At 43.6% G+C, this 69609-nt stretch overlaps 5 protein-coding genes, 2 non-coding genes and 1 pseudogene across 8 annotated transcripts; 5 read left to right on the top strand and 3 right to left on the bottom strand.

Annotated features, from left to right (window-relative positions):
* The first annotated feature begins 15020 nt into the window (after positions 1–15020).
* LOC120049355 (transcription termination factor 1-like) lies at positions 15021–20479 on the top strand. Its single transcript, XM_038995621.1, has 11 exons — positions 15021–15098; positions 15368–16515; positions 17092–17219; positions 17384–17569; positions 17732–17810; positions 18050–18174; positions 18563–18758; positions 18883–18975; positions 19200–19265; positions 19511–19596; positions 20116–20479. The coding sequence occupies exons 1-11, from the start codon at positions 15042–15044 to the stop codon at positions 20286–20288; spliced, it is 2337 nt and encodes a 778-aa protein (XP_038851549.1). The 5' UTR covers positions 15021–15041; the 3' UTR covers positions 20289–20479.
* A 1214-nt stretch (positions 20480–21693) lies between these two features.
* Positions 21694–27093, bottom strand: LOC120049354 (gelsolin-like). The gene is made up of 15 exons (XM_038995620.1): positions 26901–27093; positions 26580–26734; positions 26006–26167; positions 25514–25663; positions 25259–25348; positions 25017–25149; positions 24542–24846; positions 24155–24288; positions 23823–23913; positions 23382–23552; positions 22876–23050; positions 22607–22728; positions 22296–22373; positions 22002–22062; positions 21694–21863 (listed from the first exon to the last, which is right to left on the bottom strand). The coding sequence occupies exons 1-15, from the start codon at positions 27091–27093 to the stop codon at positions 21694–21696; spliced, it is 2190 nt and encodes a 729-aa protein (XP_038851548.1).
* A 4975-nt stretch (positions 27094–32068) lies between these two features.
* LOC120049923 (tetratricopeptide repeat protein 41) lies at positions 32069–43775 on the bottom strand. 2 transcript variants are annotated; one of them, XM_038996430.1, is made up of 17 exons: positions 43449–43775; positions 41098–41897; positions 40710–40893; positions 40345–40565; positions 38211–38366; positions 36623–38058; positions 36210–36449; positions 35763–35934; positions 35365–35558; positions 35197–35256; positions 34939–35069; positions 34405–34592; positions 34113–34263; positions 33778–33916; positions 33435–33593; positions 33189–33315; positions 32069–33067 (listed from the first exon to the last, which is right to left on the bottom strand). In XM_038996430.1, exons 6-12 carry the CDS (start codon positions 36759–36761, stop codon positions 34479–34481), a joined length of 1050 nt encoding a protein of 349 aa, XP_038852358.1. In that variant the 5' UTR covers positions 36762–38058; positions 38211–38366; positions 40345–40565; positions 40710–40893; positions 41098–41897; positions 43449–43775; the 3' UTR covers positions 32069–33067; positions 33189–33315; positions 33435–33593; positions 33778–33916; positions 34113–34263; positions 34405–34478. The 2 variants fall into 2 exon arrangements, with proteins under 2 accessions (XP_038852358.1, XP_038852359.1); XM_038996431.1 differs by lacking the exons at positions 40345–40565; positions 40710–40893; positions 41098–41897; positions 43449–43775 and having other exon boundaries at positions 33435–33568; positions 38211–39719.
* A 281-nt stretch (positions 43776–44056) lies between these two features.
* On the top strand, positions 44057–55750 carry hsp90b1 (heat shock protein 90, beta (grp94), member 1). The gene is made up of 17 exons (XM_038996427.1): positions 44057–44208; positions 49092–49194; positions 49640–49781; positions 50191–50307; positions 50711–51042; positions 51558–51783; positions 51913–52029; positions 52290–52427; positions 52547–52624; positions 53125–53190; positions 53299–53568; positions 53989–54234; positions 54369–54505; positions 54662–54740; positions 54860–55015; positions 55282–55350; positions 55477–55750. Exons 1-17 carry the CDS (start codon positions 44160–44162, stop codon positions 55501–55503), a joined length of 2352 nt encoding a protein of 783 aa, XP_038852355.1. The 5' UTR covers positions 44057–44159; the 3' UTR covers positions 55504–55750.
* A 100-nt stretch (positions 55751–55850) lies between these two features.
* Positions 55851–63083, bottom strand: glt8d2 (glycosyltransferase 8 domain containing 2). Its single transcript, XM_038996429.1, has 10 exons — positions 62974–63083; positions 59648–59690; positions 58589–58687; positions 57889–58090; positions 57587–57704; positions 57414–57498; positions 57203–57315; positions 56779–56945; positions 56461–56573; positions 55851–56296 (listed from the first exon to the last, which is right to left on the bottom strand). The coding sequence occupies exons 2-10, from the start codon at positions 59664–59666 to the stop codon at positions 56118–56120; spliced, it is 1095 nt and encodes a 364-aa protein (XP_038852357.1). The 5' UTR covers positions 59667–59690; positions 62974–63083; the 3' UTR covers positions 55851–56117.
* Positions 62979–68218, top strand: LOC120049089 (annotated as a pseudogene).
* On the top strand, positions 63409–63496 carry trnay-gua. The gene is given in 2 exon segments: positions 63409–63445; positions 63461–63496. It is a non-coding gene; the product is annotated as a tRNA-Tyr (tRNA).
* trnay-gua lies at positions 63997–64084 on the top strand. Its single transcript is given in 2 exon segments — positions 63997–64033; positions 64049–64084. It is a non-coding gene; the product is annotated as a tRNA-Tyr (tRNA).
* Positions 68219–69609: the final 1391 nt, after the last annotated feature.

The following is a 69609-nucleotide window of genomic DNA, read 5'->3' as shown; positions in this document are numbered from 1 at the left end:
ATTTTGTATTTCTATGTTTTGGCCGGGTATGGTTCTCAATCAGGGACAGCTGTCTATTGTTGTCTCTGATTGGGAACCATACTTAGGTATCCCTTTTCCCTAATTTCAGTGTGGGAAGTTGACTTTGTTTGTGGCACATAGCCCTAAAGCTTCACGGTTGTTTTTGTATTGTTTATTGTTTTTGTCGGCGTCATTTTCTTAATAAAATGAATATGTACGCTCACCACGCTGCACTTTGGTCCACTTCATTCGACGGCCGTGACATGGAAATTTCTAAAAACATGTTTTCACTTTGTTATTATGGGGTATTGTGTGTAGATGGGTGATTTTTTTTTTTTTGAATTCAGGCTGAAGTCAAGGGGTATGAATACTTTCTGAAGACACTGTATAAAACGACAGCCTGAACTCTTTTACTAGTCTCAGTTTGCTGTTTTGCTTGTTACCTTGCAAAAGACAAAGCTGCTTGTTTTGGGGGGGGGCAGGGTAAAAGCCAGGGTAAAGAATGATTATCCACGGACACTGCAACTTTAGATATAGACTCAAGGTTTAATTAGAGCAACCACACAACTTCAGGGGATAAATAAATGATGAAATCCTTATAACAGAGAGCTGGAACCTGCAAAGGCATCAAACTCTTAACTCGAGCTAACCCCTGCTCTTTACACCCCAGAGCCCCAGCATCCGGTATCAAAATAAAAGTCCTCCGATTACGGTCCCACACTATCACAGTACTGCTATGGTTTATTACAGCTTGTGTCTATGTCTATGTTCGTGTGTCTGTGCGTGTGAGCACAGACTTCTTCTCACACTGACTTCATTGATATACAGTAGACGTTGTCAATTCTAATCGGTCAGCTGGCAGTAGAGTTTGGTTTCTAATCTAGGTCTGAAGCTCTATTTGAACTCAGGACTACAGATAACCAAGGAACAGAGATTGGTCTCAAGGTTGAAAGTACTGCTTAATTGCCAACCCAATGCAACTTTGTAATGTCAGTGTTTAAACCTTGTGATTCACTCACAGAGGTGTCATGGGTTATTTTCTGGGCAGACTCTGTACCTTGCAAGGATCACGTCGATCTCTGTGGTCAAGAATTCTTTCACAATGATGAGAGACTGGCCATCGTCTGAGAGGGCAGGGAGTTTCAGAATCTGTTAAAGAGAGAGAAAAGAGAGACAGAGAGGGAGAGGTTGAGTGAGATGGTAACTCTGATCACCTGAGATTAAATGGTTACATACAAACACATACACACACATACAGTAGCTCAGTGTAACTCACTTTATCAGGCTTGAAGATTACTACAGGTTTTGATTTGAAGTGCCACTGACATGCATTCAGCAACTTTGTTGCGGTGGATAGTTGAAGAATGTGTAACAAGTACAGCGCACGCACACATCAAGACTCATCGTGTCAAATCTCGTTTGTCTGAATCTTACTGACAGGAATCAGGCTATGACTATCATAATAAGTACTCATGGGTGGGAGATGGATATACGGCCTGCTTTAAGCCTTAAGTAAACCATCTTTTAACTCCTGTAATCACACATAATCCCTGGACTCTAGTGTGGAAACAAATGTGAGAGACCGAGAGGCTCAAAGGCCCTGGAAAATCAGCAGCAGCGCTTTTCTCACTTGTGGGAAAACTAAAGTATGGTTTAATGTATTGGGGAACTACAGAATCAATAGTGCTGTGAAGTCATTAGGTCTCATGTGATTGGGAAACACCCTTGCATTTCTCTCTGAATGTCTGAAAGCTACAGTTCCATGATGTCACATATCTCATGTGTCTGGCCATGTTCACTAACTACTGTAACACCCTCTGGATACCATGCAGTACCACACCCTCTTACACACCAGCCAAGCTTCTGGGAGAGTGCACTGGTTCTCTTTTTATTACCATGGAGGTAACTCACTAGATCATAGTTGCCTCAGATTCCCGCAGGACAGAAAGACGATTGACTGTAATGTGTGGGTGGTGTCAATTTAGACGTCCTGTCTCGGCCGCTTCATTACATTTAAAACGCATGGAGCCGGCCACATTGAAGTTTGCATTACATGGAAGTATGGGGTCATTCGAATCTGGTGTCATAGTTGAACGTAAGTGTTGCCAACTTATGTCTATTACATAACACACAATAGGCCAGGTTGGGAGTAAATGGGTGAGAAGGTTCATGCCAGCAGACCTGGGGAATAATGTTATTGACATGTACTGTGCATGTACTGTAACCAATACACTGTTAAGCTAGACTAGGAGTGACATTCAAAGTAGTCGCCATTTCATTATTAATGGATAAACAGTGGTGTGTGTGTGTGTGTGTGTGTGTGTGTGTGTGTGTGTGTGTGTGTGTGTGTGTGTGTGTGTGTGTGTGTGTGTGTGTGTGTGTGGGTTAAAAAGCAGCTGTTAGGTATTAATAAGTGGGGTCATTTTAGCCTCAGTCATAGAGATGAAATAGAGAGGTATGGAGAAGAGCTCAGCTGGTCTGTGAGTACATTCACTCCACAGGCATCAGCAGCCACAGAGGAACGTGACTTCGTACCATGCCTCACATTTTCACACACACACACACACACACACACACACACACACACACACACACACACACACACACACACACACACACACACACACACACACACACACACACACACACACACACACACACACACACACACACACACACACACATTTGCACGTGCAGACACACACACTCTGTCTCTCTGTCTGTGCTTCAGACCTTACCCCAAAGTGACACAGCATTCACTATTCTAAAACCACACTGGCTACTCACACACACACAGAGTCAGTTCCTCTACCCTCCCCTGAACTCGCGATCTCCAAACCTGGGTGTAGTAGTATACGTGCCGTCTCACACATAGTATCTCTCCTCAAGCAACCTCTTCACCCACTGAAAATGGAAAAGATGACCTGAATGATTATAGGCAATGCTATTACTACCCTGCCACACGAGATTACAATTTAATACAGATTATAATTTAATACAATTATAATCATTATGTTATTATGCAATGTGTATTTGGATTAGCTAGGTTTGGCCTTGTAAAAAGAGGTTATGCTAAATATCTATCCAGATGTTATTTTATGTCACATGAACCTCTGGCATGACTGATGAAAAATGATTTCTGACCTTTTCTGTTTAAACACTTAAAATGCAAGGAATGTACATGCTTCAACATCATATTTTCAAATGATGGCAGGAAACATTTGTCATGTTGTTGTTGGCATTATACCAAATTGATGTAACAGTTCAACAATCCAACTACAATCCAACTACAAAAACTTACCCAAGGTCATGCAATTCACCATTGACACGTTCAAAGCAGTGGAGGCTCCTCAGAGGAGTAAGGGGAGGACAATCCACCTCAGTGAATTTCTTAAAAGTGAAAATAGTGAAACCTTAAAAAACGTATCCTTTTTAGATAAAACTATACTAAATGAATTCACGTCACCAAATAATTGATTAAAACACACTGTTTCGCAATGAAGGTCTACAGTAGCCTTAGCAGCACTCTGCAGGTTATCACCATGGTGTAGCCGGAGGACAGCTAGCTTCTGTCCTCCTCTGGGTACATTGACTTCAATACAAAACCTAGGAGGCTGTCACGACTTCCGCCGAAGTCGTTTCCTCTCCTTGTTCTTGCGGCGTTCGGTGTTCGACGTCACCGGCTTTCTAGCCATCGCCGATCCACCTTTCATTTTTCCAATTGTCTTGTCTTGTTTTCCTACACACCTGGTTTCAATTCCCTCAGGATTAGACGTGTATATAACCCTCTGTTCCCCCCCCATGTCTGTGTGTGGAATTGTTTGTTGTTTCGTGTATGTGCACGCTAGACTGGTTTGCGCTGGGTTATGTCAACCCATATTGTGTTTAGTGTTCTTAGTGCCGTGTGTTTTGTTCGCCGAAATAAAAGCCTCCTTTGGCTACCCAACTTCTGCTCTCCTGCGCCTGACTCCCTTACAGCCAGTTACGCATACCTAACAGAGGCTAATGGTTATCACCCCCTTCCATAAACTTACACAGTAATTATGACAACTTCCGGACCTATCAGAGCTCTTGCAGTATGGACTGACATGTTGTCCACTCAATCAAAATATAAGAGAATTAATCTAGTACTGAAAGCATAAGCTACAGCTAGAAAGACAATAGTTGAACAGTTTTTAACAAATACATTTCTTCCAAAATTAAGGAGAAGCAAGAAAGAGAGGGAGAGAGAGAGAGCGTTAGAGAGAAAGAGAGTTATATTTGGTTGTACAGTCTTGAAGGAGTTCCCACATATGCTGAGCACTTGTTGGCTGCTTTTCCTTCACTCTGCGGTCCAACTTATCCCAAACCATCTCAATTGGGTTGAGGTCGGTGTGATTGTGGAGGCCAGGTCATCTGATGCAGCACTCCATCACTCTCCTTCTTGGTCAAATAGCTTACACAGCCTGAATAGCTTACACAGCCTGGAGGTGTGTTGGGTCATTGTCGTGTTGAAAAACAAATGATAGTCCCACTAAGCGCAAACCAGATGGGATGATGTATCGCTACAGAATGCTGTGCTAGCCAAACTGGTTATTAAGTGTGCCTTGAATTCTAAATTACTCACAGACAGTGTCACCAGCAACGCACCTCCTCCTCCATGCTTCATGGTGGGAACCACACAAACGGAGATCATCCGTTCACCTAGTCCTCATCTCACATAGACACAGCGATTGGAAACAAAAATCTAACATTTGAACTAATCAGACCACAGGAAAAATTTCCAAAGGTCTACTATCCATTGCTCGTGTTTCTTGGCCCAAGCAAGTCTCTTCTTATTATTGGTGTCCTTTAGTAGTGGTTTCTTTGAAGCAATTCGACCATGACGGCCTGATTCATGCAGTCTCCTCTGAACAGTTGATGTTGAGATGTTTCTGTTACTTGAACTCTGTGAAGCATTTATTTGGGCTGAAATTTCTGAGGTTGGTAACTCTAATGAACTTCTCCTCCGCAGCAGAAGCAACTCTGGGTCTTCCTTTCCTGTGGCGGTCCTCATGAGAGCCGGTTTCATCATAGCGCTTGATGGATTTTGCGACTGCACTTGAAGAAACTTTCAAAGTTCTTGACATTTTCCAGATTGACTGACCTTCATGTCTTAAAGTAATGATGGTCTGTCATTTCTCTTTGCTTATTTGAGCTGGTCTTGCCATAATATAGACTTGGTCTTTTACAAAATAGGGCTTTCTTCTGTATACCACCCCTACCTTGTCACAACACAACTGATTGGCTGAAACACATTAAAAAGGAAAGAAATTCCACAAATTAACTTTTAACGAGGAACACCTTTTAATTTAAATGCAATATAGGTGACTACCTAATGAAGCTGGTTGAGAGAATGCCAAGAGTGTGCAAAGCTGTCATCAAGACAAAGGGTGGCTACTTTGAAGAATCGCAAATATAAAATATATTTTGATTTGTTTACCACTTTTTTGGTTACTACATGATTCCATATGTGTTATTTCATAGTTTTGATGTCTTCACTATTATTCTACAATGTAGAAAATAGTAAAAAATAAAGAAAAACTCTGGAATGAGTTGGTGTGTCCAAACTTTTGACTGGTACTGTACATTGTACCAAAGTCTTGATCCAACAATACAGAAAACAAAGGATTGGTAGGTCTGATCACAGACAATGATGAGACAGCCTATAGGGAGGAGGTCAGAGACCTGGCCGTATGGTGCCAGGACAACAACCTCTCCCTCAACGTGATTAAGACAAAGGAGATGATTGTGGACTACAGGAAAAGGATGACCGAGCACGCCCCCATTTTCATCGACGGGGCTGTAGTGGAGCAGGTTGAGAGCTTCAAGTTCCTTGGTGTCCACATCACCAACAAACTAACATGGTCCAAGCACACCAAGACAGTCGTGAAGAGGGCACAACAAAACCTCCCCCTCAGGAGACTGAAAAGATTTGGCATGGGTCCTCAGATCCTCAAAAGGTTCTACAGCTGCACCATCGAGAGCATCCTGACTGGTTGCATCACTGCCTGGTATGGCAACTACAGAGGGTAGTTCGTACGGCCCAGTACATCACTGGGGCCAAGCTTCCTGCTATCCAGGACCTCTATACCAGGCGGTGTCAGAAGAAGGCCCTAAAAATTGTCAAAGACTCCAGCCACCCTAGTCATAGACTGTTCTCATTGCTACCGCACGGCAAGCGGTACCGGAGCGCCAAGTCTAGGTCCAAGAGGTTTCTTAAAAGCTTCTACCCCCAAGCTATAAGACTCCTGAACATCTAATCAAATGGCTACCCAAACTATTTGCATTGCCCCCCCCCCCCCCCCTCTTTTACGCTGCTGCTACTTTCTGTTTATTATCTATGCATAGTCACTTTAATAACTCTACCTACATATACATATTACCTCAATTACCTCAACTAACCGGTGCCCCCGCACATTGACTTTGTACCGGTACCCCCTGTACTGTATATTGTTATTTTACTGCTGCTCTTTAATTATTTGTTACTTTTATTTATTTATTTTTTAGATATTTTGAAACCGGCATTGTTGGTTAAGGGCTTGTAAGTAAGCATTTCCCTGTAAGGTCTACACTTCTTGTATTTGTGACAAATAAAATGTTAATTGATTTGATTCGATATCTTGAAATAATCAATTGTCCATATATGGACATTTATCAGAGGAATGTATTTAAACAATAGCAGTTCAAAGAAATTGGGGCGGCAGGTAGCCTAGTGGTTAGCGTGTTGGGCTGTAACCGTAAGGTTGCTGGATTGAATCCCAGAGCTGACAAGGTAAAAATCTGTTGTTCTGCTCCTGAACAAGGCAGTTAACTCACTGTTCCTTGGTAGGCAGTCATTATAAATAAGAATTTGTTCTTAACTGACTTGCCTAGTTCAATATACATGAAAAACAGTGGTCATGATGAAAGTATGGTCTTCTTCGCTCTGACTCTTTCCCTTGTCTCTAGCGCCACCTGGTGAAATAAGACTCTCTCCTCCCTGTCCCTGGCCTGTCTGTCTCACCAGCGATGTGCTTCTCTGTGTACAGAGGGGATCCAATCTCTCTTTTCAATGTTATGACTGTCCGTTCCTCTAGAACGTACCTGCCTGGTTGGTGGCACCAGCCTGCCCTATGCAGCACCCGGGTCCTATCTATAGAACGAAGCCCCGGTGCTGAAGCAGGTCTGAGTTTGAGTTCTAAGATCAAGTTTCTGAGTCTGTGGCCTGAACACTTTGGTCTGGAAGGCAGGCCAGGGTCTGGGAGAAGACAGGTGGTTCTGTCAATGGTTCTTGACTGGTTCCTGTTCTGGATCTGTTTCTGGCTGTGTGTGGAGGGTCTTGTTGGATGGGGCTGACAGGGATCTGTTTACGGAGGGGTCCAGAGGGGTGTGTGTGGTGCCCCTGTACCAGGCCAGGTGGGAGTGGAGGGGTGTGGCTGTGTTGGGTCTGGTCCCACTGCTTAGTCTCTTAGTGGAGAGGTGGGAAAGCGGTCTGGACCTGAAGACCCAAGGGGTCAAAGGTCTCCTGGATTCTGTGTTTAAAACCCTCAAAGGACAAAGTTCAACTCTGTTAGTTTAAGATTCTACTTGAGGTCCTGGGACACAACAAGCAACTCCAGTCTAGACCCCATGTTTTGCAGTTTGCTATAGTTTATGTTCAATATGCAGTGTTTATCATTTGGCAAGCGATTGCATCAGCCAGATATTCCCTGACCAACCCAGTTGCTGTTTGAGGTGTGGCTAAACTTTCAATCCTGCACTAGGTCTTACTGTTGTAAGTCTCTGGTCAGTGTGTCATCATTTACATTACATTTAAGTCATTTAGCAGACGCTCTTATCCAGAGCGACTTACAAATTGAAACATTTTTTTTTTTTTTTTTTTTTACCTTTATTTAACTAGGCAAGTCAGTTAAGAACAAATTCTTATTTTCAATGACGGCCTAGGAACAGTGGGTTAACTGCCTTGTTCAGGGGCAGAACGACAGATTTCTACCTTGTCAGCTTGGGGATTCGAACTTGCAGCCTTTCGGTTACTAGCCCAACGCTCTAACCACTAGGCTAATCTGCCGCTCATCAGACCCCAGGAAGCAGATGTACAGGTCCAGACCTCTCTGCAGCAGTTCAACAGCCTCTCTACTCTCTGTATTACTGGGGTCCTGACACAGAAGCCTGCCTCCCATGGGAAATTTAAAAAGACACAATCGCACAACCGCAAGTCCACAGCACAGAGCAAAAAACACACATTCACATGGATCCAAAAACACACAGCAAAGGCAGACACAGATGGACAAACAACCTCATACTGATTTTATCCTGTGGATCAATGCTGAGGGACAAATAACATCTAGAATTAAAGTGTGAATGGGATTGAAGCACTCCTAATTAGAAGCTGAGATAATTACCATGTTTTTCTGTTTCATCTTTTTAGTACTTTTTCCTTTGAAACACCGTACACCTGGCGACTGTGTCAGCGTGCATGCGCCCGGCCCGCCACAGGAGTCGCTAGAGCACGATGGGACAAAGACATCTGTAGTGATGCCTCAAGCACTGCAGTGCCCTGGACCGCTGCGCCACTCGGGAGGCCATTATTTTGGAAGTCATCTGTATATCACAGGAGGCTGCTGAGGGGAGAACGGCTCATAACAATGGCTGGAATGGAGAGTGAATCGAATGGTATCAAACACCTGGAAACCATGTGTTTGCTGTGTTCGATACCATTCAATTTGTTTCTGTTCCAGCCATTACTATGTTGCATGGATTCACTCTGTGTGAAATAATAGTGTTTAACATGATTTTTGAATGATTACCTCATCTCTGTAACCCACACATGCAATTATCTGTACGGTCCCTCAGTCGAGCAGTGAATTACTAACACACATTCAACCACAAAGACCAGGGGGGGGGGGGGTTTACCAATGCCTTCGCAAAGAAAGGCACCTATTTGTAGATGGGATTGGAAAAATAAGACATTGAATATCCCATTGAGCATGGTGAAGTTATTAATTACACTTTGGATGGTGTATCAATACACCCAGTAATTACAAGATACAGGCGTTTTTCCTCAGTTGCCGGAGAGGAAGGAAACTGCTCATGGATTTCACCACGCCTGTACAGAAGAAAAAATATTCCAAAACATGCATACTGTTTGCAACAAGACACTAAAGTAATACTGCAAAAAATGTGGCTAAGGAATTCACTTTATGTCTTGAATACAAAGTATTATGTTTGGGGCAAATCCAATACAACATATTACTGAGTACCACTTCATATTTTCAAGCATAGTGATGGCTGCCTCATGTTATATGGGTATCGTTAATCGTTAAGGACTGGGGTGTTTTTCATGATAAAAAAGAAACGGAATGGAGCTAAGTACAGGCAAAATCCTAGAGGGAAACCTGGTTCAGTCTGCTTTCCACCAGACACTGGGAGATGAGTTCACCTTCCTGCAGGACAATGTCCTAAAACACAAGGCCAAATCTACACTGGAGTTGCTTACCAAGAGGACAGTGAATGTTCCTGAGTCACCGAGTTACAGTTTTGACTTAAATCTACAGTGCCTTGCAAAAATATTCACCCCCTTGGCGTTTTTCCTATTTTGTTGCATTACAACCTGTAATTTAAATAGATTTTTATTTGGATATCATGTAATAGACATACACAAAATAGTCCAAATTGGTGAAGTGAAATGAAAAAATTACTTGTTTCAAAAACGTCAAAAAAATTAAAAACAGAAAGTGGTGCATGCATATGTATTCACCCCCTTTGCCATGAAGCCCCTAAATAAGATCTGGTGCAACCAATTGCCTTCAGAAGTCACATAATTAGTTAAATAAAGTCCACCTGTGTGCAATCTAAGTGTCACATGATCTCAGTATATATACACCTGTTCTGAAAGGCCCCAGAGTCTGCAACATTAAGCAAGGGGCACCACCAAGCAAGCGGCACTATGAAGACCAAGGAGCTCTCCAAACAGGTCAGGGAAAAAGTTGTGGAGAAGTATAGATCAAGGTTGGGTTATAAAAAAATATCTGAAACTTTGAACATCCCACGGAGCACCATTAAATCCATTATTAAAAAATGGAAAGAATATGGCACCACAACAAACCTGCCAAGAGAGGGCCGCCCACCAAAACTCACCGACCAGGCAAGGAGGGGATTAATCAGAGAGGCAACAAAGAGACCAAAGATAACCCTGAAGGATCTGCAAAGCTCTACAGTGGAGATTGGAGTATCTCTCCATAGGACCACATTAAGCCGTACACTCCACAGAGCTGGGCTTTACGGTAGAGTAGGCAGAAAAAAATAAACATCTTTGGTGTTTGCCTAAAGGCGGGGACTGGGAAACTGGTCAGAATTGAAGGAATGATGGATGGTGCTAAATACAGGGAAATTCTTGAGGGAAACCTGTTTCAGTCTTCCAGAGATCTTAGACTGGGACGAAGGTTCACCTTCCAGCAGAACAATGACCCTAAGCATACTAAAGCAACACTCGAGTGGTTTAAGGGGAAACATTTAAATGTCTTGGAATGGCCTAGTCAAAGCCCAGACCTCAATCCAATTGAGAATCTGTGGTATGACTTAAAGATTGCTGTACACAAGCGGAACCCATCCAACTTGAAGGAGCTGGAGCAGTTTTGCCTTGAAGAATGGGCAAAAATCCCAGTGGCTAGATGTGCTAAACTTATAGACATACCCCAAGAGACTTGCAGCTGTAATTGCTGCAAAGGGTGGCTCTGCAAAGTATTGACTTGGGGGGGGGGGGGGGGGGGGGGGAGTGAATAGTTATGCACTCTAAAATTTTCTGTTTTATTGTCTAATTTCTTGTTTGTTTCACACAAAAAATATTTAGCATCTTCAAAGTGGTAGGCATGTTGTGTAAATCAAATGATACAAACCCTCCAAAAATCAATTTTAATTCAAGGTTGTAAGGCAACAAAATAGGGAAAATGCCAAGGGGGTGAATACTTTCGCAAGCCACTGTACTTAAAATCTATGGTAAGACCTGAAAATGGTTGTCTAGCAATGATCAACAACCAATTGAACAGAGCATGTGCTAGCTGTAACACCCTCTGGGCCATGTTCACTAACTACTGTAACACCCTCTGGGCCATGTTCACTAACTAGTGTAACATCCTCTGGGCCATGTTCACTAACTACTGTAACACCCTCTGGGCCATGTTCACTAACTACTGTAACACCATCTGGGCCATGTTCACTAACTACTGTAACATCCTCTGGGCCATGTTCACTAACTACTGTAACATCCTCTGGGCCATGTTCACTAACTACTGTAACACCCTCTGGGCCATGTTCACTAACTACTGTAACATTCTCTGGGCCATGTTCACTAACTACTGTAACATCCTCTGGGTAGCAGGGAGGTAACTTACTAGACTAGATCATAGTTGCCTCAGATTCCTGCAGGACAGAAAGATGATTGACTGTAATGTGTGGGTGGTGTCAAATGTACAGTTTCGACCGCACTGAAGTTTTCAATAATTTAAAACGCATAGGCTCGTCCACATTGAAGCTGTCACTACATGTACAGTACCAGTCAAAAGTTTGGACACACCTACTCATTCAAGGGTTTTTCTTTATTTTTACTATGTTCTACATTGTAGAATAATAGTGAAGACATCAAAACTATGAAATAACACATATGGAATCATGTACAGTAGTAATCATGCAGCGGAATGAGTGAGTTTCTGAAACCAAGAGTGTGCAAAGCTGTCATCAAGGCAAAGGGTGGCTACTTTGAAGAATCTCAAATATAAAATATATTTTGATTTGTTTAATTTGATTTGTTGATTTGTTTTGGTTACTACATGATTCCACACCCATCTACCGGTCGTCCCCGCCTCCCGCTAGCACAGCAGGCGGGAGGCTGGGGCGACAGAGTGCACTAGCTAGCTTGATAGTTAGCGACACCGTGTGCTAACTTGATAGTTAGCTAGCTGGCACACAGTGTCACAGCAGGCCGGAGGCTAGGGCGACACCGGGTACTGGCTAGCTTGTTAGTTATTGACATTGTGTGCTTGCTAATTAGCTAGCTATCATCCGGTGTCACCTCCCGTCTGCTGTGTAACGGAGTCCTTAGGACTAGCTGGCTCCCTGACAAAAAAAGGTTGCAGTTTTGAGACTGCAGTAAAAGTGCAATAACTGCAATCGACTGGGATATTTTGGACGCAGTAATTGCAGAATAACTGCAATGTCACTGCAAAATTACTGCAGTACAAAAAAAACGGTCTTATTTTGGATGCAGTATTTGCAGCACTATGACTGCAATCTTCTTTTGTAAGGGCAAAGTTAGCACACAGTGTCCTTCGCTCCCGCCTGCCAAACACCTGCCTTCACTGTTGTTAACAGAACTGCGGGAAAACAGTGCCTGGCAGGCGGGTGTGAAGGACACTGTCTACCGGTGTACAGCTAGCTAGCTACCATTGTTGCCCCCGCCCCTTCTTCTGTGGGGTTTATAGGCTGTTGACATCCAACATTACTGTGCATTAACAGCACCTTCTGTATTGGAGCACCCCCGCCTCCCGCGGGCTGCAATTGCACCCTTCTCACTTGTGGGATAGGAGGAGGATGCAGCGGAAAGGAGTGATAGTAGGCTTTGTAACGTTTCTAAAACATGGAGTCGTTCTTTGCCTATGTGAAGAATAAACTGAATGAAAGAAAGTACAGGGAGGAAAAACTGACAGGCAAATCGTATATATGAGTCTCCCCTGTGAGCAAAATGACCCAAAAAATTGACGTCCATCGGTGTCAGGCGGTGGTCACAGGGTCATTTATACACATTGGATACTGAGGGGAAAAAGGTTGGTGCTGCTTTTGGCTCGTATTTTTAAGACCTGAGCTATTAATGATTTTTGTCAGCATAAAGCTGAGTGACTCACTCATACACTAGTTTTGTGGCTTTCGTCCAAAATAAATACGCTATACTATAATGCAGAGTTACTGACACATTCTTTGTGATCATCTTTAATAAATACAATTGTTGACCAATTTAAACTGCCCATGTTGTGTGTGAGAGAGGTAGATTGATAGCCTATCTAGGCTAGAGAATATAATGTATCCTAATGTTGAAAGGCTGCCAATGTATTGACTGTGTAAGTCATGGTGGATAGGTATAAGAAATGTCAGGACAACTTCTCTCTTCAATTACGAATCTTTAAGTAACTCTCCAGACGGTAGGCTACATTGTAACGATTCTCCTCTTCGTCTGAGGAGGAGTAGGAAAAGTCGGACCAATGTGCAGCGTGGTAAGTGTCCATAATTAGATTTTTAATAAATCAACACAGAACAAAAAAAACACGAACAAAATAACCAAAACAGTTCTGTATGGTGAGACACAGACAATAACTACCCACAACCCATAGTGGGGAAACAGGCTACCTAAGTATGATTCTCAATCAGAGACAACGATCGACACCTGCCTCTGATTGAGAACCATACTAGGCCAAACACATAGAAATATAACACACAGAACAAAACATAGAATAACAACATAGAATGCCCACCCCAACTCACGCCCTGACCAAACTAAAATAAAGACATAAAAAAGGAACTAAGGTCAGAACGTGACATACATGTTCTCTAGTATTCAGACCTGACATCAGACCGAGCACTGTGCACCGTGGCATGGATTACTTTTATCAAACCAATCCAAACCAATTTCAGGCTGTGTAGACTAATACTGTAAAGTATATCTACGTTTACTTCAGAACAAAAATATAGGCTATTATAATGACTTATACCTGAGTTAAGCCTATAGAAATAGCATACCAAAATCTATTTATATCCGTCAATAACACACAACACTCATCGCTGGCCATTGCTGACTGTATTTAGCGTCCTAAAATCACCACATAAAAGTTCTCCAATCTCAAAGATTTTAACAACAGAAGCACAATTAACAGATCTCTGAAAACGTCAAAATATTATCTGCCTAACTATAGTGGTGTCATAGCAGCAGTGGTGTAAAGTACTTAAGTCAATATACTTTAATGTACTACTTAAGTAGTTTTTTTTTGGTATCTGTACTTTACTTTAATATTTATATTTTTGACAACTTTAACTATTACTTCACTACATTCCTAAAGAAAATATTTTACTCCATACATTTTCCCTGACAACCAAAAGTACTCTTTACATTTTTAATGACAGGACAGGAAAATTGTCAAATTCATAAGTTTAACAAGAGAACACGTGGTCATCCCTACTGCCTCTGGCCTGGCTGACACACTAAACACAAATGCATCTTTTGTAAATAATGTCTGAGTGTTGGAGTGTGCCCCTGGATATCCGTAAATGTAAAAAAAAAAAAATAATGAAAAGGAAATTGTGCCATCTGCTTTGCTTAATTGTTTTTTTTCTCCATTGTTTCCTAAATGTGACAGCATGGATAGGCATGAACTTATGCAGTTTTGGGAAAAGTACCCAATTGTCACACTTGAGTAAAAGTATATATACCTTAATAATAACTTTTGGTTGTCAGGGAAAATGTATAGAGTAAAATATTTTCTTTAGGAATGTAGTGAAGTAATAGTTAAAGTTATAAGGAATTTTAATTGATTTAAAATGTTACTTTTACTTTTGATACTTAAGTATATTTTAGCAATTACATTTACTTTTGATACTTAAGTATATCTAAAACCAAATACTTTTAGACTTTTACTCAAGTAGTATTCTACTGGCTGACTTTCACTTTTACTTGAGTAACTTAATATTAAGGTATCTATAATTTTACTCAAGTGTGACAATTGGGTACTTTTTCCACAACTGCATAGCGGGAATATTAATCTAGACCTACAAATCCTAATTGTTGGAAATGACACGGGAATGCAATGGGAGACTCATGATCAGAATACCAAGCAGGCAGCCATTGCGAGTGTAGTTTACCAGTCAAATTGCCAGGGTTAGATGTTCCAATATGTTATATTTCTATAGTACGTCCACCACAGAGTGGCAGTAGCTAGCTTTGGTCACAGTCACACACGCATACATTGCTAGCAGCAAAGAAGAGATTTGCATTTGTGGCTATGTCGCTTTTGTCACCAAAGAAGTTACGGTGTTACTTTCCCCACTTGTTCAACCTGGTGAATTGATTTTTCTTTACGAGTTTTATCATATTTGATTTACCCAGCTAGCTAGTCTATTTGGATGGACTATCACTAGTTAGCCCAACATTGATCACACGTGTGCGCGTATGTACGAAAAAAGGGAACTTGTGTTTTAATATGCACGTATTTTGCTAATCGAATTATGGTAGCTAGTTAACGTTACATAGCTGCTTAAATTCATGCCTATTCATGCTGTCACATTTAGGAAACAATGGAAAAACATTAATGTTGTTTTTCTGTTACAGATAGAGAAAACAGGTTATGCTGCAGCCACCATGCTGGGGACTTCAACATCCACTGAACAGGGGGCTAGTGAGAATCCCATAGTGCTTGAGATATGTCGAATATCCCCTCTTAAATTTGAAGACACTCCTGAATTAATCTCATCAGTGGCACCTGATACAGTCGAGGAATCCATAAAAGCCAAAAAGAAAAAGACTAAAGCACTATCTGAACAGGGACAAAAAGAACCGGCAATTGAGCATAATCAAAAGGATGGTCACCAGTTGACAGTCGAGAAAAGAGGTAAAGAACCTAAACATGAAGAGCGAACAGTGACTGAGCTGGAAGTGGTGGAGAAAGAGAGGAAGAAACTTAAAAAAGGAAACGAAGAGAAGCAGCAACATGTTATTCTAGATGAAATGGAGGTACCAGATCCTGAGGAACAAACTGGAGGGAATACAAAGAAAAAGTTAAAGAATCTTCAAACACAACAGGGGCGAGCATATTTAGTGATTGCTGATGAGAATAATATGAATAGCCGGAAGAAAAAGAGAAAACATAATGACATTGAGCCAGAACGGGTGATAGACAGTGTCCTCTCAAAGGCTGCAGTAGATGTTTCAGCTGTAACTGCGCCAGATGAGGCCAGAAAGAGTAAGAAGAAGCACAAGAACAGACAAACAGAACTTGAAGAGGGAGCGGAAAGCTGTTGGACATTTTCAAGAACAGCAGATGATCCAGAAATCATAGAACTGCACCCTGAAATGGTCAAGAGAGGTAAAAATGTGGTAACTGAGACAGAGGAGAATGTAAAAAAAAGGAAACGAAATAACAAAAAACACAGAGAGTGTGAACTGAACGATTGTCCAGATAAAGCAGACTTTCCAGGTTTAAAAGAACAAACTGAAAGAAAATTGAAGCCAAAGAGGCCAAAAACGTATGGAGAGTCTACAGCTGTGGAGGGCAGCGGGAGAAAGAAAAACCACAGAGGAGAGTCAGACAAGGGAATGGACAGTGTCCACTCTGCAGAAGGTGTTTTGGATTTAACTGTTCCAAATGACAACAGGACTCATGATGCTGGAACAAACGATGAGACAGAGGGTACCCATTCAACCATGGTTGACACAGGGACCCAATACAACAAACCCAGCCTAAAGGAAGAAACTCTAAGGTGAGTAGAAGGAGACCTGGTTCACTTGTATTGAAGTGTGAATCTAGCATGTTTTGAAAGAGTGATTTCCCAAATGAACACAACCATTGACAGTATGGCAAATCCACAATAATTGTAATGTATGCCCAACAAAAACTGATGGTTGCAAAGTTAAACAATCCATACAACTCTAGGCACAACAATGACTTTTAACCATTTCCACTGATTATTTTACAAACATACATTTAAGCTACTTGTAGAACAGTGCAGATGCAAAGGTTGGTTACAGAATGAGTGCACCAGCTGCACAAACCCTCATTCTGTTACCAAACTTTGCATCTGCAATGTTTTTAATTTGTTAAAACTTGTTTGACATACATTTTAAAGTGAAATTTGAGTCCCCGCATCACTCTGTTACTGTGGAGTTGCCCAGTAGCATTTGCTGGTGAAAACCAGACATTTTGTGAATGCTGTGTACCAGAATTTCATCTGGAACCGCTTCCTGTGGAGAGAGGAAGACATGTCTCTCCTGCTCTGTCGACTCAGCGGTGTGTTTAGACGTCACGTTAATGATTTTCTCCCCTCACTATGCTACAGTGTGGACGAGTGGCAGGCTCTGAATGATCTCAAAGAGTTCATTCCCAATGTTGAGTCAAAGTCGGTTGACGAGATCCATAAGATGATAAAGTATGATCTTGATCGATTCAAGGAATTCCGAAGACAAGGTAAGCTTATTCTTCAGTCACTCATGGTCACAGCATTATGTAACATTGTCGCAATGATATGTAAGATGTTACTGTGTTGAGAGATGTGACAGATTGTATTATCATATATTTGATCATTTAGACCCAATCAGTTAAGCCCATGTGGAATCTTCTGTTGTTCCCAGGCCTTTCCCTGCGAAGTGGAAGATTCAATACGCAGGAGAACGACCGACTCATGAGTAACGTCTACGACTTCCTGGCTCTCACTGGGGTTCAGAGTGCCTTTAAGCTCTTCCATCCACAGCGCTTCAAAGGGGAAGAAGCAAATATCAAGAAGTTGAAGCGTCAGCACAGATTCCATGAAAGAATAGGTGTGTCATTTGTAGCCAGGTTCATTCGATTAGAAAACTTTATGACACAAGTTTTATCCACATTACATCCCTGTTCTTCAGCATTGTCCACAGTGGCCAAAAAAGTATGCTTAGAAATTTCCCAGAAAACCGATCTCACCTCTTCCTAACCTGTTGTTCCAGGTGAAGGAATACCCAGGCCTTGGCATCAAGTCTATATACGTGGGAGGAAAGTATTTGATGGCAGCAACTACAAGGGCAGGTAAGACGGGGCTAGTTACTATAAGGAAATTACCCTCACGGTCATAAACGGCTATGACGGCTTACGTTATGTTGCCTCTAAATACAGTGTACGAAAGTATAGTAATGTTGAATTGACATTTTCTTGAATTAGTGTTCACAACTGTGCTATTGTTCTGATACGAACCACTTTATGGTTTGCTAACATTTGCAGACATTGAGGCACTTTGAATGCTTATTTCCTTGATTTCCTTACCGAAGGTTCACCGAAGAAGAACTTCACACTTTGAAAAAACTGCAGACGTTGCACGGCAACAAGTGGGCGAAGATCTCGACGTTGACTGGTCGAAGCGAATCGGCCCTAGAGAAACGTTTTGCTCAAATGTGTAAGTCATTGGGAACTGGAATCCGCATAAGGTGACTCATCGCCACTGTTCGCCCCCCAGCGCCTTAGTTATTGTTTTTGTCTTGTTGATGAAACGGAAGAGAGGAATGTCCAGCATCATGGTAAAAAATATAATCACAGTACATATTCTGCAGTTCTAGCACGCGTGCAATGATGTCCGAAGGAAAATAACTGATGTTTGAAGTAACTTCTTTGGTGTAATATCCCAAACAAATGTGTCAGTTTCACCAAGTACAGATTACAGCTTTAATATATTGACTCTGACATCCTTGCTGGACATCCTGCTCCACTCATCTTTTGGGGAAATGGTTGTTTGTGTTGTTTGACGTGGGGCAATGTTCCCGCTTTGTTTGGTGTGTATTTCTCAGCCGCAAACAAAGGTGTGTGGACCAAGGAAGAACTGAAAAGACTAATGGAAGCTGTGCGGAAGCACCTGGTGGGACAGGCAGAGCCTGGCAGTGGACCGGCCACCATCAGGAAAGACAAACTGTACAACAACATCCCCTGGACAGATGTGTGCCAGACGGTTGAAACGCGCCACTGGTCCCAGTGTCGAATAAAATGGTGGGCAGGGAGTTTCAGGGGTAGCTGTTACAAAATAAAACCATTCTCATTGAATTGTTTACACAAACATTGATTCAGAACTTTTGTCTGACTTTTGAGGCTGTATTTGATACAACTTTTCCAGGTTGGGTGTTTTGAAGCACATACTGGCATATGGACAACCAGTATTCAGTGGAGGCACGAAATCATTACAGGGCAAAGTGGATTTGATCAAAGCGTAAGTGTGTTGATTTCCATTCAATCTGTGTTAGCCCGGTTTAGTGATGTTACTTGGACCTTTCTGCACTGTCCTGATACACAGGACAAAATGTAGACTTTTGGTCCTGATATCTGCATGTGAAACTGTTGCATGGTGAATTTAGGTAGACTTTTGGTCCTGATATCAGCATGTGAAACTGTTGCATTGTGAATCTTGATTCATGTCATTTTTGACCTTTTCAGCTTGAATGCAATGCAGGTGGAAGATGTTGCAGGTATCGACTGGGAAGAAATTGCTCAGACAATTGGGTAAGAGGTTATTAAACACAGATTATTTTTTAGACAATGTGTCATGGACTGAGGGAGGTTTGTATTATGTCAGTATTAACTTTTTGGATTGTCAAGTCTCTCAATACAACGCTGAGATGTCATTGAATTAGATCAATGCATGACAAAGCCTTTACAAATGTTTTCCATCTTCTAGGAGTGTGGAATGCAACCGTGCATGTCAGTGTGATGTAATGCATTGCTATGTGCTAACATTTGTTTTTAAGGGATGTTACGCCGCGCTATCTACAGACACACTACTACAGGCTAAAGGTAGCCAACGTTCCGTTGTGGCAGAGCATGTCCTTCTGTGGTAGGTGTAAGCTACTGTCATACAAACACTATCCTCTTATTTTAAAGACTAGGGCAGTCCCACTCCTTTTGTATTTCTTGTTTATTGGACAGGATAGAGAGAGCGCTAGAGGACTGGGTCAGATTCAAACCCATGCTCACAGTGGTAGTACACAGTACCTGTGAGCCTGAGGCAGCGGCTTAGACCACTGTACAACCCCAGGCGACCACCCAATATTGTCAGTCGCTAGGTTTAGCATTTCGTTAGAATAGTTGTGAATCAATAGGATCAGTGATGACATAAAGGGAGAAGAAATGTCACTAGGTCCTCCTTGACCGTACTATTTAAATAGAATGGTGCTTTGGGGAAGAGAGCTTTGATCTAGTCCCAAATCACACCTATTCCCTATAAAGTGCACTCCTTTTGACCATGGGCCCCGGTCAAAAATAGCACACTATATAGGGACTAGGATGCCGTTTGGCACGCAACTTGTTTGCTGGAACCGTTTACAGATTTTATTTCTATGCATTTTCTTTTCAGAGATCATTGACTTCCTCAACAGTAGAGTTCTCCCCAATTTTGAAGAGCGCCTCAAAGTTCTGATAAAATCAGGAGATGTGGTGTCCAGAAATGATCCTCAAGAGCTCTTCCTACTCTCTGAGATCTTTGATAATGAGGACGGCGACTACTACAGCGAGGTTCAGAACAGCTGATGAAAACAAAGCACGTGGACCTGGCTTAAGGCCCCACTGTGAGGGTAGCTGTGTGCCCCTCTGTCTCACAATTAAGGATTCAGCTCGTTCATGGAGGTGGTTAATGATGATCAACTTATGTCACGCCCTGGCCTTAGTTATCTTTGTTTTCTTTATTATTTTAGTTAGGACGGGGTGTGACATGGGGGATGTATGTGTTTTGTATTGTCTAGGTTTTTTTGTATGTTTATGGGGCAGTGTTTAGTCTAGGTGTATGTATGTCTATGGTTGCCTAGATTGGTTCTCAATTAGAGACAGCTGTCTATCGTTGTCTCTGATTGGGAGCCATATTTAGGCAGCCATATTTAGGCAGCCATATTTAGGCAGCCATATTTAGGCAGCCATATTTAGGCAGCCATATTTAGGCAGCCATATTTAGGCAGCCATATTTAGGCAGCCATAGTCATTAGGTAGTTTGTGGGTGATTGTCTGTGTAAGTTGCCAGTGTCTGCACAGCTTCATGTTCGTCTGTTGTTTTGATTAGTTTGTATAGTGTTCGTTTCCTTTGTCTTCATTAAAGAGCGAAAGAATGTATTGTTATCACGCTGCGCCTTGGTCCTCCTCACTTAAATGTTACGACGAACGTAACAACTTATTTGTAATTAAATGTTCATTTGGTTTTCTGTAGGATGTCATCACCCCCATAATGATTTAATGCATCTGTTGAATATTCAGGTGAGAGTTGTATTATGTTTGTAAAATCTGACAGGTGACATTTTTATAGAATCCCATTTTATTTTTGAGAATAAATGTCTCCTGGCTTCAAGTAGCTCTGCATTGATTGGCCGGTCTTCGTCCATTGCGAGCATGTTTTCATGAAAATCACTAAACCAAAGCCTCTTAGCTATTTACTACAATTAACAGAGCAGACAACTAAATAAAATGTATGATGCCCGACACCAGTTATGTGAATGTATTTGACTGCTTCCAGTTGTGCTTTGTTGAAGCTTTTCCATCCACTGTCAGCATGTTTGATAGGCATGACATATCCTTTGGGTCGTTATGGAAACCCAGTCTGCACAAGATTCTCAAACTGGAATATCTGAACTCTGCCCAACAGGGCATGGTACAGAAGCGAAAAAACTCTTGTCCCATTTATTGCAAATGTAGTAATATACTGCTAAAAAAACATGGGCTAACAGTAGTGTGTAAGAAAAGGAAATGACTAAACTGTGTAGTGTGGATTACATGAAAACCATTAGATCAAATCAGCACTAGTGTGAAGAGTATATTATCCATCACAAATTGGTATCCATGGGCAGTCTAACAGTTGAAAGGAAAGAGGATACCTAGTTAGTTGCACAAATGAGTCAAGTAGAGGCTTTGGGTGAAGTTGCCACTAGGGGAAACCTCGCCCTGGAGTGGTTCAGACACGGAGTCCAACCATGGCCCGTTCCATGGGATTACTGCTCCAGTACTCATGATCCCAGCCCAAGAACCAGCCAGTGAACGTGGGAGGCTCATGACCTTGCTTTAACTTCACTATGGGCGTACTGCCGTCCCGCTTGGTAGGGTCTGTCTCTATGTAACGAATGGCTGACCACAGAACAGGAAATAGGCAGGAGCAGTGAGGAAAGAAAGAACAGTTAATTTAATGAAACGGCACATTTAAGTTCCCGTCTGCACTTTTATCAGGTAATTATGTGATCTTGTTTTAAAACCACCATTGCTTACCTGAGGCTATACCCTCTGTCTTCTCCTCCTCTTGCGCTTCACCTCCGATCCAAACAAAGATCTGAAGGGTACATGGAAAGTGTTAAGCGAATCAATAGGTGTGCATTATTAGCAAAAAACCTGAGGCACGTTCAGCAGGGTGGAACGTTCAGATCGAAATATGCTATGTAGAACATACATGCCCCTCTGACATGTGGAATAAGGAATTGCGTTTGTTCTATTCATGGCATTTCCACAACGTTCGGCTGCTGAACGTGGACCTGGTTGCACCTTGACAATCCCTCTACTAGTCACCTGTTCCCAGGTGTCCAAGAGCATGACATCATCTGGGGCCAGGTCTTCTTGTGTCATCTCCCCAGGCACCTCTTCAATCTGTATAAATAGTATTGTGGCATTTTGACAATGGGCCAGTTCAGTGCACATTCAGGAGGACATGGAAATGTTTTCCCACACTTATGTATAAAATGTGGATCAAAGGCTATTTCATTAGCAGAAGAAACTGAATTTGTCCAAATGGATATTCAAATCATGTCAAACATGTAAACAGGAATGCAGCAAAGGAAGTTGGAAAGTGCTGTACTACAGTTATAACAGGGCAGACTCACAACGAACTGGCCAGTTTTGTTGGAGCAGGCAAACAGGCGTGGTGGATGAACGTCCATTTTGTTTTTCAGTCTGGCTGAGGTACGGTAGTCCGCTTTACCTCCCAGAGCATCCCAAAAGTCATCTTGACACACAAACACATACAATTGTGGATCTGGAAGAAGATGGAGCAGTTGGAAAAGCTTTGTCTTGTATCCTCATAATAAGTAACACTGTGGCTATTGGCTAAACATCATTTCCTAGTGAATTTGACTGCTGACAGGGAACGTACCTGATTCTTCACCCTCGGCCAGCTCTGAGGCTGAGACCCCTAGAAGGTCACATAGCTTTTGAGCTCCATGCTTCTCACTGTCACTTGTCCCCTTTCCCACCCACATGAAGGAGGATGCCGGGGTCACCAGCACAAAGACATCGTTGGAGTTCAGATTTGAGGCAGCAACATCAACCTTGAGTGGAGAGAGGAAAAAAGGAGGCAGTTAAAATACTGTACACTGGAAGTACTAACTACAGTTCTGCAGTAGGAAACGGCCTGTAGTTAGCATCACCAACAAACCAACCATACATCACAATGGCTGGCTACTCCACTATCTACTGTGGTGTATTAGTGTACACTGTAGCAAAGACATTTTGTGATGCCTTTCTTATTGGACATGTTCAGATTAGTCCTTCCCCGTTTCGGCTTGTTTGCGTCCGTTTGGATTCTAGTGAATACACCCAAAAAAGAACCAAATAGATGTACAAAACATTGAGCTTTTCCCATCTCCTGTTGTTACTCACCTCTATGGCACGTGTGCAGCCAGCAGGGTTGGACCTCACCTGGAACAGCTGTGTGTCTGCAGCCTGGGCCTGGCCACCCTCTCTGGAGGTACCACCCTGGTGCACTACCATCGGCTGCCCCCCGAAAAGACTCATGAGGTGGGCGGGCTCCTTACCCTGGATCACCCGTACCTTCATTATTGTAGAAACAGACAGAAAATCAGAGTGAGTCATACCTGGCTTTAAACCTAACCTTCCCTCATTTCCATTTCATTTTACAGACCAATGCTCTGACCCTGTTGATATCCATGACCATGGAAACGTATTCATATAAATCCAGCGTCTGCAGACAAAACTACTGACTAATATTGTTAAATTCTGTAATCCAGTGCATCTTGATTAAAAATGACCTGGACCGTATTATCCGGGGCAGACTGCGATAAATCAAAACGATCCAGTCACCTGTACTGCCCCTCCTCCCAACTCGTCATCCAGCTGAGCAGCCAAGATGGCCGAGGCGCCAATTTCATCCTGGCTAGAATCCACTCCTTGCCTGTGAAAAAGGAGTACTTTTCAAGTGCTATTAACATACATTTATGCTTAGGTTATATCATACAGTATATAGTTGGTTTAGATGTGTCTAATACAGTATGTAACAAAAGCCCTGGGGCTCATAAATGATGAAGCCTACTGTAACGATAGAAGGACGCTAGCAGTTTTTGCTGTAAGACTATGTAATAACACATAAAGCTTCCTGCTGTCGCTTCCAGAAGGATAATCTCCATTGTCTTTACCATATGTAGATGACCTGTCCGTTACGCCCTCCATGCTGGTAGTTGTAGAGGATGATGTAGCTGTCTCCCCCATAGAATCGTCCATAAGTGGAGGGCTCCACAGGCACCTTGTCAGCTCCCTCAATACGCCAGATCTACAGAGGTTAACAGGTAAATACAGCTCTTGCTAGTAGTAGTCCATAAATGGAAAAAAGATAACACCCCTTGCAGCTCTTTTCTCAAAAGCTTGATTGTGACACCTTTTTGGTGGGTGTGTAGGCCCACAGTCGTAATCCCTTTACTGAGGACACATGACTACCCTAAACCTTGAAACACAATATTTAAGGGTAACTACCATCATACTATATGGTGTTTACTGAGAAAACCCCAGAATCCCCGCCAAAAAACCTGCTTCTCTCCATTCCCCTCGTCCACCATCCCATGCTGAGCCGCCATGGCGCCTGAGTGATGGAGAGTGGAGGCGTCGAAGGGAACCTTCTTGATCTTGGCGATTTTGTTGGACACGTAGGCGGTTCCCAACCCCACTGTATGGTCCGCGTCACGCCAGATTTTGAAGAACTGCTTGAACAGAGGGGTCTCCCCATTCTCAGGTAGGATCTGGACCTGGGTGTGTTTCGGGTAGCCCATCTTTGTGATAAACTGTTCGGCAGCACTCATCACCGCACTTCTCTCCTCTTTGTTAGCGTCCTTACCTGTTTTCATTCCAAATAAACTCATGATTAAACTGCAAAGGCAGAAGAACTAAGTGACTTCCAGGCGCAACAGTATTCAAAAGTATTGTCTAATCTAAGGGAAGATTAAAGCTTGGGGTTTTACAGTCAAAAGAAGTCATAGAGACCAGCTGCTGAGAAGAAACCAATACCTTTCCAGACAAAGATCATGCCATTGGGGCCATTGTCCAAGATAAAGCAGTCACTTGACTCCAGGGCATTCTGTGAAAACGGGTTCTCCGATGCTACCATATCCATGCCCATATCCCCACTGGCATTAGACACCTTTTGGAAAAACATTTCAATTTAATATTAGTATTTGAAGGTATGCTCAAAAACTGTTTATTACATAATATTTAACGATTCAATTGTTTAATTCGAAAATGGATCTGACCTTGTATAATTTTGCCAGCTTCCTGTTGGACACGTCTGTATTTGTGTCATCTGCATTTGCCTCAGGCAACTCGGGTTTGGGTCCAAGAATCTGGAACGAGACCACGAGTCAGGCATCTCACAGCAAATTATCACCATTGTGTTAAAAGGTAACTAACTATAGATGTTTATTGGGAGCATATAAACAATTGCATGATTTTAAGTGTATAGGAATGAACTATTTTTTCCATCCCTTTCTCCTCATTGAAAGACTCACCTCCAGCATCTTCTCACATTCTGCCCCCTCGTCACATATGTACAACTCAGCTCGCCCACATCGTTCATTGTCACGGATATCCTTTGACACCTGAGTGGCCTTCAACTTCTCAAAGTTATTGGCCTTGGAACCACACCATTGATAAACCTCCTGTAATACAGACGAGTGAAGATTATCAGTACAGTGGACCAAGTGTACTTCTGTAGCTCTAACTCCTCTGCCTGTTGACTATGTTAAAGCATACCGCAACGTATACAAATGATCTTTTACATTATTCATGACTAAAACAGTATTGGTTTCAAAGTGGATTACTTACAATAACAGCTTACTAACATGAGCAATGACAATACAGTTTTAGCCTACATTGTACAAAGACAATTCCACTAAAATCTGCAAATAATTTCACTAAATTAAATCAGTATATGTTTCCTTGACTTGTACATACTGTAGATAGGTTGCTGTAGAAACTCTTATAGATTTCAGTGAACTCACGTTGCCCAGGTCGAGGATAAAAATGTCTCCCTGGTTGAAGCTGTCCCAACTAACTGCTACCTCTGTGGCCCGAACCACACGCCGACCCCTGACCTGGAGCACACGCTGCAGCTTAACCTCATTGGACACCACGTGCTTGAACCCTGAAGCCACACCCCCTTTCTAAGGTAAAGATTGGGAAGATAATCAATAAGATAAGTGGAGGAGTTCTTGAGATATTCAATAAGTTTGTTAAATGTATTTGCTTGTCTCAACATTCCAGTAAAAAGCATGAGGTAGCACACCCCAAAATGATGGTGGAGGTGCTGACTAACGGAATAGTAAACTGTTTAAAAATAAATACATTATCGCATACTCTATACATACAGTGTGCTCCCAACAATTTAACAGGTAAACCAACGTTTTTGTCCACAGTACCTTCTACCCAGTACACAGTTCCTTTTTGCGTAGAAGGTGCTGTGAACACTGAAGAAGAGACTGTGTGCCAAAATGTTGATTTACCCATTAAATTGTTGGGAGCATACGCAGACTGTGTGACTTCCATTGTTTCTTTTAACTCGTTTTGAAACATTACCATGTACTTCAGTCCAGTTTTGAAGTAGCCTGAAAATGTTCTTGACTCGTAACCCTGCACCTCACGATACTGAATAGGTTTGCCACCCAGGTAGTCATCCATTTGGATGGTAAAAATGGCTGCTGCTCCACTCTCATCTTGTGTACAGTCATCTCCTGCAGGACCAGAGAAATAATGATTGGTCACATTTCAAACATTTTCACAAATAATGGAATGGATTTCAATTGTAAAAGTGCATAAGCACATATCAGTGGGCTGAAATGTACAAACACTGTACAGCATTTCAAGAAATACAGTCTATTCGACCAGATCAAGTTTTACCTTGCCAGAAGTGAAGGTCATACTGTAGATGCCCAGAACGTTGCTTGATGGTATTAAGAACAAGGTATGCGTCCCCTGAGTAGAACCCGCCATGCAGACTCTCTGGCACGGCCACCAGGTCCAGACTCTCAACTCTCCACACCTGGAGGCCAGGCTTCTTCCCGGCCCTCTTAAACTCAGGGTGGTGCGTCATGCTATAAAGATATGGGGCAGGAAAAACTTGCCATTAAACTTTGATACCGGTCCCTAGGATAGCCTGGAATCCAGACCTGTTTTGTGATAACGTTCCACTCTGAACTGATAGAGTTAGGGACCATGTGTCAGTTAATAGTTCAAATAAGGTCTGTGGAGAGACACAGCAGTTAAACCAGATGTTCTCTAATGTTGATACCGGTTTTGATCTCACCACTTGCTCACAAATGTTTATATTATTTATTTAACCTTTATTTGCAAATAACTTGTCTGAGCAGAGAAAGAGATGAGGGAGTGCTCTCATATCTCCAGCCAATCAGTAGCATTAGTCTCATCTTGCCCAAGGGCTTTCTTCATTGTCCTCCCCCACACGATACACTAGGCTAGTTCCCTCCCAAAAACAAAGAGGGGTGAGTGAGTTCGTTTTGTATGGCCCGGTGCCCTGGGTGGGCGGAGTTTAAACATTTTAGACTATTCCATTGGTCCTTAAGTGAAATCTCCACCCAACCGGGGCACCCTGCCATGCAAAACACTGGCCCATTGTTTCAGCTGGCAAACATTTTTTTCTTGCCTGGCTACCAATCCGCCTGGCTACCAATCCGCCTCACTCCGGCCAAATGCCTCGCCCCCTAACATTTCTTCTCCTTGATGACCAATAGAGCAGTCAAATTAAATTCAGTATGAGTCATCAGGCAATTTTTTCCCCCTCCTACAATAAAACAACCTTCTGCATGGATGATGTTCTCATGTCAGCTGATAAAACATTATTTTGCCCTGGTTTAATTAACAGATACTAGTTATAGCCTTCGTGGGTTAACCTACTTTCCCTTTACACTTTTCAGAAAACTAATGAACACAGATTAAGCCTAGTCCTGGACTGAAAAACACTTTAAAATGGAGAATCTCCATTGAAGACCCTTCTTAGTCCAGGACTAAACTTAATCTTTGTCCAGGAAACTGGCCCCATATCATGACTAAGGCTTATCTTGCAGTTTATAAACTGCCCAAGAAACCTCTCATGATTATTGTGCAAGGGAGTCATTAATCATGAGATAAGGTAATACTTGAGGGAGTGACTCATGACTACCCAACATCGCATAAATTAACATTTGAGAAGATAAGGAATTCAATTAAGAAATATTTTCTATTGTAGAGAACAACTGTATACAATTTAAATTGTCACATTAATTCAACATCCTATTAGAACATCTTAATTTTGTTTTAACAAAAACAAAAATCCACAACGACGTATCATTGTTGTTTTTTACTTTAAATGAAGAAGGTAATCAAGAGAATTGGAGAACATAAGCGATTCTAAAGTTGTACACGTTTAATGTCAACGCACATCTTAATTAAAAACAAAGTAGCCTACCTGGTGTGCAATAATAAATAAACGATTATGCTTGTCGTTAGCGGCTGGTATCAAGAGGTTGCTCAACGATAAAGTGGCACCGCGCTTCCGTAGATTGTCCTGGATAAAATGACTGTATGGGCGACTCCCTTTTGCACCAGGTACAGGTAACTGCCAAAATAAAGGAAACGTCAGCATAAATCGTCTTAATAGATCGTATGGCCACCATGGCTGCGTTTAGACAGCCCAGTTCTGATATTTTTCCCACTAATCGGTATTTAAAAACAATCACAAAATATATTTTTCAGAGCTGATCGGTCCAAATTAGTGAAATAAAGATCAGATTTGGGCTTTAGGTGTAAATGCAGCCGATGACCCAATAGCTTCAATGCACTTGGTATAGATTCTACAAGTGTCTGGAACTCTATTGGAGGGATGCTACACCATTCTTCCACAATTTGGTGTTTTGTTGATGGTGGAGGAAAACGCTGTATTAGGCGCCGCACCAGAATCTCCCATAAGTGTTTAATTGGGTTGAGATCTGGTGACTGAGACCGATATCCCTAGTAAAAAAAATCCTAGTATTCCAATAAAACAATTCTATTAGAATCCAAAAGAAAGATCTGTCAGATCGTATCCTATTGGGGTCCAATAGGACTGGTTCCAAAATCTGATAGGATTTACTTTTGGATTAAGGATTTTTTTTAAAATTGAAATCCTATAGGGGAGCAACCCGTATTATCGGCTTTTCAACAGCGTTTCAGAAATATATTACCTTCAACAGTGTTATCTTGTGATCAAGCCATCAATGTTTTGAGATTATTGGGGTCGTAAAAATGTTTGCTAACGGGTTAGCAATTAGCATGTTTGCCATTTCAGTGGAAATACTACTAGGCCTACAATCAACTTTTTGATAAGCCGTTTAGAAAAATAGGTCCCGTATTATCGGTATACGGTAGCCAGTTATTTGCCACCTTACTATTTTGTTCAATTACAAGATATGTTTAATTTTGATCAAAAAAAGAGACACCAACCTCGTATCCGAAGTGTGTACTAGATTTGGCTAGTCTTCCAGTAAAAAAAATATTAATTGTAGGTCAACGTTTCATTGCGTATGCAGGTGTTGTGCCGAAAATCTCCCCCCTGCCAGCAACTGCAACCCTTCGTGTGAACGCGCACACACTAAATTCTTCATTGCTGAGACTTGCTTGCTGGTTGAGATTTCGCTAGTCATTTCTGCAGTTTTCGGTTTGGCTATTTGTTTCAAGTGTATTAGTCTATAAATAAATCTCTTTGCCAAAATTCGTAATCTCTCACATGTCTTATTCGACTAGTAGTTGTTCAGAAATGTCCGGGAACTTGCAGGTGCCTTGGTGGAAGAATGTGGTAACATCTCACAGCAAGAATTGGTTAATCTGGTGTAGTCCATGAGGAGGAGATGCACTGCAGTACTTAATGCAGCTGGTGGCCACACCAGATACTGACTGTTACTTTTGATTTTGACCCCCCCCCCCTTTGTTCAGGGACACTTTATTCAATTTCTGTTAGTCACATGTCTGTGGAACTTGTTCAGTTTATGTTTCAGTTGTTGAATCTTGTTGTGTAAATATTTGTATGAACATATGTTAAGTTTGCTGAAAATAAACACAGTTGACAGTGAGGACGTTTTCTTTTTTTGCTGAGTTTATAAGTCAACATGAGTGCATATCCATAATCAGTTAACTGTTATTTTTTTCTCTATTATAAGAAAAAAATGTATAAATGTATAATAATATAAAAAACAAAACTATGACTGAATGTGCCTCCATGAAGAATCTCCTCCCCAATAGGTCCCTTCACCCTCAATAGGACACCCCCAGCACCTCCATCCCCATCAACCTCCCCCCACCCCCCACCCCCCACCCACAATAATGATAATAATAGAAATTAAAATAAAATATATACACATACATGTACAGTACATATACATAAACTTATTCACAGGACACTGAACTTATCTATTTTCCTCCATCAGATATGGAGGTGACATTTCCACCTGGATGACAGCACATAATCAGCAAGACGGCGATGCTCTTCATCCGAGGGAATGCCTGCCCATTCTCAGATGTTAGATCATCCGAGATGATCACGTCATTTACATTCCAGCCCTCACCTGAACGTTCTGCTTCTTCCGCCACACCATCCAGCGATGCCCCCAAGATGCTAAGTCAGAGCCTTGTCAGCTCCAGATTTGACTACTTCAACTCACACCCTGCTGAACTGCCTGCATTCTCAGATTCCCCTCCACTGATTTGCTCCCTGGACGGGCTCCCTATTGCAGCTCACATTATGTTCAGGATTCTAATTCTAGTCTACAAGGCCAGAAAATGACCAGCTCCTTAATACCTCTCGGCCTGGATAAAGTGCTGTACTGTTGTTCTTTCTCTGTGACCTACAATTGCGGCATTCTTGAAGTTGTCTTCTCTTTAAGGGTTGAGTGGACAATCACCAAGACTTCGCTGTGTACTGTTGCCTAATTGGTTGAATGAGTTGAGCTGCAGGCATCATAACTGCAAAGTCCCTTGCTGTTTGTGAATGCTGATTCAATAGCCACTTATTCAAAAAGCACTTTGATACTGATTTACTTTTGTACTAGGAATACACTTCTACCTGTTGCTCTGTTTATAATACAAACATATGTTTGTTGTGCTTTTACTCTAGCAGTGAACAGGTTAGGTAGCAGTTTTCTACTTGTCATATGGCATATAATATACTGTATATGTTACATTTTAGAATATGGTAGATTCCATCATGAAATATGACATTTACCATAACATGTATTTATGGTTTCAGCACATATTGTACAAATTGATAACTTAAAAATACATTTGATTTGCTAAAGTTACATTGATTCTCCCTTGTCCTGATTTCTCAATGTATTTAACCTCAAATGATACAACAGGTTTGGTTTGTATTTTTAATTATAAGATATGGTATTGTCTTGCGTCACAGATATCATGATATACAATGAAGACAGAATGAACTGATTTATTTTCCATCACTTTGGCTTGTCCAAAATCCAACGTGTACCACATACACACACTCATTCTTCTTATGACTATAAGGTGATATGGCTACACTGCTATGAAAAACATACTGTATATTATCAGCGTCACAGTTGTGGATTATAAAGATTGTATTTACATGTTTTTGTGTTATTGTGTGCTGGTATTTGCATATTATCTTTATTTTCTTAAACATTACAAAATGCTTCTAAAATAAATGTTTATTTATACTCGAATGTGGCTTTCTGTGGCACACACTACTGGTCAACATGAGCTACCAAAATGATTATGAAGTGTGCCAGGCCTTGCAGTCCCAAGATAGAAAGGGGGGGGGGGGGGGATTTTGGCCAAAATCCTCCCCCCCTTCTAATTTCCTTAATTTTGTCACTACAGTCAAATACTTTCTGTGGCACACATCAGAGTCACATACTTTCTATGGAACAAACTTCATGTCAGGATAGGCAACCGAAATGAATAATTAATGTATGTGTGTTATATTAAACAGAGGGAGTAAAATGTAGGCAAGCAATAAACATTTCAGAACAACTACTAGTCGAATAAGACATGGGAGAGATGACGAATTTTGGCAAAGAGATTTATTTTTAGACTAATACACTTGAAACGAATAGTCACCCACTTGACTAGAAATACTATAAGTACTGCCTTCAGATAAAAGGTCAATGTTGTTGCGCACCAGGATGAGAAGCTTAACCATCTTACAAAACATTTTAACAATATTTAGATGCAACCCTACAGAAAACTAAAAAGGATCGATTCATTTGACAACATGAAGTCAAATAATTTAGTTTCTGTCCATTTCACCCCATGTAAACATGCAACAATTATATTTACATTTATATGGAAAAGAAAAACAGCTGATTGGTATCAAAAGTGGTAAAAGAATAAACACAAACAGTTCAGTGGTCACCATGAGAGTAGTCTTCTCTTGATCTTTCTCTTCTCTCTAGTGCCTCCTGGCGGAATAAGACACTGTCTCTCCAGCTCGTTTCTCCTCCCTGTCCCTGGCCTCTCTGTCTGACCAGCGGTGTGCATCTCTGTGTGTGCAAAGGGGATCCAATCTCTCTGTTCAAAGTGGTTACTGTCCGTTCCTCCAGCCCGTACCTGCCTGGTAGGTGGCACCAGCCTGCCCTATGCAGCACTTGGGTCCTGTCTATGGAACGAAAGCCCGGTGCTGAAGCAGGACTGGGTTTGAGTTCGGAGATCAGGTTTCTGATGTCACTCTGTGGCCCAAACCCTGTGGGGTCTGGAAGGCAGACCAGGGCCTGGGAGAAGAAGACAGTTTTTTCTGTCTGTTGTTGTAGTTCTGGTACTCCACCAGTTCTGGTTTCAGTTCTGGCTGTGTATTGCGGAACTTGTTGGATGGGGCTGACAGGGATCTGTTTACGGAGGGGTCCAGAGGGGTGTGTGTGGTGCCCCTGTACCAGGCCAGGTGGGAGTGGAGGGGTCCGGCTGTGTTGGGTCTGGTCCCACTGCTTAGTCTCCTAGTGGAGAGGTGGGAGAGGGGTCTGAACCTGAAGGCACAAGTGGTCAGAGGTCTCCTGGATTCTGTGTTTAAAACCCTAAAAGGACAAAAGTCAACTCCGTTAGGTCCAATGACCTGTAAGTTTCTCTTAGATCCTATGGAAATGCAAGAAGAAAATGTTAGAATTTTAAATTGTGTAGGAGCTAAAGAAGGCTTACTGTTGTAAGTCTCTGGTCAGTGTGTGATCAGACCCCAGGAAGCAGATGTACAGGTCCAGACCTCTCTGCAGCAGTTCAACAGCCTCTCTACTCTCTGTCTTACCGGAGCCATGAAATATCTGCCTGCCTGCCATGACACACACAAGCTAAACATATTACACTCTGTGTAGTTGCTAACAGTCTAGAAAAAAAGTGTAAGAATGATTGAGAGTTGTGGTGCTTCTGTTTGAAAAATGAAATAATTACCAAGTTTGACCAAGGTGTGTGCGAGGCTGCATCCCTTCGCCTGAAGACGTGGCGATGTGGGGGACAAAGCTTCATGTCCTGGTCTTTGACGTGCACCGTGTCGATACAGCTCCACTGCTAGCCTCTGCCTCAACCTGAACACGTCACATCTTCACCACACTGTAACATTCATATACTGTGACTGACTGAGTAAACTACTGAGGAGGGGATGAGAGGAGGAATAGAGAGAAGAGGGAGAACAATGACAGAGGAGAAACTACTGAGGAGACGATGGAGGACACAATTAATGACGAAGAAGAGGAGAAGAAGACCCAGAAGAACACTAGAAGAGAAGTAGTCTCACCCTGCGCAGGTGTCGGCCAAGACGTCTGCCAGGCACTCCTCCACCACTAGAGGGTGCTCTCAACCATACCAGCGCCTCCTGGTCTTTCAAGGCAACCCGGAGGTGCTTCTCAGCACCATGTGGGTCTTGCAGGCTGAGTCTGTCACATACACATTTTTTTTTAAATCATCACATTAATCTTAGCTTGCCTAAATTGAGACATACAGTACCAAAAGTCAATCACATGGGTTTAGGTCTAACAACAGCAAAAGACATAGAAACACCTGTAGCTGAACCTATGGAGTATAGAAACGTCACACATGAGACTATACCTAGTTATGCTATTTAAGACACACCTGTGTATCCCACAGAGCAGTGATACAGTGGCGTCAGCACACAGGTGGAGTTTGTGGTGTCCCATATTGATGATGTCACTGAGTATCTGAGAGGCCTCGATGTTTCGGACGTCTGCAAACAGCAGCTGGCAGAGTACACAAAGCAACTGACCTGATAGGGGCGAAACATGAAATACATATAATTTCAGCACACTAAAAGCATTTACTTACGTTGTGAATGAAAAAAATACATAATCATGTTGCTTATTTAAAAACCTGAGACCCATATTGCCCCGACTCTCTGGACAGATACCCTTTCCAACAGTGATTCTCTCATGTCTCTCAAGGCAGGTAGTGGTGAGTGTCTGGGCGGTCTTCAGAGCTGATCTACAGTATGTCTCTGCCTCTCTGTGCTGGTCCGTCTCCATAGAGCTCAGCCAAAGTCTGCCGCACTGTCAGCAGTAACATCACACTGTCCCTGTTTCTGTCCTGCTCACTAGCCTGAAATGACAGGAAATTGGGAAGCAGAGTGATTATTTCAGCAGGCTGTATGAAAGCCTTTCATAATTGAGTGAAAGTCTATACACTAAGAACATGAAATGGTATTACTAGAGCAATTACAGTGTTAAAGTAAAGTCTTAGCATAGTGGCTAGGATTTAAAGGGAAAATCCACTCCAACTATGGTATTTTTTAATTAGTCCACTGTTGATATAGTCCTGAAATATTCTGCATGTCAGCAAGTTAAGTTTTATTTTGCATCATCATGATGATGTAGCCGGTATCAACAGTGGACTAATGAAAGAAAATAAAGTGTCCCTTTAAGAGTGAGTGGTAGATCTAACTAACCTGTGTGAGGGTGTTCTCAGCCTGCAGTAGGATCTGCTCTGCTTCCCCCTTCCTGTTCAGACAGAGCAGCAACTCAGAGACCAACATCTCCACTCTCCCTTTCACACCTGGATCCCACTGACAACCATCTTCTACAGGTGGGGAACAAAAAACAAAAACAGTCATAATCACTGGTCACATAGGATCAATGATGATGACTGGTAACAGATCACTAAGACATCGCCAATAGTCAATTTGTTATCAGTGAAGAATAATTACCGTTGCCGTCACTTTGGGCCTCAGTCATGAAGGCCCTGTTGCTGTGTACCTCTCTCTGCTCTGAATTGAATGGAAATAATAGCTACATTATTTACGGATGGTATCTCTACAGTTTTGTGACGTTCAACGCTGAATGCGTGTTGAAATGTGCAACCATGATGATTTTACCTGTATGTGTAGCAGGAGGGAATGCCCATCGCCCTGACTGAACAAGAGTACGAGGGTGGCTTCCCTTACCCAGCAGGCTCTGGTACGAGGTGTAGGGGTCATAACCTCTGAGGATCAGGAGAGTCCAGTACCTGACAACATCCATTCTCAGCTGAGGAGACTGTCTCCAAGTTGTAGACAGGTGCTCTACAGTCCTTGGGTCAGATAGTAAGTGGATACCGTTATGTAAACAAATGATGGATAAACATGCGAATTTGTAATCCGATAAAAAGGCTCACCCAGTTTAAGTGTTAGGGTAAATATATGATGACAGTTAATCTGCAGCTAAACTATTTTCCCCAACAGTAACTGTGTGCCCCTAGTGTCCTTATGTGTGAAGTGTATGTCCATGCTCTTACTGTGGCTCTATGAAGAAGGTGTGTAGCTCCCTCCAGGCCTCACTCTGCTCCAGGTGCCAGGGGAGCTCCTCCAGGATCTTAGGCCAGCTACAGAGCTCCCTGCCCTGCCTCTGTAAGAACTGGGCCAGGCTGAGATGGTAGCCCTGTCTGGTCCTCCTCAAGCCCCCTGAACCTTTACCGGGACGGACCCCCACAGATCAAAAAATAGAAGACTAAGGAGAAGTGGAAATGAAATGATTGGTCAGTTGGACTCCTTAGTGCAGAGTCCAAGAGTTCCCCTTACATGCAGATACTCCACTTTCATAGTTAGACAAAGATGATCAATCAAGTAAAAAGCACCACCATGTTGGAAAGACCAACAAACGAAGGCCATTGTAGAATGTCCATTCTATGCTTTCTATTTCTAGGCTTGTAACTTCCGCTCCCGTCTGCCACTCACTCACTCACTCAGCAGGAGGAGGCCCATGGCTTGGCCCAGTGATTGGTGGGTGAGGCTCAGTGTTCCATTGGGTCTCTCCTGAACCCAGGGCCCAGCAGCAGTGCGGGACCGGGCCCACTCCAGAGGTAGAACCTGTAAGTACCCAGGGTAACCAAGAACCTCCAGCAGGACCAGGACCTGCTCCTCAGTCAGCCCAGCATGGGAGAGGTGAACGAGGCAGAGAGCGTCCCATACCCAGCCTCTGAGGTCTGGAGAGAAGGAGGCAGTAAAGGTTAGATACAACAATTCATCATAGAATGCCATAACTAACAATGTTAATTCTTCACCTTTATTGAGAAAAGATTACAGTGGTTATTCTCGCTGTATGGCACTTAAAAAAAAATAACAACTGAATAACTAGAGAGGGTAAAGATGATCCCACCTATGTTGGACACCTGAGAGGTAGGTTCTCCTGTTCCTTTGGCTAGACTGGCCGTACCCTCACTGACCCCGCCATAGTCATTGATCCAGCGCTGGCTGGGCTGGACTGGCCGTACCCTCACTGACCCCGCCATAGTCATTGATCCAGTGCTGGCTGGACTGGCTGTACCCTCACTGACCCCGCCATAGTCATTGATCCAGTGCTGGCTGGACTGACCGCACCCTCACTGACCCCGCCATAGTCATTGATCCAGTGCTGGCTGGACTGACCGCACCCTCACTGACCCCGCCATAGTCATTGATCCAGTGCTGGCTGGACTGACCGCACCCTCACTGACCCCGCCATAGTCATTGATCCAGTGCTGGCTGGACTGACCGCACCCTCACTGACCCCGCCATAGTCATTGATCCAGTGCTGGCTGGACTGGCCGTACCCTCACTGACCCCGCCATTGTCATTGATCCAGTGCTGGCTGGACTGACCGCACCCTCACTGACCCCGCCATAGTCATTGATCCAGTGCTGGCTGGACTGACCGCACCCTCACTGACCCCGCCATAGTCATTGATCCAGTGCTGGCTGGACTGACCGCACCCTCACTGACCCCGCCATAGTCATTGATCCAGTGCTGGCTGGACTGACCGCACCCTCACTGACCCCGCCATAGTCATTGATCCAGCGCTGGCTGGACTGGCCGTATCCTCACTGACCCCGCCATAGTCATTGATCCAGCGCTGGCTGGACTGGCCCTATCCTCACTGACCCCGCCATAGTCATTGATCCAGCGCTGGCTGGACTGACCGCACCCTCACTGACCCCGCCATAGTCATTGATCCAGTGCTGGCTGGACTGGCCGTACCCTCACTGACCCCGCCATAGTCATTGATCCAGCGCTGGCTGGACTGACCGCACCCTCACTGACCCCGCCATAGTCATTGATCCAGCGCTGGCTGGACTGACCGCACCCTCACTGACCCCACCATAGTCATTGATCCAGCGCTGGCTGGACTGGCCGTATCCTCACTGACCCCGCCATAGTCATTGATCCAGTGCTGAATCACCCTGGCCCACAGCTCCGCCATAGAATCCACTTCCACATACTCCTCTATCAACTCCTCCTCCTCCTTTCTCCTCAGGATGCCGCACTTCTGCAGCTCGCTAGCCACCACCGCCAGCAACAGCTGCAGGCGGTCCAAATCCCAGCCTGGTATTGGTTCCCAAGATGAATTGCAGCAGGGTCCTGTGCGGCTCCTGGCAGGGCAAGGTGTTGGAGCAGGACGCTGCGGCGGACCCAGGTGTCTGACAAGCCGGGCCTGGGGAGGGTGTGAATGTCTGGGCTGAGGTTCAGCCTCTGGTAGGTTACGTCTGTGGATGTCGCTGGGATGAGGATCTTACACTGGGGAGGCAGAGGGTCAGGGAGCCAGCATAGGTCCTTCACCTGACAATGAATGAACAAATGTTAGGAATTCATGTTCACTATATCAAATAATATGCTTTGTTTTTCATCTTGATTTATTTGAATGATATCAATGTAAAATACACTGTACAAGAACCCCAACTGGTAGTGGTCTGGGCAAAGTAAGGCATTACCTCCTGCATTGAGAGCCCGAAGGTCCCGGTCAGTCTGTCCAGTCCGTCCAGAACCAGAACACAGGGTCCCAGAGCCGCAGAAGAGAAGGCCTGAACCAAAACATGACCTGGGCTTTACATGGTGCTGCAACCCCTCACTCCACTCAGCCTGGGACCCTAGTACAGAGACACAATAACAGCCCCTCACTCCACTCAGCCTGGGGCCCTAGTACAGAGACACAATAACAACCCCTCACTCCACTCAGCCTGGGGCCCTAGTACAGAGACACAATAACAACCCCTCACTCCACTCAGCCTGGGGGTCTAGTACAGAGACACAATAACAACCCCTCACTCCACTCATCCTGGGGCCCTAGTACAGAGACACAATAACAACCCCTCACTCCACTCAGCCTGGGGGTCTAGTACAGAGACACAATAACAACCCCTCACTCCACTCAGCCTGGGGCCCTAGTACAGAGACACAATAACAACCCCTCACTCCACTCAGCCTGGGGGTCTAGTACAGAGACACAATAACAACCCCTCACTCCACTCAGCCTGGGGCCCTAGTACAGAGACACAATAACAACCCCTCACTCCACTCAGCCTGGGGGTCTAGTACAGAGACACAATAACAACCCCTCACTCCACTCAGCCTGGGGCCCTAGTACAGAGACACAATAACAACCCCTCACTCCACTCAGCCTGGGGGTCTAGTACAGAGACACAATAACAACCCCTCACTCCACTCAGCCTGGGGGTCTAGTACAGAGACACAATAACAACCCCTCACTCCACTCAGCCTGGGGGTCTAGTACAGAGACACAATAACAACCCCTCACTCCACTCAGCCTGGGGGTCTAGTACAGAGACACAATAACAACCCCTCACTCCACTCAGCCTGGGGGTCTAGTACAGAGACACAATAACAACCCCTCACTCCACTCAGCCTGGGGGTCTAGTACAGAGACACAATAACAACCCCTCACTCCACTCAGCCTGGGGGTCTAGTACAGAGACACAATAACAACCCCTCACTCCACTCAGCCTGGGGGTCTAGTACAGAGACACAATAACAACCCCTCACTCCACTCAGCCTGGGACCCTAGTACAGAGACACAATAACAACCCCTCACTCCACTCAGCCTGGGGGCCTAGTACAGAGACACAATAACAACCCCTCACTCCACTCAGCCTGGGGCCCTAGTACAGAGACACAATAACAACCCCTCACTCCATTCAGCCTGGGGGTCTAGTACAGAGACACAATAACAGTAAATGTGGAGCCTTAACAACGACTTAAAGGGAAATACCACTCAAAAACAATATTTTGGTATTGGTTTCATTAGCCCACTGTTGATACAGTCCCAAAATGTTTTGCACGTCAGCAATCAAGTTTTCAAGATATAGAACTTTTCACGTATGATGCGTGCACTAATGAAACAAATACCAAAATGTAGTTTTTTGGTGGAATTTTCTTTCAAAAAGTTTTCCTCCTGGGCTGCACAAAAAATAAATACTAAAAACACTATTAGCCTCTTTGTCTATGGCCGTCTGTTTATGCCATGGCCATGTGTGTCACTGAACCACAATGTATCTGCATGCATGACATGGTTGGTATATCTTGTAGTTTATTTTTTGCTGTTTTATTGTATTATCATGTTGATTTGTTTATTGTTTGTTCTCAGGGCACCATTGAGAATGAGACCCTGGTTTCAATTAGGTTCCCCTGAATAAATCAAATGTATATATACAATTTTTTTTTAAATACCACACTAGTTACTTAGAAGAGTGAGATGAGAGGGAACCATCGGTCTGTCTCACCAGTCTAGACCAGACGAGTGGTATGACAATGTTGACCTTGTTTCTTTCTTAAGAACAAGGTCAGTGTTGGGTTTCGCACAAAGTAAATACATATATATTTTTTTAAAGTCAGTAAAGAAATACATCTTATCTAGCAGTAAAGGTTATATTCACAGGAAAAGTAATTGAGTGTAAACAAATTTCTGAATAAATGTCAAATTGGGAATGTAAGTATACAACGGTGCAATAACAGGTTACATTTGGAATTGACAGAAGTGTCATATGTTGATGTCATTGTAGTCATTTCTAACCTTCACAGACATAGGCAATAACACTCTGGAGTGTTTACCATAATGGGCCAGGCGTAGCACAGTGGTGATGTCTCTCAGTACAGATCTGATATCCACACTGGAGCTGCTGATTCCACAGAAGTGAGGGATGGCCGGGATTCTAGGATTCTTCTTCCGGAACTCTTGAAGACACCAGGCGGCCAGTGAGGACCACTTCCCACAACCCCTCTCACCACAGAGCAGAAAAATAGACCCCCCGGAATCACGTTTGTCATGGTCACTGAAGGAAAAAGGAAGTACAGTCAAAATATGTTTTTCATTGCTAAAAAAATATCTGAACACTATGAATGCATAACTCCATCTATCTGCATCTCACAGTAATTCATCACTGAATCCAGCTTAGTGTGGTCACCAAAGTTCTTACCCTGTTAACTTGGTTGAATTCCTTGAAGTTGCTAGACTCTGAGACGTGTCAGAATGAGTGAGGGAGGCATTAAATGTGTTGAGTTCCTCCATGACAGCAGCGGTCTGGGTGGAGGGGGCAAACCAGCGACACAGAGCCTGGACAGCACCTTCGTGACAACATCTATCAAGGGAGTCCAGGAGGCCTAAAGAGCAGGGGAGAAAGCACTGCTTTAGGGCTTGGAAGATACGGCAGACCACTGAAAAACACAATAAATATGAACCGGACTGAGCTACGTTAGTCATATTCGCTGTCTTTTCAAAGCTGGTTGAACTAAATTGAATTCAACAAAGTAGATGTAAACAGAACTAGATCAACTAACAGAACTGAGCTGCACTGGTTCACTTACCTGAACAGGTTGGCTGCTGGTCCAGGGACCCATAGAGCTGTTCCATGAGGCCCCTCCAGTCCCTCTTCACTAGGTCCCCCAGATCCTGCAGCGTTCTGAAGAACCTTACAGGTTGCAGGCTGTCCACTACCCTGTTCTTCACCTCCCTGGCTCGGTGTCTCTCCTCCTCTGTCTGTTTGGAGAACATGCTCAGCTACGACCTCTGACCTTAATCTGTGTTCCTGTCTTCATTCTCCTCTTCCCCCTGGAAAGAGTAGTCTCTGAAGTAGAAGAAGCAGTGTCTGGTGTCACCCATCAGGGCTGCCTGGGTGATCTGCAGCTCTGTCAGGGAGCACTTTTGGTTCCTCCCTGTGAGGACCCAGGGGTAGCCTCCCTCCACTGCAACATGCAGGTTCCTCTCCACCCCAGAGGGCTTCTCGTTCTGGACCGGCAGCTGGGAGAGGTGTGGGGTCCTGCTCCGGCCTAAAGGGGCCGTATCGGTGGCCCAGGAGGCAGATGAAGGAGGAGGAGCGGGTGATAAGGTCTAGGCTGATCTTCAACTGCTGGGAGGAGAGGGAGGTATTATTGTCAGGGAGGTCAGAGGGACGATGGCTCCCCCAGTCAACCCACTGGGTGTCCAATGGTCTGAAGCAGTGGCCTCTGGCCTGGCAGAGGGCATCCAGGTGGGGGAACACCTGTGTTCTCAGGTAGTACGGAACACAGCACGGGCTGGAGAGGAGCAGTGACAAGAGGGGCGGTGGACCGGCTTCCCTGCTGTGGGTCCATCTCAGGCCGTTGTAGCTGTGACCTGCTGTGCCTGTCTGAACAAAATAATGAAAAACAAGCATATCAGGAATAATCATCAACTAGATATCTAGCTACAGTGTTTTGCAAGTACATGGTATTATTGGTGTAAATATGCACTGCAAATTCATGACATGCAGGGAACAGTGCATATTTCCCCACATAAAACTGCTCAGTGACTGGATATCTACAGAATTAGCGGGGAACATCTAATAACAAGTAAGATAAACATCTAAATTAAGATTAACTCTCACCTAATGAAACCCAACATGTGAAAACATCTAGCTTGATGTAGGCCTAACCTGTAACATAAATGAACAATTGAGTGTGTCAGATGTGTTACGTGTTTGGTGGACTGTTGACAGAACCCATTTGAAGCTGCATCGCGGTGTCTTCTGACTGGCCATTCTTCAGGCAGAAGTTACCGGAAGCGAAGGCATAGAGAAATGGATTCAGGCAACTGTTGGCATAGGTCAGTAATACAACAAAAGACAACTTGGTAGAGAAGTTTTTCAGGTTTTCAGACTTGGCCAAATGTCCTGACATGTTTAGGATGATAACAACTTGGAATGGCATTAAACCGATGACAAAAGTCACAATGATGCTGGTCACAAGTCTAGTCATCCTGGACTTTCAAAAGAAAGCTGAATGTTTCACTGTCTTATGGAGGCGGATGTAGGATGTTAGTAGGAGGGAGACAGGTAATACTAATCCAAGTATCGCCATCGCCAACACCCCCCCCCCCCCCCCCCCCCCCATGTTGACTGTCAGGAACGGTGAGGATATTACAACCCCAACACCCCACAGTATGGGAAACAACCCCCTCTCCACTGTCCCATGCCACCTGACCCAGCACTGGGGTGCAGAACTTGGTAGTAGCGCTGGACACTCATCGACAGGATGGTCAGCAGGCTGGAGAATGTACAGCAGTAGGCAACGACGACAAAGAGCTTGCAGAGACTGTTGCCCAAGTCCCAGCTGAAGAATATTGCATAGACCAATAGCGCCACACATATTAGCAGGCTCAGCATATCTGACACGTCAGGCTCAAGAACAGTTTCATACTCAAGTTGTATCTGTACAGATGCCAACAGCTGATCACAGCTTTCACTGCTATGTTATGCCCAGAAGATAGCAGAGAGCCAGGACCACTCCACTGATCATGGTGTCAGTCGGTGGAATCAGGGATTCCAGTGGTGCAGTTGAAGTTGGAAGACTTACAGGTGGAGGAGTTGAAACTGTCAATCATTGTGAGACTGAAGATGAGGGAGAAGGTGTTGAATTGAATGTAGACGAGCAGCTAAATGTTGTTAGCAGTTGAGAGGTGGGTTGGTAGTGTCTGCAACTGAGTCACCGGCATGGTTTCAATGTGAGGAATGGGAAAAAAACTCTGGTCACATTAAAAAGAAAGGGGAGGGTCTATTCCACACCGAATATGTTGTGTTGAGGTCTACAACCTGTGACAATTGCACAATCAAGTGAATGCTGGCATTTGAAATAGATGATTACAGTAGCTGAGATGCGAATGGACAATAGTTGACAAACAAAATTCCATACATTTTTTATACCTGTACTAGTTTCCATGAGTTTGTCCCAGAGATGGTTGCCAAATCCCGATTAAAATGGCTCACGTTCCAAATAAAATCTGAATGACTCTGTAGAGTTTACTTTTTTCCTTGCAAAATATATGAATTTGGCAAACTAAAAGCATATTTGTAGGTAGTCTGGGGGGCAAGATCGTTATAGTACAGCCTCGACGTCAATGCATGCCTGTTACTTCGCTGAGAAGTTGTGAATGACAAGCCATAGCAACAGTGGTAGCCAAGGTGACCGTATGGGCTTCCGGATCAGCCTATCATAAATTGTTACACTGTAAATGTACAAAACAATGTTTCAACAGTGCTGACGAATGTATCTATTTTCACTGACGTGTTGCAATGTATCAGACATGAGTTTATCGCTTTTTATGATAACAAAATCATTGTTTAACGTGTAATTCGGCCAATGGAAATTAGCCACGCTTTGAACATGTACAATCGGACATGTAATACTACGATTGGAAGATTGAAGCGGCGAAAGCTTCCACCATTGGTTATTGTTGTGCGTGGGGAGCAGGTATAGGTCCACTTCATCAATCCACCGCCTCCAAAGGGGGGATCAGATAAAGGAGTCTACAACCACCGACGCACACCGTTTCAAACCTATGCCGGGGTGTAGGAATAAAGTACAATATAGTAAAATACGGGACTAGGACTATAGTGATATTTTTTTCTATTAAAATGAACCGAATGTGGACAATAGGCCTCTTTTGTGCTCTTCTAGCTTTCAGTAAGTATGAGTTATAAATTGCGTAATATAATTTCAATTTATTTGCTGTTACTTGACATTTCATGACTTTTTCTTATGATTGCAGTATAAGCAGCAGTAAATGTGCTAAAATTGCCATCTTTTGATTGCAGTGCATTGTTGTGTTGACCGATGAGTGTGTCAAATGGGGTAACATTGTAGAAGACAGGACTGATTTGAAGCTTCTGGTACTTTCTCTTCATCCGAATCCTGAGGAGCCAGACTGGAACATTGATATGTCTAATGCTTCTCTTTTTTTCATTCATCATATCTGGACGTTACGGTTATTTTGCTTTATGAGCACGTTATTCAGATTTTTACTTTACATTTTTGTCCATCTTGACACTAATGTCATACCTAACACCTCTGCTTCCACAACCACACCGACCAAACAGAAGCAGGATTCTAAACACCCTAATCCCACACAGTTATACTGCAATTGTACCAGTTATCAACAACTAACTACCAGTGGTGGAAAAAGTACAAAATTGTCAACTTGAGTAAAAGTAAAGATACCTTAATAGAAAATGACTCAGGAAAAAGTGAACTTCACCCAGGAAAATCCTACTTGAGGAAAAGTTGAAAAGGATTTGGTTTTAAATAAACTTAAGTATCAAAAGTGTCAATAATTTCAAATTCCTTATATTAAGCAAACCAGACAGCACCATTTTATTTTATTTACTGATATCCAGGTGAACAATCCAACCCATAATTTCCAAATGAAGCATGTGTTTAGTGAGTCTGCCAGATCAGGGATGTTTTTCAAGTGTGTGAATTAGACCATTTCCCTCTCCTGCTAAGCATTGAAAATGTAACGAGTACTTTTGGGTGAAGAGGGAAAATGTATGGAGTAAAAAGTACAATTTCTTTAGGAAAGCAGTGAAGTAAAAGTATAAAGTTACCCCAAAAACTACTTAAGAAGTATTTTTACTTAAGTACTTTACATCACTGCCAACTACCCATACAATAGTCTGTTTGCTTTGGACAGTGCAATCAGTTTGCTATGTGGGTATAGAGATGGAAACAGCAAAGGTATCAAATCTTTATCAGCAGTGAAGGTGAACTTTTTCCAGGAGCTTATCAGTTTTAGTACAGTATCGGTCCGTTCTGAGACGGAGAAGTGTCATGACCTCTATGGAAGGAGTCAATGAGATGTTGTCACGTTCCTGACCTGTTTTCTGTTGTTTTGTATGTGTTTAGTTGGTCAGGGCGTGAGTTGGGGTGGGCATTCTATGTGTTGTGTTTCTATGTTGGGTTTAATGTGTTGCCTGATATGGTTCTCAATTAGAGGCAGGTGTTTGACGTTTCCTCTGATTGAGAACCATATTAAGGTAGGCTGGTTTCACTGTTTGTTTGTGGGTGGTTGTCTTCCGTGTCTGTATGTATGTTCGTACCACACGGGACTGTAGCGTTGGTTTGTAGTCTGTACCTGTTCGTGCGTTCTTCGTGTTTTTATGTAAGTTCTCTAGTTCAGGTCTGTCTACGTTCGTTTTGTTATTTTGTAATCATTCCAAGTGTTTTTTCGTGTTCGTCTTCGTCGTTTAATAAATCATTATGTTTTCAAAACCCGCTGCATTTTGGTCTGATCCCTACTCCTCCTCTTCAGACGAAGAGGAGGAGAGAAACCGTTACAGAACCACCCACCAACGAAGGATCAAGCAGCGGGTTAACGGGCAGCAGCGACAGCAGCAGGTGTACAAGGAGGAATGGACATGGGAGGAAATCCTAGACGGAGAAGGACCCTGGACAGAACCAGAGGAGTGTCGCCGCCCCAAAGCGGAGCTGGAGGCAGCGAAAGCGGAGAGGCGGCGATATGAGGAGGCAGCACGGAAACGAGGCTGGAAGCCCGTGAGTCAAACCCCAAAATTTCTTGGGTGGGGGCTCTCGGGGAGTGTAGTTGGGTCAGTCAGGAGACGTGAGCCAACTCCTCCTGCTTACCGTAAGGAGCCGGTGAGGGCGGAATTGGAGGTGAGTGACGCAGAGACAGTGAAGGAGTTAATGGGGAAATTGGAGGAGAGAGTTATGAGGGATGTACTGGTTTGGTGCATGAGGCACGGCATCCGTCCGACTGAACGTGTTGGTGAGTTGATGTCACCGGGAACAGCTCTCCATACTCGTCCTGAGGTGCGCGCTAGCCGTCTGGTTAAGACAGTGCCTACACCACGTACCAAGCCTCCTGTGCGTCTCCAGAGTCCTGTGCGTCCTGTTACTGCTCCCCGCACTAGCCCTGAGATACGTGTCCCCAGCCCAGTACCACCAGTGCTGGCACCACGCACCAAGCCTCCTGTGCGTCTCCAGAGCCCTGTTCCTCCTCCATGCACTCTCCCTGTGGTGCGTGTCTCCAGCCCAGTACCTCCAGTTCCGGCACCACGCACAAAGCCTCCTGTGCGTCTCCAGAGCCCTGTACGCACTGTTCCTTCTCCCCGCACTCGCCCTGAGGTGCGTGCCATCAGTCCGGTACCACCAGTTCTGGCATCACGTACCAGGCCTATAGTGCGCTTTGAGAAACCAGTGTGCCCTGTTCCTGCTCCACGCACTAGCCCTGTGGTGTGTGTCTCCAGCCCATTACCACCAGTGCCGACACCACGCACCAGGCCTACAGTGCGCCTCAGCCGGCCAGAGTCTGCCGTCTGCCCAACGGCGCCTGAACTGCCCGTCTGCCCAACGGCGCCTGAACTGCCCGTCTGCCCAACGGCGCCTGAACTGCCCGTCTGCCCAACGGCGCCTGAACTGCCCGTCTGCCCAACGGCGCCTGAACTGCCCGTCTGCCCAACGGCGCCTGAACTGCCCGTCTGCCCAACGGCGCCTGAACTGCCCGTCTGCCCAACGGCGCTTGAACTGCCCGTCTGCCCAACGGCGCTTGAACTGCCCGTCTGCCCAACGGCGCTTGAACTGCCCGTCTGCCCAACGGCGCCTGAACTGCCCGTCTGCCCAACGGCGCCTGAACTGCCCGTCTGCCCAACGCCGTCTGAACTGTCCGTCTGCCAAGCGCCGCATGAACTGCCTGTCTGTACTGAGCCTGCAAAGCCGCCCGTCTGTACTGAGCCCTCAAAGCCGCCCGTCTGTCATGAGCCTTCAGAGCCATCCGCCAGACAGGAGCAGCCAGAGCCTTCCGCCAGACAGGAGCAGCCAGAGCCTTCCGCCAGACAGGAGCAGCCAGAGCCTTCCGCCAGACAGGAGCAGCCAGAGCCTTCCGCCAGACAGGAGCAGCCAGAGCCTTCCGCCAGACAGGAGCAGCCAGAGCCTTCCGCCAGACAGGAGCAGCCAGAGCCTTCCGCCAGACAGGAGCAGCCAGAGCCTTCCGCCAGACAGGAGCAGCCAGAGCCTTCCGCCAGACAGGAGCAGCCAGAGCCTTCCGCCAGACAGGAGCAGCCAGAGCCTTCCGCCAGACAGGAGCAGCCAGAGCCGCCAGCCAGCCATGAGCAGCCAGAGCCGCCAGCCAGCCAGGATCCGCCAGACAGGAGCAGCCAGAGCCGCCAGCCAGCCATGAGCAGCCAGAGCCGCCAGCCAGCCATGAGCAGCCAGAGCCGCCAGCCAGCCAGGATCCGCCAGAGCCGCCAGCCAGCCAGGATCCGCCAGAGCCGCCAGCCAGCCAGGATCCGCCAGCCAGCCAGGATCCGCCAGAGCCGCCAGCCAGCCAGGATCCGCCAGAGCCGCCAGCCAGCCAGGATCCGCCAGAGCCGCCAGCCAGCCAGGATCCGCCAGAGCCGCCAGCCAGCCAGGATCCGCCAGCCAGCCAGGATCCGCCAGAGCCGCCAGCCAGCCAGGATCCGCCAGAGCCGCCAGCCAGCCAGGATCCGCCAGAGCCGCCAGCCAGCCAGGAGCCGCCAGAGCCGCCAGCCAGCCAGGAGCCGCCAGAGCCGCCAGCCAGCCAGGAGCCGCCAGAGCCGCCAGCCAGCCAGGAGCCGCCAGAGCCGCCAGCCAGCCATGAGCCGCCAGCCAGCCATGAGCCGCCAGAGCCGCCAGCCAGCCAGGATCCGCCAGAGCCGCCAGCCAGCCAGGATCCGCCAGGGTCGGGGGCGAGGATCGCCACTCGGAGGACGCTAAGGAGGGGGACAAAGACAATGGTGGAGTGGTGTCCTCGTCCTGCGCCGGAGCCGCCACCGCGGACAGATGCCCACCCAGACCCTCCCCTTGAGTTTTAGGGGTGCGCCCGGAGTTCGCACCTTGAGGGGGGGGTTCTGTCACGTTCCTGACCTGTTTTCTGTTGTTTTGTATGTGTTTAGTTGGTCAGGGCGTGAGTTGGGGTGGGCATTCTATGTGTTGTGTTTCTATGTTGGGTTTAATGTGTTGCCTGATATGGTTCTCAATTAGAGGCAGGTGTTTGACGTTTCCTCTGATTGAGAACCATATTAAGGTAGGCTGGTTTCACTGTTTGTTTGTGGGTGGTTGTCTTCCGTGTCTGTATGTATGTTCGTACCACACGGGACTGGAGCGTTTTGTTTGTAGTCTGTACCTGTTCGTGCGTTCTTCGTGTTTTTATGTAAGTTCTCTAGTTCAGGTCTGTCTACGTTCGTTTTGTTATTTTGTAATCATTCCAAGTGTTTTTTCGTGTTCGTCTTCGTCGTTTAATAAATCATTATGTTTTCAAAACCCGCTGCATTTTGGTCTGATCCCTACTCCTCCTCTTCAGACGAAGAGGAGGAGAGAAACCGTTACAGATGTAGTATTGTGACTGTTATGCTTACAGATAGAGGGGAAGACTAGCTACCAGTTGAACTTAGTCCCTCCATAGTGAATTTATGGCCCAGTGGTTGCTCTGTCACATGACATGGGTCAATTTAAGTTAATATTAAGGAGTTGTATTTTTACTGGGTACAAGTTTTTGTTTAAACCCTCAGATCTATGTTTAATTTTATCTACAGGTTCTGTCAGAGCGGAGGATGAGGTTGACATTGATGGGACAGTGGAGAAGGACTTGGGTAAAAGTAGAGACGGCTCCCGGACAGATGACGAGGTAGTCCAGAGGTAAGTGTGTTTAAATATTTCAGTAAAGAAGAGTGTTCTGTCATGCAGTAAGTCTTGAGACTAACTGGTGACAAGAGCACCCCATTATAGACTTCTACTTCCTCCCTCTTTTCCAAAACACAACCCTTTATACTGACCTTACATGAACCATGGAAACCACTTTTACCTCCTCTCCTTTCGGCTTGCTATTTTCAGTCAAAAATAAAACCCCTATTGAGATTTGTTGATATACTATTTTATTTTTGGCTTGACACCCCTTCCTATTAAGCCTGTAGAAGTACACCTGATCATTCTTCAGTTCATTAGAGAGCAACACACAACATTTTATAAGGGTTTTCCCTATTACCAGTCACACAGATGAGGCCTCTATAAATATTCCCTTTGGGGAAATCTTGAGTCTATCTTTTGTTTGTGCTGATCTCTGACTACTCTTCTGTTTTTCCAGGGAAGAGGAGGCTATCCAGCTTGATGGCCTGAACGCAGCACAGATAAAGGAAATCCGGGAGAAATCAGAAAAGCATGTCTTCAAGGCCGAGGTGAACAGAATGATGAAGCTCATCATTAACTCCCTGTACAAGAACAAAGAGGTTAGTGTCTGCTCTGGTGATCTGTGTAGACAATGGAGCGGAGAACGTTTACACTTACAGAAATAATAGGGCAATACAATAAATATATATTTTTTTACACTCATTAAGCAATATTTACAGTCATTTGTTTAATTAGAAATGAGTTCACAACGAGTCCTTCTGGCTATCTATCATTACATAAACCTGATAGAGGTTCAGTGAGGTAACTTAAGGTAATTGAATAAGGGTCGAGACAGTTAGGAATGTAATTTGGGGGCGGGGCTTCGCCCTGCCTGCATCTCGGGGTAGAGGTGGGGGCGAGCACACCCGCTGACTAGAGCACCCACTGATGGGAGCGGCCATTTGTATTGTCTTTGTATTGTAAATACAATTTTATCATTTGTTGATGTTTCTTTTTGTCTGTGTCCAGATCTTCCTGAGGGAACTGATCTCCAACGCTTCCGATGCTCTGGATAAGATCCGGTTGCTGTCCCTGACCAATGATGAGGCACTCACTGGTAACGAGGAGCTGACAGTGAAAATCAAGGTATGTTAAGTTACCTTAAAAGTGTTAGCTTTCTGTGTGACCCACCCTTTTATGTCCACCGACTGGAGGCTAATTAGCAACCCTTCACTGAGCTATCTAGAGTGAAACCTGAGACCCGAGAGAGTTGTTAGGATAACATCTCTAAATTTACATCTCAGTTTTTGCATTGCAAAAAGGGACATCACGACTTTCAATACCTGCTGCAGGACATTGTGTGCTTTCCCTTTGAGTACATGCAAATGAATAATAAATACTGTACACACTTGGTTTGCTTTTCTTTCATTCTAAATGTGCATAGATTTTTTTATTACTATTAAAGTTTCAAACTAAGTCTGTCAAGTACAATGCAAAGTAATCCAAAACCCAATATAACATTTCACTGTTTGTTTCTCCTCACCTCCAGGCTGACAAGGAGAAGAACATGCTTCACATTACCGACACCGGCATCGGCATGACCAAAGAAGACCTGGTCAGGAATCTCGGCACCATCGCCAAGTCCGGCACCAGTGAGTTCCTCAACAAGATGACAGAGATGCAGACCGAGGGCCAGTCAACCTCTGAGCTGATTGGTCAGTTCGGCGTGGGCTTCTACTCTGCGTTCTTGGTGGCTGACAAGGTGATCGTAACCACGAAGCACAACAACGGCACGCAGCACATATGGGAGTCTGACTCCAACGAGTTCTCCGTCATCGAGGACCCCCGCGGGGACACCCTCGGCAGGGGCACCACCATCACGTGAGTCAGCAAGGCAACTCAGCAAGTAGCAACCATTCAGAGTCAATATAGCATTAGTGTGTAGGTGGATGATTTGTACTTACTATGGCAATTTTAGTCTGGATATGGACAGCTCTGTTAATAGTCTATGATGAAGTAGAATATGGTTGGTTAGTTAAGCAACGTAAACCCTCATATCAATAATACTTGTTATGATGTAGTTATTGCCTCATTTGTTCAGACCTTTTTGGCATTACTGGCTGTGGAAAATTCAGTCAAAAGACTGTCTAAATTAAATTAAGCAGAGACACAAATGTCAAACCAAAGCTGAACTAATAAGTGCTCCAAATTGGATTTCACTGTAATGAAAATTTGTTTCATTACTGTGTCTTTTTTTTAAAGGCCAAGAAGCCCGTAGTCTCGCTCAGGCGGTGCAGCCAGAGGAATCTAGTTATGTTTGAAAGGTTCACAACTGTAATGACTAACATTAAGCTCTGACTGGCTCTTCACTGCAGTGCATTCTTTTTCTCCCCTAGTTTGGTGATGAAGGAGGAGGCAACAGACTACTTGGAGCTGGAGACCATCAAGAACCTTGTGAGGAAATACTCCCAGTTCATCAACTTCCCCATCTACGTATGGAGTAGCAAGACTGAGACTGTAGAGGAGCCTATTGATGAGACAGAAGCAGATAAGAAGGATAAAGACCACGATGAGGTTGAGGTGGAGGAGGAGGAGGACAAGGACAAGCCAAAGACGAAGAAGGTAAAACATTGTTTCAAAGACTAACTACTGTCTGTAGCAGCAACGGATCCCATCGAAGCAAATCTCAATGGAAGTGGATCTTTCAGTTTTAAAGACTGTCCTTTCTCCTTTCATTTTCCCCCACCTCAGGTGGAGAAGACAGTGTGGGACTGGGAGCTGATGAATGACATCAAGCCCATCTGGCAGAGGCCTGCCAAGGAGGTGGAGGAGGACGAGTACAAGGCCTTCTACAAGACCTTCTCCAGGGTGGGTGTCTGTCTACAGTTTATTCAGACTCACTCTCCTAGCAGACACTAATCCATTTAGCGGATACACAGTCTATATTTCCACTTAGATTTAGCAGACAACGGTTCTCAATGGGTGATCTTAGGTCAGATATGACTCATCTGACTGGACATGAACTGAAGTTGTCTTGTCAGGCAAAGCTTCAGTTGCCAGGCAACTGGTTTAATGACAGATGGAGGTTGTCTATGTAAATAACTTCCCACTCTATTCTGTTCTTGCAGGACACAGACGAGCCCATCTCCCACATCCACTTCACAGCAGAGGGGGAGGTCACCTTCAAGTCCATCCTCTTTGTGCCTGCTGCAGCTCCCCGGGGACTCTTCGACGAGTACGGTTCTAAGAAGAACGACTTCATTAAGGTACCACAGCAATGATTGGTTACAAAGCAACTATGGATTGGCATACACGCGGTTCTCAGTGCAGTATTGATGTGTCGTAGTAGTTTTCTCAGTCAGTAACAATCTTCCATCTCTCTCAGCTCTTCGTGCGTAGAGTTTACATCACTGATGACTTCCATGACATGATGCCTAAGTACTTGAACTTTGTGAAAGGAATGGTAAGTATTATTCCTTAGGGTTAAGTCAGGATACCAGTATGTTTAGCCATCATTCCACTCCTTGCCACTCCTGTCATGCTAAAGATTGGCATATGACTGGGGGTACAAGGAGTAAAATGTTAGCTAATCAGACTGCTAGCCAGGCTATTTAAGTCCACCCACTGAGGATTGATTGAATGTTAAAGCTGCAATTTGTACAAATTCACATAGAAAAGTGAGTTATAGATCTATAATTCTCATTGAAAGCAAGTCTAAGAAGCGGTAGATCTGGTTTGTGTGCTATTTCTATGCTTCTCGTTAAGTTTTGTTTTTACGTCTTTCAGTTTTGTATACGAGCTTCAAACAGCTGAAAATACTATATTTTTGGTTATGGAAAAGATATTTCTCAGTAGTTTACATGGTACAGTAATTCTCTACACGATATTAGAATTTTAGCAACCGGGAAATGGCAAAACGATTTTTGCATATTGCATCTTTAAATTTCTTGTCTGTTCCATCAGGTTGACTCTGATGACCTTCCTCTGAACGTCTCAAGAGAAACTCTCCAGCAACACAAACTTCTCAAGGTGAGGCTTGCTTTCAATTCACTCTAACAAGGAAACCCACCTGGGTCAACACTCTTCACTAAACCACTCTGCTAACAGCATACTTAAACATACCTCTTCTTCGGCCAGGTCATTCGCAAGAAGCTGGTGCGCAAGACCCTGGACATGATCAAGAAGATCGCAGAGGAACAGTACAACGAGAAGTTCTGGAAGGAGTTTGGCACCAACATCAAGCTGGGTGTGATCGAGGACCACTCCAACCGGACCCGTCTGGCCAAGCTGCTGCGTTTCCAGACCTCCAACAGCGACACGGTGCTGGCCAGCCTGGAACAGTACGTAGAGAGGATGAAAGAGAAACAGGACAAGATCTACTTCATGGCTGGGACCAGCAGAAAAGAGGTGAGGGTCTGGATGAGAGCACTGTTTTGTGATCGAAAATGGTGACCTTTGAGTAGAATATGTATGTTTGTAGAGCATAAAAGCGGAGTTAGTTTTTATTTTTAATTTAACCTTTTATCTTACTAGGCAAGTCCGTTAAGAACAAGTTCTTATTTACAATGACAGCCTACCGGGGAACAGTGGGTTAACTGCCTTGTTCAGGGGCAGAACGACAGATTTTTTTCCTTGTCAGCTCAGGGATTCGATCCAGCAACCTTTCTGTTACTGGCCCAACGCTCTAACCACTAGGCTATATGCCGCCCCAAAAGTTATAAACCTTGTAATGAAGGATCTGTAAAATATTATAGTAGCCTCCTTCCTACATCAAATGTTTGCTGTATCGTGCCCTGAGCTTAATTTCCCCTCCATCTTTTCCGTCAGGCCGAGTCGTCTCCCTTCGTGGAGAAGCTGTTGAAAAGGGGTTATGAGGTAATCTACCTGACAGAGCCTGTGGATGAGTACTGTATCCAGGCCCTACCGGAGTTTGACGGCAAGCGCTTCCAGAACGTTGCCAAGGAGGGCGTCAAGTTTGACGAGAGCGACAAGACCAAGGAGAAGAGGGAGGGCCTGGAGAAGGAGTACGAACCTCTCACCACCTGGATGAAGGACAGCGCCCTGAAGGACAAGGTTAGGGGTCTTCTCAATGGGAATGTGCATTGTTATTGAATAGACACTAGTCAGATGGCATCTCCTCTGTTTTGAAAATGTTTGCTCAGGTGTTGAAAAAGCTTTGAAAAGCTGAATCTTTGATCTGTCTGCAGATCGAGAAAGCTGTGCTGTCCCAGAGGCTGACCAACTCTCCCTGTGCCCTGGTAGCCAGCCAGTACGGCTGGTCCGGTAACATGGAGAGGATCATGAAGGCACAGGCCTACCAGACAGGAAAAGACATATCCACAAAGTAAGCAATGTGAAACCATTTTGACCTAATGTACAGTATATGTTCTGTGGGATAAGACGTCACTCACAAGAACTCGTAGTGGCTCAAGTCCTAGAGGGTGTTGACATAGTTTCTGCTTATTACCATGTTTTGACACCTTTTATTTCTGTTGTCCAGTTATTATGCAAACCAGAAGAAAACACTAGAGATCAACCCCAATCACCCTTTGATCAAAGACATGTTGAAGAGAATAAACGTGAGTACCATTTAGAATTCAACACAAATTACTTTACCGGGCATACGCCCTTACATTTCAAATTTACGCAAATGAATCATAGGTTCCTAACCGTATCAAATTCTCCTTCCTGACCTCAGGATAATGCAGAGGACCAGACTGCCTCAGACCTGGCTGTAGTGCTGTTTGAGACAGCCACACTACGGTCAGGCTACCAGCTGGCTGACACCAAAGCCTATGCAGACAGGATAGAACGCATGCTCCGACTCAGCATGAACGTGGACCTCAATGAAGAGGTACGCTCAATATAACTAATATTACCCACGTGCAAAAACGATCTGAATACTTACTGCTACTTTACCTATATAATAAACACTGACAATGCAAAGTGTGTTATAATGCAGTACATCATGGCTGGATTCTGTATAAAATAATTTACTAGTAAACATAGCAGAGCAGATTTTGGGGTGAGGGGAATTGGCACAAAGAGATGCTAAGGTATATCTGCGTCTTTCTTTTTCCGGTATATCTTTGCTTATCTTAACTTCCTTACCTGTCACAGCCAGAGGAGGAGCCAGAGGAGGAGCCAGAGGAGGAGGTTAAAGCAGATGAGGAGGAAGATGAAGATTCGGTAAGATGGGAGGGGAGTCTAGCACAGAACTGGGGAAAATAGTGTTAGTAATGTTAGTAAGACGATGGATAGTGATGGTCCTTTTTGCTTCATGTACGGATGTGTTTTTCACTTTGCTCTTTCCAGGGAGCCACAGGAAGGGATGAGCTGTGAGACGGACTGGGCAAGGGGGGTTGGAGGGAAGGGTGAGGGAGTGAACTGGGGGGGCAGAGATTTGACTGGAACTAGGTCCATCTTCTCTGCTGAAAAGGAGCGGGTGGGTGTTTGGATTTTAGGAGCTTCTGTTTTTGTTTATTTTCTACATTCCTACATGACTGTAAATTTGTTAATATTTAACCGAGCCGGTTATGAATGGCTGACTTCCTGTCATGAGAACTATTAAATGTTTCTGGAAAGGTAATCTCTCACCTGTGGTGTCTGCTTTTTACCTGTCATTTCTGTTATTTATTAGCCAGTAGTCAGCCAATTCAGTCTTTCCACAGTCAAATCTCCAGCTTTTTATTCAGGAAAAAGCTTTAAAGAGATCACATTGTTAAGTTTCAAAACAATCAATACAATTATACTCACTCATCTCACAACAACCACATACATTTTTGATACAGCTTGTTTCTGTACATTCTGTACACGTTTTGATAGGCACCTTCAAAGAAATACCATCTCAAAAGATGTTAACAGCAATAGGACTTCACAATATTTACTGTTCACAGCCTCCATTCACAGTCTGAAATGCCAGACATCCCCCTACACAAACATTTGTTAAACATCCCTCAGATTTTGCCCTCGGGCCGTACCAACGAGAATTTCCCGGTGGGATCTGGGATGAACCACTTCTCCCACAGGTCCAGGTGGACACAGGGGTAGTCCCAGGGCTTGAAGCGGCCGTTCCAGTGCAGCAGGTGTGCACCCTGGAGGAAGGTCTCAGAGTAGCGGGCGTCTGGGCTCCAGCCTATAGGAAAAGAGAACAGAATACACAGTAAATCAGCCTCTAGGAGTGGCTCTATCCTACATTATGACACCTAGGCCTGTGTACCAGAGCCATAAATCTCGATACATGGTTATGCTGTGCTATGTAGGAGGTGTGGTGATGTCATCAAGGTGAGGCGATCTCACCCAGGTGTCGGACGTGCCACAGAGGATCGATGATTGTGTATTTGTCATGGAACACGATCAGCATAGGAGGAGTCGCCACACCCCCTGCCATGGCACTGCTGTATATGTTTTTCCTAGTGGAGGAGAGCATCACAAAGTAGAACATTTTTATTTAATTTCTCTAATCATGATATTCAAATGAAATAGAAGTAATAGTACGTCTTCATAGGAATATCTAATATTATAATAGACATCAGGGTTAATTTCTTATGGGTTCAGGTCAGTTTAGGGGTTATGTGGAAAGATCTGATCACAGGTCAAACATACTTCTCTACTCACTTTAAGTTCTCCTGCATCCAGTTCTCCAGCTGTTTGGTGATCTTCTGTTTCTTCCACTCTCCAATGTCGGCCACAAACACCCCAGGGTTGAAGGAGCAGTCGCTGGGGTTGATCCCCAGGTCTCTCACTTCCTGTTTCCTGTAGTCCAGGAAGCCCATGTACGTTGTCTGGGAGACAGGGTCAATAGGGAAGGAATTTGATTTGGATTCAGAATCGGAGACAAACTGATAGTTTACTCAGCATTGAGATCTATGAGACCGCTTATCAAGTTATTTAAGAAGAGAATTAGAGTATCGTCTTGGCTAGGTATAGGATAAACTTAAGAAAAATATATTGTCCTTTACCGGGATTGATTGTAACAGAGGTGCCTCTGCTCTTATTTTGGCAAACAATACCCTCTCGTGGCAAAAAAAATTACACTGACCTGCATGCCCACGCTGCGCACCATCTCGTGGGTGGAGGGCAGGTCACAGTCTGTGGCGAAGGCAGCAGCATGGCCTTTCTCCAACTTGGTATGGTACAGGTCCTTGATGTCACCTGTCATTAGTGAATGTAAATACTGAAAATACAGGCACCCATTTTATCTCAACTACAGCTCAAAACTGGACTGAATGGCAAAAGACACATTTCTGTACCTTGCACAATGACATCGTCGTCTAAGTAGATCACCCTCTTGTGGCTGATATCAAGGAGCGGCAAGTAAAAGCGTACAAAGTTCAGCTGCAGAACAATCAGAACAGGGACTTTAGGGACAGTGACTGTGGTTAGGTTATAATTAGTTCCTATGTGTGTGCTTGTGTGTACTCACTGGATGCAGCAGGTCTGGTCGGGAGGAGTCTGGTTTCACCTTCCCTTTCAGAACCATGGGGTTGAACTCTAGAATCTTATACTTGATTCCCTTCAACTTGGTCTTCTCTATGTACTGTCTATGAAGACAAAGGAATATAATGACCGTTCAACTCAAAGTAATTTTACTAAGTTATCCTTTTCTAGACCTTTATTGAAACAATTCGGATAATTAATTAAAACATCCTGGGTTGGAACTAGGAACTGAAATTGCTACATATCAAGCAGTGACACAGTGGAAGGGGAGGGATTAGTGTGAAACACCTTGTCAGCTTGATGGCATCACGAAGAGTGACAATATAGAAGAACACACTGGCATCTGTGTTGCTATAGATGCTGTTGATGGTTGCCATGGCACCGCCCATTCGTTCCTCCGCAGCACAGATGACTACTGGGATGTCATCCTCTCCCTCCGCTGCCTTCTCTACAGGAACTTTGGGCGCACGCTCTGGGTCCTTCCTGGTTTCTGTGAGGGAAGTTCAACCAGTTTGGGCTTGGTCAAGTTTGACCTAGATAGTTTGTGTATGAATTGATATGTAGGCTGTGTGCCTTTAAAAAAGATGTATGTAGTTCTGTCCTTGAGCTGTTCTTGTCTAATGATGTTCTGTATTGTGTTTCATGTTTTGTGTGGACCCAAGGAAGACTAGTTGCTGCTTTTGTAACAGCTAATGGGGATCCTAATAAAATACCAAATACCAAAATTAGTCACATCTATTTTTAAAATGTATTACAACTATTTCAATTTCAAAGTAATTTGCCCCTATACCGTAAGCGGCAAAGGAAATGCTTATTTTTAAATCAACAGGCATTCATAGCCTCGTGCCAACTGCTGTTCTTGGCAGGTTCTAGTCTTGCCAAGTCCTAGTTTCCTTCTCTTGTCGTGGCATGCACCTGGCTCTCAGGTCAGCGTGTCTTTAGAGTGAGACTTTTTCTCACCTGTTAGAAAGAAGCTGGGGGGAATTACCTGTGTGTTTGAGTTTGGGCCGAGATGGGCCACTGAACAGCTTACTGTGCAGGAGTAGACACACTATGAGAACCAGCATCACGAGCAGGATATGGTTTACTGTGACACAGCAGAGAGAGAAAGGGACCATTCAATAAAGTCAGATGCAAGGGAACTGAAGCAGAAGTCCTTCCAAACTGGGTCAGTTCAACTTAAGCACAGTTTCCACTATAATGCTGTCACCTCGTATCCAATCATGGCAGATCACATAGTACTGAGATACTCAAACATGGCTCTCATCTGTACCCTACCCTTTTCACGACTCATCCTCCAGGTGCCACGACTAATTCTAACTAATAAAATAGTTACACCTGTCCTTCTCTTCCTATCCACACACCTCAGCTGTGTGTCAGCTGTAATCAACCTGAGTGGCATCAATCGTGTGCTGACACATTCACCCCTGGATGACCTAAACTGTCTGCCTCAACAATAACTAAATAGTCATTGAAATATTGCTTCACTTCTGGAAAATGTAAAGAACCAGGCTGCCAGCTGTACTCTGGGCCAAAAAAATCAACTGTTTGTGTTGTTTGAGTAAAGGCATCTGTTAACTTTCTAAGTAAAGTATAGACTGTGTAGAACAAGGCACAACTGTTGTGGACACTAATTCAAAATCCTTTAATGGTTGCATCATGTATTGAATGTGAACAACAGAGGACTGAGATGATGAAATGGGACTCTTTTACGGGCTCACTTTCCTGGTTACCTCATCAGTGTTGAGGAACATTTTGGGATTGGCAACACACACACACACACAGAGAGAGTCTCAAACATAATTTATGGAGGTGTTGGAAGCGTTCCAACTCAGCTGAGGCAAAGTATACTCCAGAGGAATCTGGGGGGATGGTGCTTTACCATGGCTACGCTGATCCCTGCTACAGCCACCATGATTACAAGTGTGGTGCAAAACCCATTATTTACATGCAACAATGTTTTATTACTCATTTAATACATATGAAAAAGTAATGATGTAAAGACTTGTATAGGCAAGGGCTATTACAACATCCTGTGGTCACTCACTTTTCCTCAAAAGAGCCATTGTTCATGTTTCTTCCAGCCACATCTGAAAAGACAGCGAGAAGCAGAAAGCAGTGAGATTCAAAGGCAGACAGACACGAAGACAAATAGACTAAGAGTAAGCGAGGGAGGGACTGCCGTATTCCTTGGCATTGGTGCACAGTTGAGGATCCAGAAGGGTGTCTTCACAGACATAAATCCTTCCCAGAGGTGCTCCCAAACAAGATCTGGCAGTCCTCTCAGATAGACACAGTCCTCACCACAGATGTTAAATACAGGAAAACCCCTCTGACAAACATACCTCCAAATCAAGATGAATAGTTTAATATTGGGCTTCACATGAACCTGAGTTGTTTACCATTACCCCTCAGGGTACCTCGCCTATCCACAAGAGGTACTTAGGAAGAGTCATAAGAACATAGGCCTCATGATTGGTTGCAGATGAGGGGGCAAAAGACGGAGTACTTCGGGCAGAGTGAAATGTGATTGGGGGTACAGTTAAGAAAAGGAAATGTTGAGATCAACTGGTTTATAATATAAAATGTCCTATTTCACACATGTAAAAGTGTGTATTATACACATGTGTGAATTGGAGATGTGTTTTTTTGGCATATCCCAACTCCCCCTGAGCCACCCTTGAAGAGTGGGGTCACAGCCAGGGTCACCATTGTCCAGCACCCCTGGAGCAATTAGGGTTAACTGCCTTGCTCAACGGCACATGGACCAATTTTTCACCTTGTCAGCTCAGGGATTTGAACTAGCAACCTTTCATTTACACCTGGAGGATGAGCTCTGGCTCAATGCTCTAATTGCTAGGCTACCTGCACCCTAGTCTGTTTCCACTGAAACATTTGCTGATGGAAATAAAGATCCTGCAACGTTATCATGCTCATGTCATGTTGATCACATACGCTACACGGTATGATAGTCCACACACCGCAACTGCAGAACAGTACAGACATGATAATTGTATGTCATGACTTTTGTAACTGGTCACTCACATACTGTACTGTTTCTCTCTGTGACATACAAGGCTCAGCACGCATGTGGATCTGGTTTTGAAAAGAATCTCGGTGCTTCCTTCCTAGTGGTATTTTTCAGTAAGCTTTTGTCTGTCTCTCCCTAGAGGCTATCTTTCTATCCCTCTATTTCTTTTGCTTATATTCTAACTCTCTCGACACTGATGTCTCTCCATCTCTCTCACCCTCTGTCTCTTTTGGATGTAATGTGTAAGTAAACAGTAGAGAGTTGAGATGTAAACTACTCTATAAACAATCAATAAAAGTGACATCACAAGCTGTGTTCTGTTTGGCGCTGGATAATCAAACAAAAACTAGCTCAGCTAGTTTCGTACTGTACTCTTCTGCCCATTTTCAGAGAAAATACTGCCACTCCATTGATGTCAATACTAGTATCTGTATTAGTTCAGACTTTTCACATATGGTGCAGACAGATTTTCTGGGCAAGTTCTCCTCCGTAGAAAGCATCACTATCCAAGACTGAGCCAGTATAAATGACTTGGTATTGTTTTTTAGTGTTTGTAAAATACCCATTAGGCGAAGTGTTTTGCGCCCTTGTCCAATTTCCGCTCTTATACAATAACAACATAAAAATGGTGACAGAGTTTGGATTGTGTTCATTTTTTTTAGGGGTTCCAGACTCTTTTCAGTGTCATATACACACATTTTAATGCTCTTTGAGACAACTTTCTCTAAATTAATCCAAACTAATCTAAAAAGTAATTAAATGTACAGAGATGGATAGTCAGATATGGCTTAATCAGGAGTTTACAAGATTACTTTGTTTTTAGTAGCCTACTGTATGTGAGATTTAAAACATATAGAAGAACTAGGGAATCCTCATTAGACAAATATTTTACTGTCTGTTCTGGTAAATGAAATGAAAGTTCTTCACAAAAGTGAACCGTCATTCAAGGTGTCAAAGAAGTCAGTGCCAACTGTTATTTTACACTCAGCCTCTGCTACCACCACATAAAGAAAACCATACAACCATAGTCTGGCTTCATAACCACACAGGCTACCTCAACTATGATAATGGAACATCAAGTAGGCTCCTCAGTAATCTAGTTGCTGCCATGTTGCACACCTTTTACATGGAAAGCATATGTTGTTTTTTTCATCAAGGGCAACTACATTTGGGATATCCAACCTAGGAAATACAGTAGCATTACATTGGTTTATGTAACAATTGCACAAATTAAATACATAAAAATATCAGATGAACCTATAGCAATCTACTCAATGCATCACACATAGATTATAATAATGATTTAAAAAAATGTATGAATATTAAGTTCTTAAAAAGGTGTGTGTCTCCTATTCTAGCTTTAGAGCAATGCAAGCTATGCACAACAACGCACACTATCAAAGCAAAACTCTTCATTCAACAATGTGTCATAAAATAAATGAACTTACCGGGAAAAAGTGCCACAATTATTCTCACCGGTTAAGTATCCACCGGTCTCTGCGCATGGTCTTGAATAAATGCTACAAAGAGAAGCTCCTTCACCCACTCAATTTTACAACCCCCAAAAAATATTCAGGAAGTTCTTTCCAGATGTGCCTCATCTTGTTCACCCATGGAAAGCTCCGCAGGGGCCACATGCCTTCTTGTAGATAATTACCGAGATTGCATTACACTCCACAATAACAACTGTGCTTCCTAAATTATTTCTCATAGGATGCATGTTTTAAAAAAAATATTTTACCTTTACATGTATTAGCCTATTGTAAAAAGAAAAGTAGATCTATAAGCCTACAACTGAATAACTTTACTATATAGGCCACTATAATTTGTGGCAACTACCATTGCAAGAAGAAGTTATTATTTACAAAGTCTAAATCAATAAAATGTAATAAACCCAACCTATGCATTATCATTCAATATAAGTTATTTTGAGAGTAATGACTATCAAAAACTACAAGCCCCAGTGCACAATTCTGCTACAGCCTAGTGGACGATCAGAGTATTACCGAATTTGTTGCTGAACATGCTACAAGCTGTTTTAGCCCATAGCCTATGGTAGAACAGTGTTGTGCATTTATTTTACGTATTATTGTCAGGTATTAAGTTCACATTTTCTATCTTTTGCGTTTTTAAGGTAAAAAGTAGAGTAGAACTCAATTGAAATGTGTAGGCTTTTGGTTGACCAACAATTTAACCTACTTGTCATCATGCAATCCCTAGCTTCTGATCAGATACAGCATCAAGCTATTTTAGCAGTTTAAACGGTGTCAAATAGTGAACTTTATTACATGTATATGTTCAATGGATGATGAGAAGACATTGACATATTTAATCAAGCTTACCCAGAATGGCGAATTGTGCACGCTTAAAAAAGATGGCACAATTTGTCAACAAAAAACATTTCGGGAAATCGGGTGATACATTGTTGCATTATGCCGCTGGTCATGGCCACTTGGACATTGTGCAATTTTTAGTAAAAAAGATTGGGATGGACATAGAGCTGTACAATACCGACTACAAAAGAGCTCTGCATGAAGCTGCGTCCATGGGACAGCGGGAGTGTTTGAGTTATCTGCTCACTGAAGGAGCCAAAGTAGACTGCTTAAAAAAGGCTGATTGGTGAGACATACATTAACACGCATGCCATGTGCAAACATTAAGACAACATTATTCCTTATATATTTTTTAAATCAAATAGCAAAGAAGTTTTAGATTTTCGAGTCTCTATTAGGATAACATGTATTGAAAAACACATTTTTTTGGAAGTGATTTAACCACCTTCGATAGCTCAGTTGGTAGAGCGGAGGACTGTAGAGGCTAAATGCTGAAATCCTTAGGTCGCTGGTTCAAATCCGGCTCGAAGGAATTTTTTTTCGTCGGCCCATGTTATGTGCATAAACGCTTAATAGCAAACTCTCCTTAACAATGCAGTACGGTATCAATTAAGAATCAAATACCATGTCCAAAAATAAGAAAAAGTAGAAGACAAAAGTTATAAAACTCGTTGTGAGATGTACACAATAGAATAAACAAAGTGAGAAGTAACTTGGTATAGCAGCTTAAGTATATAGTAATAATAAATAGTAACAGCAGTAGTGACCTTGTGTGTGTGTGTGTGTGTTTGTCATAAATAACAAATAAGTTGTTCTAAGATTCAATTCAAGTTCTGGTTTCAATTTATCATATTTATTAATTGAATGACCAGAGTCATATTCATTAGAGAGCAAATGGAAGCAACCGGCCGAAACGGGGAAGGACCACCAGAATTTGTCAAATAAGAGGCTTATTTTTTTTCAGTTGCTAAACGTTTTGCTACCTTGTTTACTAACGAATACGATCCTGCTTTTTCTTACAGCCAACGTATCCCTTCGATAGCTCAGTTGGTAGAGCGGAGGACTGTAGAGGCTAACTGCTGAGATCCTTAGGTCGCTGGTTCAAATCCGGCTCGAAGGAAATATTTTAATAGTTCCATGTAAAATCACCGTGCCTGCATTGTATACCATTATCAACACACTACTATGAACATAATTAATCATTAAATACTACACAAAATTGGCGTGGGAGGGCGAGTCCAAAAAATATATATATTGCACAATAAAAACAATTATGTGCAACTCTGATCCACCATTGTGACCCACCTCTACTTTCAGGACCCCTCTGATGATGGCCTGCACCCGGAGGAACCTGGGTATGATCCAGGAGCTACTGTCCCACGAGGCCGACCCCATGCTGTAGAACAAGGACAGCTGGAACTCCTTCCACATCGCCTGCAGGAAGGGAGACCCTGCGGTCATACAGCACCTCCTACTGGCCAACCTGGAAGTCTGGAGGACAGAGAGCAAGACGCTGAGGACTCCTCTGCACACTGCAGGTAATCTCTGTGCTAACAAATCAGACATGTCACAGGTCTGAACATATTCCCAGGTATTTTGAACAATATGCATAAAATATCACTTTTTTTCTGGTTAATTACCCCTTCTCTGTCTATTCTCTGTTCCTACAGCAATGGACGGCTGTGAAGAAGTGGTCAGCATCTTGGTACAGAGGTGTGTTTGTCTATGTCTGTGTGTGTGTGAGAGGAGGTATGAATTAGGATATGTCTCAGACGATTTGCATACTTGTGAGGAGGCATGTTAGAGTGTCAGTGTTGAGGCTCTGTGTGTTAATGTGATCATGTGTAAGTGTGTGTGGGTGTAGTGCTAACTGACTCTCACTTCTCTGTTTGCAGGTGTGGTTATGTTCCGGATGGCAGGGACAGCTGTGGGGTCACCCCCTTTATGGACGCAGTGAGGAACGGACACATATCTGTGGCCAAACTACTGCTGGAGAAGCATCAGGTATACTGGAGACTCTGGGGGAAAATAACATTTCCATCTATCAAAACATATCTGAGATAACTGAAATTTGCACCAAAAAAAACCAACTTGTCTGTACCTCACTTAATTCAACCATAGTCTCCCTGGAAAAATTAATCCACCATAATCACTCCAGTATCTGTATCGCACTTAAATTCCACCATAGTCCCCTTGGGAAAATTAATCCACCTCAACCACTCCAGTACCCCTGGACATTGAATAAGATACTGACCTGTATATACTTGCATTCTCGTGTGTCACATAGGCCTCTCCGACTGCAGCATACATCCTGGGGGACTGCAGGGGGGCCCAGTCGGTGCACCATGTTGCTGTCACAGCCCAGGAGGAGGCGCTAGAGTTCCTTGTGAGGGACCTCGGAGTGGATGTGAACCAGACAGCCACTGACATGCAGCTCACTTCCCTGCACTACGCTGCCAAGGTTAGCTCAATTCTGTAAACATCTATTATCAGGCCTATCCTGTACATAAAGGCAAATTGTGTGCATAATATTATATCATGCCTGGAGGGTCACACAGGCACAGGAGGGTCACACAGGCACAATCAAAGCTCTCCTCACATTAGGAGCAGATCTTCACGTCAGGGACAAAAAGGGAAGAACAGGTACTGTAGAGAAGTGGTTCCCAAACTGTGGGGCGAGGGGTCGGCACATGCCCCCCAAAAAGTATATTATTAAAAAATGTTTACATTTTTTAAAGGAACTCAATCCGGCTTTAAACTGAAAGTTGTAATAGTAGAATGAACAAGATGTAATTTCGAAATTAGGTAGTGCATCATCAGTTCCTCTTGTCATTTTAGTCTTCGCATACCTTAGAGCTATTTATAACTTGTCAGAAATTTTCAGATCAACTAGCCCATGTCAGCTAACGTTTTTTTATTTAGGTTTTTTAGCCCATAGATATTTTTGTAATTTTTATCCACTGAAATATCACATGAATACACATTAGACATGGGAAAATGTATAGAATTGCAAGAAAATTAGCTTTAAAACTGCTAAGTTTTCTTTGCATCTCATGACAACATGTGAAGAATTGCACGAAATAAGCTTTAAACCTACAAAATTCTCTCTACCAACAAGAGGTGTGTAAACAGTTTGTATCATAAACAGTGCTTGTGTCCACAGAAATAGACATGGCACATGCACACAGGGGAGGCGCGGGATGTTTCCCAATACTGGAAGAGTGAAAAAGTTAGGGAACCCCAGCTATAGAGGCTAAATGCTATATAATCATACATTATGATAATTGCACTTTGCTTGTAGCAATACACTTTAATCAAAACAACTGCTTGGAGGCCAAATCTGAATTTGTGCAACAAGAAAAACAGGAAATGTAAGTTGACATAATACAGAGAACAGGATGTGTTCTAATTACATAACTTCTTTCTAGCGTATGCAAGTAGTTCTGGCACTAGACCCAATTCTGAAACCACAAACCAATCAAAACACTCTGTAGTCACATGTACAGTTGATCTTGAATGCAGGTCATTGAATCCTGTCCTCGGGCACCATGTGTTAGGGGTAATCACAGGTCCAGAAAGTTGGACCCGTTCCAAAATGGATCTGGGGCTTTCCCACCCGATCCGATATGCATAAAGTAATTTTCAAAAAACCTGTTCAGATCAGAGAGTAGAAAGAGAGAGAGAAAGAAACCTCAGACTGGGCGCTGCCAGCTCCATCAATAAACGAGTGATATTGGCGAAATGATCCACAGTTAGGCCATACATGTCCTTAAAAACTGCCTAAAACAAATGACAAAAAAACGATTTGTTGTGTTTCGATGGGTAGCATATTCAAAACTTCATAGCCTATTTTTTTAATTGTTTTTTACTGTCCTCAAACATTAACTGTCCACCTCACCGTTTAGCTGTTGGAGATTTGAGCGCTAAATGCGTCAGGGCATTGCATGCATACAGGCCTAGATGTCCACTGTATGATATTATGAAAGTATATATAAAGGAAGAAAGCTTGGGCCTAGCCCTAGAGAGAAAGATAGAGGTATGCTGGCGCCATGTTCCCAACACCGACATGCATTTCTTTATACTTGTCAGATGGAACTTAATTTGGCAACAAAAAAACAACTTATATTTAAAGAACTGGTTTAAACCTTTACAAACGTTTTGAACAGACTAGGCCTATGTTGTAGCAACTACCCATCAAATGACAGCAATAGGCTAAAGCTATTTATTTTACAACAGGCCTAGTTTGAACCTATATTAAACTAAATACGGAGTACAAAGTTAAAAAAGACAGTTAACTTAATTTAGCCAACAAAAATGTCTCAACATAATGAAACAAAACACATTTAGCATATTTAAAGAACTGGTTTAGATTATTTTACAGATCTACATAAATAATGATATACAATAATATTAATAATTCTAAAACAAATGATAATAAATACAAAATAAATAAATTTCAAAAATAAAGTTCAAAAATTGCATCAAACCTGAATAGCGAATTGCACTCAGTCCATTTAGCCAAGCCAACTTTCTTCTCATCTTTGTCCACTACAATATTAAAACTTGTCCCTGAGGACATTCCTGTTGTCGCCTTCTTTTCACTATACTATTTCTCCTCTAACTTTCATTTTACTTTAATGAAAAAGGCAATCTTAGCAATCAACAGTAGCCTAGTCCAAGGCTCCTTTCACTCCTTTCGCGCATGTGAGGGGAGCAGCCGTAATCAGTTTCAGCTGGACCTAAGCTACAAGCTCGTTCAGTTTTCATCACCTCACACACATTAAATTAACAGAGGACAGATCCAGTCAGTAAATCAATTTAAATTGCACATACCCGAGACCCATAGCAATTATATCAGATCCGACCCAGATCTGAGACAAAAATGTGGGTTCTGACAGACCCAAAATTCCGAGATCCAACCCAGGACCCAAATTTTTGTCTCAGATCTTGGTCGGATCTCGGAATTTTGGGTCTGTTGGACCCGTGAAGACCTCTACCCCGTGTGTGCACTGTGCAGATATCTGCGCCAGCAAGTATCTGACATTAATGAATGAATCTACTGCCTGTATCTCACTGTGCGTCCCCAGCTCTTCATGTGGCGTGTACAGGGTAGCATGCAGAAGCGGTCAGGACACTCCTACAGCTGGGGCTAGTAGACGTGGTGGATGCCTCGGGCACTACTGCTCAACAGCTTGCCAAAAAAACAGACGTGCTCAGAGTGTTTGAATGTGATTTGACATCAACTACTGTCTGAATGGAGAATCAATAAATGATAGACATTAATGGTATTCTGGATGGCAGAATAATAACTTCATACAATTTCTTTCTGTGTGGATTTTGTTGATGGGGATGAAACCAATACAGTGCCTTCAGAAAGTATTCACACTCTTTTACTTTTTCCACATTTTGTAGTGTTAAAACGTGGGATTAAAATGATTGATCATTGCTAGAAAGCCATTTTCAAGTCTTGCCATAGATTTCCAAGCCGATTTCTGTCAAAACTGCAACAAGGCCACTCAGGAACATTAAATGTTGTCTTGGTAAGCAACTCCAGTGTATATTTGGCCTTGTGTTTTAGGTTATTGTCCTGCTGAAAGGTGAATTTGTCTCCTAGTGTCTGTTGGAAAGCAGACTGAACCAGGTTTTTTCCTTTGCTTAGCTCTATTCCGTTTCTTTTAACATGATGCAACCACCACCATGCTTGAAAATATGAAGAGTGGTAGTAAGTGATATGTTGTGTTGGATTTGCCCCAAACATAACACTTTGTTATTCAGGACAAAAAGTGAATTGCTTTTGTTGTGGAAATTCTTTACAGGGACACTCAAAATCAATCTTAAATTAATCATTCTTTATTATCAGCATGCTGGAGAGGTTCCAACCAACTCAATGCACCAAGTACACATGTCAATCAGGAGCTCTACCCGGGGCAGTCCCGTTAGTTCTCTTATATACATACAAGTTATATTTGCATGATTTAGCTTATTCATCATTCATAATTCATTCATCATTAACGTTTGCTTCATTCATATGACCGACCAATACAGGGTCATGCATGTGACAGATCAGTACCTCACGAGGCTTCTTTTCTCAAAGCTGAGACCTTGAAACTGAGATATCCCTTTCTCAAAACAAGGTTCAGGGCGTGCTGCCAAATTGCAGATACTGATAGTGAGGATTCGTTCAATCAGTCACTTGCATGAACACAGAAATTGGTTATTAGAAAAGCACAAACATAAAATGTTCCATCACAAACTTTTACTTTAGTGCCTCCTGCCTACACCTCCAACACCACTTCTAGAGCATCTGGTCTCCCATCCAGGAACTGACCAGGACTAAGCCTGGTTAACTTCAGAGGCAAGCCAGCAAGGGGATGCAGGGTGGTATGCTGCTGGCTCTTTGTAGTGGCTGAGTGTATTGATACACCATCCACAGTTTAATTAATAACTTCACCATGCTCAAAGGGAAATGTCTATTTTATTTTATTTTTCTCCTACCAATAGGTGTCCTTTGCGAGATATTGGAAAACATCCCTGGTCTTTGTGGTTGAATCTGTGTTTGAAATTCACTGCTTGAGTGAGGGACAGAGATGAAGTAGTCATTCAAAAATCTTGTTAAACAATATTATTGCACACAGAGTGAGTCCT

This window comes from Salvelinus namaycush, chromosome 6 (genome assembly GCF_016432855.1).
Source record: "Salvelinus namaycush isolate Seneca chromosome 6, SaNama_1.0, whole genome shotgun sequence".
In the NCBI taxonomy this organism is placed as follows: Eukaryota; Metazoa; Chordata; class Actinopteri; order Salmoniformes; family Salmonidae; genus Salvelinus; species Salvelinus namaycush.
The sequence above is the reverse complement of the archived record's forward strand: the minus strand, read 5'-3'. Positions and strand labels throughout refer to the sequence as shown.

Excerpts from the sequence above, each read along its gene's own strand:
- glt8d2 (XM_038996429.1), bottom strand. Across the intron at positions 56,946-57,202 it reads TGCGCAGCGTGGGCATGCAG|ACAACGTACATGGGCTTCCT; the intron begins GTCAGTGTAATT and ends CCTGTCTCCCAG. Across the intron at positions 56,574-56,778 it reads TGGATGCAGGAGAACTTAAA|GAAAAACATATACAGCAGTG; the intron begins GTGAGTAGAGAA and ends CTCCTCCACTAG.
- LOC120049354 (XM_038995620.1), bottom strand. The coding sequence starts at position 27,093 with ATGACGCACCACCCTGAGTTTAAGAGGGCCGGGAAGAAGCCTGGCCTC. Across the intron at positions 24,847-25,016 it reads CATGATCTTTGTCTGGAAAG|GTAAGGACGCTAACAAAGAG; the intron begins GTATTGGTTTCT and ends GAATGAAAACAG. Across the intron at positions 23,051-23,381 it reads GCTGCACACGTGCCATAGAG|GTTGATGTTGCTGCCTCAAA; the intron begins GTGAGTAACAAC and ends TCTCCACTCAAG.
- LOC120049923 (XM_038996430.1), bottom strand. The coding sequence starts at position 36,761 with ATGACTATGGCGGGGTCAGTGAGGGTACGGCCAGTCCAGCCCAGCCAG. Across the intron at positions 35,935-36,209 it reads CATGGGCCTCCTCCTGCTGA|GTTCAGGGGGCTTGAGGAGG; the intron begins GTGAGTGAGTGA and ends GTCCCGGTAAAG. Across the intron at positions 35,559-35,762 it reads ACCTTCTTCATAGAGCCACA|GACTGTAGAGCACCTGTCTA; the intron begins GTAAGAGCATGG and ends ATCTGACCCAAG.
- hsp90b1 (XM_038996427.1), top strand. The coding sequence starts at position 44,160 with ATGAACCGAATGTGGACAATAGGCCTCTTTTGTGCTCTTCTAGCTTTC. Across the intron at positions 44,209-49,091 it reads TTGTGCTCTTCTAGCTTTCA|GTTCTGTCAGAGCGGAGGAT; the intron begins GTAAGTATGAGT and ends TTTTATCTACAG. Across the intron at positions 52,428-52,546 it reads AGAAGAACGACTTCATTAAG|CTCTTCGTGCGTAGAGTTTA; the intron begins GTACCACAGCAA and ends CATCTCTCTCAG.
- LOC120049355 (XM_038995621.1), top strand. The coding sequence starts at position 15,042 with ATGTCGCTTTTGTCACCAAAGAAGTTACGGTGTTACTTTCCCCACTTG. Across the intron at positions 17,811-18,049 it reads GGCAGCAACTACAAGGGCAG|GTTCACCGAAGAAGAACTTC; the intron begins GTAAGACGGGGC and ends TCCTTACCGAAG. Across the intron at positions 19,597-20,115 it reads GCAGAGCATGTCCTTCTGTG|AGATCATTGACTTCCTCAAC; the intron begins GTAGGTGTAAGC and ends TTTTCTTTTCAG.